Here is a 72,089-nt window from a genome sequence, read left to right on the forward strand (position 1 = left end):
GGCTATGAGCCGACTGGACTGTGTGTGCAGCAATGGATCTGCTATGAATCCTGTTCCGCGAATGAGAAACAGTGGAATTCTGGTCTCCTGCTGCCCGGAGTAACGCTCTGATCTGCAGCAAGCCTCTGCCAGCCTCCGACTGGGAAGGCTGAATCGACTCTGCTATACGGGCTGGAGCTGCTAAATTCTGAATCGGAGTTCGATATACCTGCGGGGGCGGAAAGAGCTGACATCGACTGGATTCTGGAACCCGTTGTCGCGCACGCTCGTCGAGTGCTCGCTGGAGGTTCTCTAGTCGAGTGCGCTCGGCCAAGTTTGCCAGGCGCGCGTCCTCCAAGGCACGAGCCTCGGGGGTTTCTCCAACGATAGGAGTGTGCAGTGCATCCATGTTCCGGCGACGTAGTTCTTCTCTCTGCAGCGACGTGAGAGGCTCGGGGAGATATTCCTCATGGGGACGCGACGGGTCGCCTCCACCTGCGCATCCGTCGGTGCGGGGAAAACCAGGAGGACTGGGCGGTCCATCGACCATCAGAACCTCCACCGCCGGATCACTGCTGTCGCACTCGGATGTGGTCTCTGCGGAGCCAGTCGACAGATCGAACAGGCCATAGAGGGATTCGTCGGGCTCGATCGCCGCGACCTGAGGGGTGGCCGACTGGCGTGCCACCGCGTGTCTCACCCACCGCTGAAGTCTCGACCAACCGGAGCGCTTGCGTCGGCGGGAAACAGGGAGGGAGGACAACACAGGAGCCGGCCGGTAGGCGGTCGACGGTTGCCGCAAGAGAACGCCGCGGACGCACGCGCTAAAGTGCGTTGCCCCGCGGACAGGGAGTGCGTCCATGTCGAGCGGAGCCTCCTGAAGCCAAGCGGAGTCGTCGGTGATGAACGTGAGCGCGCCGAGACGGATCTCGCGGCCCTCTACCAAAACTCCGCCAGAAACCATGATGATTTGGATCGGAAAAGATCGCAACTCCTCCAACAAATCGCTAAAACACCTGCCCCACGGTGGGCGCCAACTGTCGTGGTTCTAAGTCTGACAGTAATGTAGGGGGGTAGGTATGGAGAGGCAAGATCTTAGCTATGGAGAAGTTGTAAGCACACGAGGTTTACGAGTTCAGGCCCTTCTCGGAGGAAGTAATAGCCCTACGTCTCGGAGCCCGGAGGCGGTCGACTGGATTATGCGTGTATGAATTACACGGGTGCGAACCCTTTACACTGAGGAGGGGGTGGCTTATATAGAGTTCGCCAGACCCCTCCGGCCCTCAGTTGTGCAGGGTTTTAAATACATTAAGGTCGGGCATTACTGGTAACGCCCCTAATAAAGTGCTATGATGACCATAAAAGCTACTTAATAACCGACCGTTAGCGTGCGGAGTGACTTTAGGTCTCCTGGCCGTCGAGTGGTTGGATCTTGGTCGAGTGATTGCTTCTTGGTCGAGTGTCTTCGAGTCTGTCGAGTGGAACACCTCCAAGTCGATTGAAAGGTGATTTCTTCTAGAAATGTCCTTGGGTAGGGCAGTTGGGACAGGTCCATGACCCTACCCTAGGTACATAGCTTCATCATTGGCCGTACCAAAGTGTACGGTTGCAAGGCATCGTTAATGAACACACACACATACACACACACACATATATATATAACAAGAATGCAATAATAGTCGTGATATTATGCATTGTTTATTCAAAAAGGTGCGTTAAAGCAGAATGATACAGATAGTGCGATAAGCAAAGAGTGGGACTATGTCCCTTCCAAGGGCAAGCTGAGGAATAGTATTAAATCAAATATTTCGCTCGTTATTGTAATTCACCTGGGAATTCCGTGGTGTGACTTAGCTTTCTGCCTCCTTGGTTGCTGCATCATGTGTTCGGCAATAGTGCTGCCGGACAGGGTTTCCAGAGATTAAGGTCCTGAAAAAGATAAAAGTAACCAAACGGGAAGCCCCTAGTGTGGTTTAAGCCGCGTCTTGGGGCGTGCCGCAGTTGTGCCCCCCTCCCCACCTGTGCCCATGGTATTTTTAATGCGTAATTATGTACGCGTAGCACGAGTTTCGCCATTTGGTTGGGACTGGGGTGGGGTCGCATTGCTACGCGAGCTCAGACCGCGCCAGGCGGTCTATTTGCCGATTGCTCCGAGCGCGCTTGAAGGTGTCCGGATCTTGAAACGCCGAACTGGTGGATTGCCTTGAGAGGCTATTTTACGCTTCTGCTACGAGGACCGTAGTGTGCTCCTCTGTTTGGAGAGAGCGCTCTGTGTTTCCATTGACTGTAATAACCCCGCGAGGTCCTGGCATCTTGAGCTTGAGGTATGCATAATGCGTTAGCGCATTGAATCTCTCAAATGCGGTTCGCCCGAGCAGTGCATGATAACCACTGCGGAACGGGACTATATTGAAGATTAACTCTTCGCTTTGGAAGTTATCCGGGGATCCGAAGACCACTTCCAGTGTAATTGAACCTGTGCAATGGGCCTCTATGCCTGGAATGACGCCTTTGAAGGTCGTTTTTGTGGGTTTGATCCTTGAGGGGTCTATGCCCATTTTGCGCACTGTGTCCTGATAAAGCAGGTTCAGGCTGCTGCCGCCGTCCATAAGGACTCGAGTGAGGTGAAATCCGTCAATGATTGGGTCTAGAACTAGTGCGGTGAATCCGCCATGACGAATACTAGTGGGATGGTCCCTGCGATCGAAAGTAATTGGATAGGAGGACCATGGGTTGAACTTTGCGACCACTGGCTCCAACACATATACGTCCCTGAGCACACACTTCCGCTCCCTCTTAGGGATGTGGGTTGCGTATATCATGTTCACCATCCACACTTGTGGGGGAAACCTCTTCTGTCCTCCGGTGTGTGGCTGTCGGGGCTCCTCCTCGTCATTGCTATGTGGCCCCTTATCCTTGTTTTCGGCAATTAACTTGTCGGCTTGCTTGAACACCTAACAATCCCTGTTGGTGTGATTGGCTGGCTTTTCTGGGTGCCGTGTATTTGACACGAGCGATCCAGTATACGGTCCAAGCTGGACGGACCCGACGTACTTTGTTTGAATGGCTTTTTCCACTGACCGGGTTTAGAGCCTTTGAATCCGGCATTGACTGTCGTATCCTCGTTATTATCCCTATTAATGCGGCGCTTATGTTTGTTGCGACGTGACCTACTATTGCCGTCCTTGGTATCCGAAGTACCATGGTTCTCTGATATGTTATTACTGCGAGCCAGCCAGTTGTCTTCTCCCGCACAAAAGCGGGTCATGAGTGTCGTGAGGGCTGCCATAGATTTCGGCTTTTCCTGACCAAGGTGTCGGGCTAGCCATTCATCGCGGATGTTGTGTTTGAAAGCCGCTAGGGCCTCTGCATCCGGACAGTCGACAATTTGATTTTTCTTTGTTAGGAACCGAGTCCAGAATTGATGGCCGATTCTTCTGGCTACTGAATTATGTGGCTCAAGTCATCGGCATCTGGTGGCCGCACATAAGTGCCCTGAAAGTTGTCGAGGAATGCGGCTTCCAGATCTTCCCAACAGCTAATGGACTCTGCTGGCAAGCTGTTAAGCCAATGCCGCGCTGGTCCCTTGAGCTTTAGTGGGAGGTATTTGATGGCATGTAAGTCATCACCACGGGCCATGTGGATGTGGAGGAGGAAATCCTCGATCCATACCACGGGATCTGTTGTGCCGTCGTATGATTCAATATTTACAGGTTTGAAACCTTCTGGGATTTGATGATCCATTACTTCATCTGTGAAGCATAAGGGGTGTGCGGCGCCTCTGTACTGGGCTATATCGCGATATAGCTCGAATGGGTCTTGCCCGCTGTGTTCGGCCTGACTGGATTTACTTCTGCTGTATCCGGCGTGACGTTTATCGTCTCGCATAGTGGCGCGCCCTCGTGATTCGTAGATCGATCTTGCATGCTTTGCTCTGTCCTCCAATATGTCTCACAGGTCTGGCGTATCTCCCCATGCCTTTTTATTTGAATGGCGTCGGGGTGCGGGCTGAGTTTTTAGCTGGAATGCCTCTCTATCGTGGCCACGAGGTGGCCGATCAGCCGCGTCATACGCTTCTTCCTCCAGTCGGGGTAGTGAAAGTGCGTTATATCGACTAGAGGGGGGGTGAATAGGAGATTTTTATGAAATTATTCACTGAGGAATTTGCTGGTGAGGAAATTCCTTAGCGAAGAACTACTAGCAGCGGAATAAGTACTCAACAGTAAACATAACAGAATACAAGCATAGTCATCATGATGAAATGAAGATAGTCATAGAGTACAGGAAGCGTAAACACAGGATAACACAGGATGAAGACAAACAGACTGAAGAAATTGAACTGAGGAAATTGAGAAAGTCTTCAGTCAAAGTCTTCAAACACATATATGGACAAGTACAAAACTCAATTATGAGGAAATGAAACAGTTGAGGAAATGGAACCAGTGAGCTTGGTGAAGACAATGATTTGGTAGACCAGTTCCAACTGCTGTCTCAGTTGTACGTCTGGTTGGAGCGGCCGAGTATTTAAACTCGAGGACACACAGTCCCGGACACCCAGTCCTCACCGTATTCTCCTTGAACTAAGGTCACACAGACCTCGTCCAATCACTTGTGGTAAGTCTTCGGGCGACTTCCAAACCTTCACAAACTCGGTCACTCGGCGATCCACAATTCCTCTTGGATGCTCTAGACCATGACGCCTAACCGTCTGGAAGAAGCACAGTCTTCAAAGGTAAGAAGCGTCAGATCCACGCAGGATCAATCTCTTCAGTGATGCTCAATCACTTGGGGTTTGTAGGTGTTTGGGTTTTTCCTCACTTGATAATTTTCGCTCAAAGTCCTCAGAGGATGGGTTGCTCTCAAATGACAACTGTCAGTTTCTCTTGGAGCAGCCAACCAGCTAGTGGTTGTAGGGGGCGGCTATTTATAGCCTAGGGAGCAGCCCGACATGATAAGACATAAATGCCCTTCAATGATATGACCGTTAAGTGGATAGATATTTTGGGACAGTTGGCGCATAGCACAGCAACGGTCGGAATTTTGAGTAGCAAAATTCTCAGGGCTATCATGTTCCTCACTGTGTAGGAAATCCGCACTGGAGAATTCCTAACTCCTTAGTCAGGACAAATTCCTCAGAGACCAGAAGAACTTCGTCTCTGTCACTGAAGAAATTGATTGAACTGTATGAGATTTCCAATGGCTTCACTCGAAGGGATTAGTAGGTCTAGGATTTTGAGTTGAGCATGACATGGAAATTTTTCCTTAGTATTTCCTCGACCCCCTTTAACAGTACGGTGTTTCCTATGACTCAAGAAAGAGAAAATGAAACTACGAAAACAAAAGTCTTCATGCTTCATGTTACTCAAATGAATACCAAGTCTTCACGGTCACACCAATTTCTTCGTTTTCAAAGTCTTCAGAAAGTCTTCAGAGATCCAAAGTCTTCAGTCGAAGAACTTCATTTTTAGGGGTCGACTTTCTCAGTAAATATCAAACTCCTCATAGACTTATAGACATGTGTGCACTCACAAACGCATTAGTCCCTTAACCTATAAGTCTTTAATACACCAAAATCACTAAGGGGCACTAGATGCACTTACAATCTCCCCCTTTTTGGCGATTGATGACAATATAGGTTAAGTTTTCAACGGGGATAAACATATGAAGTGTAACTACTGATATTGAAGAATTTGATTGCAAGATATAGAAGAACTCCCCCCGAAGATGTGCATAGTGAGGAATTTGCTTTTGAAGCAATGCACACTTGAAGAGTTGAATCATGGAGATCTCCCCCTATATCTTGTAACTCATACACGCATTTGACATAAAACAGAGAAGAATTTGAAATGCATGATGAAATATGGTGACTGATGTAATCCAGCATGCGTGCATTAGCATATATGAGGAATAAGCATATAGCAAAACATATCAAAAGTATCAGAGCACCATCATGTTTAAGTTTACAACTCGATCCAATAAAGTTTCAGAAGAACGAGAGTTGTAACTTAACAAAAAAACACCCATAAAGAAAGACCCGCTTGAAGACTAACTCAAAATTCTCCTCCTTTGTCATCAAATGACCAAAAGGATCGAATATGAGGACTAACGCCCCTGAAGAATATCAAGTTGATGAAGGAGCGCCAGCGTTGTTGGGGTCATTTGTTGTAGTAGGGCCTGCCGCAGTGTCGTCCAAGTCTTCATTTTCATCAGTGTCGCGCGATGAAGAATATGAGCTGGCCACCAGAGAAGGAACCTTGACCTTCTTGAATTTCTTCGGTGGAGGTGCAGACCAGTCAAAATCTTCCTTGAGACCCATTTTCTTCAGATCGTCTTTACCATACAGATGTGACAGAATTGCCCAGGTACGACCGAACACTTCATGGAGGTAGTAATGGTTTTTCTTCATTGCATTGTGTGTAGCAGTCATGTTGTGAAGAAATGAACCAAACTGACACTTAACCCATTTGTGATTTTGATCCACCTTCTGGTGAAGACTAAGCAGAAATTCACGGTCAGTCATCACGCGCGGAGCAGTGGCTTAAGGAGTGGACTTGGGTGCATTGGCAAAGTCATGTGTGGCAGAGTCATCATTGGTGGAATAAGATGCGGCTTTGCGAAACTGGCCATCCAATGGATGAATGCCTTCATCTATTATAGCTGGTGCCTTGCCCTTTCCATCAACTGAGGAATATGTCTGCTTGAGGACTTCAATTGCGGGCAAGTAGCTGAGGTGATTCTGGAAATCAGCTTTGTAGTTGAGTGAAGACGTTGTCCTAAGGAATCTCATAATCCAAGGAGCATAAGGCTTCAGCTCAAATGGAGACAGTGCAACATTTGCCATAGTCCTCATGAAGAAATCGTGATAATTGACAGGAATGCCACGAACGATGTTGAATACCAGATTCTTCATGATGCCAACAATTTCCTCATCAGATGAGTCGTGGCCTTTGATAGGACTGATTGTCCTCATAAGAATACGATAGACAGTTCTGGGCATGTACAGCAATTCCTTCACGAGGAATTTGGTTCTTGGTGCTTGACCTGGCTTCAAATGTTTCATCAGCACCTGCATGTAATGATGTGTGAGCTCAGGTTCATTGTAGATGCAGCGAGCTTCTTCAAGGGGAGGACTGAGTGGTAGAGCACGAAGCAATTCAGATGCTGGTGCAGTGTAGTGAGTGTTTTCAGACATCCAGTCCAACACCCATGAATTCACATCTTCAGCATCTCCGGTGATGTGCAGCGTTGCATAGAATTGAAGAATTAGTTCTTCATTCCAATCGCAGATGTCAGAGCAAAAGTTTAGCAGTCCAGCATCGTGATGAACACTAAGGACTGGTGCGAAGCACGGCAGAGATTCCATATCCACGTGAGGAATATGCTCATGGTAGAAGATTTTCTCCTTGTTGAACAGCATTGAGGAATAGAAATTGGCTTGACTAGCAGTCCAGAAACGCCTCTTCCTAATGTGAGCAGAGTTATATGGGTTATAATCTTCGAAGAATACGTGCTCGCCGAAGAAATCATCAGCCTTGAACTTTTGCTTGCGTGAGAATGGATCCTTTGGCTTCAGCAGAGGAGTGTCAGTGAGTTGCATCACGACCTCAGGAATCTCAATCGCAAGTTCTTCAGGCTGAGGAATTTCTGGTTCCTCCTTAGTGGCAGTCTGCGTCGTTGATTGTTCAGCAGCAGTAGTTTCTTCAGCGCTAGTGGCTGGAATTTCCTCATGTACAGATGTTGTGGGATGAGTTTCTTCAGATCCCATTTGTACAGTTTGTGTGGGGAACTGAGGAATTTGCTGTAGAGGGGTGAACAATGGAGAGTTTGGATGCCGACTTTCCCAGAATTCATCACTGATTACGGGTGTGGAGCAGCCAACGTCCACATCTTCATCTTCCATTTCTTCAATGCCTGCCTCTTCAGTTGTGAACTGAGGCATGGGCGAGGAGATGACAGGTGTTGAAGGGATCGCATCAACTTCAATTACTTCATCAATCTACTTTGATGAAGCAGCAGAAGGAGTTTCTTCATCAGATCCGCTGGGTCTCACATATTCTTCATCAAAAGGAACAAGGTCCTTTGATGGCCTGGTTGAGATGGGAATAGCATCGATCGGATTTGCAAATGAACTTGTCATAGGCTTCATTTTCTTCGGAGCTGAAGAATCTGAAGCAACTGATGCTTTCCTTTTCTTCACTGCAGCACGCTCTGCAACCTTGGTTTTTCTTCACATCTGATGCAGATGGAAGGATTGGAGTTGAAGTTGGTGCAGGAGCAGCTGAGGAATCTGGTTGATTTTCTTCAGACACAACTGATGCAGTTGCCCTGAGTTCTTCATTTTCTTCAGGCGCACCACTAGTGGGTGCCCTGGCAATTTCTTCAGTGGCTGGAATGCAGTCATCAGCCCTGGAACTCACATTTTCTTCAGCAGCCTGATTGTCATCAGCGGTGCTGGCATTTTCTTCAGTAGGCTGAGCAGATGCTTCAGCCCGAGGAATTTCCTGTTGCGTTGGGGCTGCAACATTGGAAGTGAAGTTATCCGCAACTTTCACAAAACGAACATTGGCTCCAAGCCAATCAGCGTGATATGCGTCAAAGTCATCACTGAGTTTCTTGATCTCAGTCTGAATAGTGACAAGTTCTTCAGTTGTCATAGAGACAATGTTTTTCTTCAGATAACGCTCTTTCTTGTACTGCGCTTTCTTGATCTGCCTGGCCTAATCAAATTTCCACTTTTCTTCTTGAATGAAGTGGGTCAGCATGTGACTTTGGCCAGGAGTCAGCTTGAAGTCAGGCATGGGAGTGTTGGGGTCCTTGTGCCAAACATCAATGTAGTCGAGGATCAACTTGGGATCCAAAAGCAGTGGCACCCTTGTTCCTTTGGCTCTAGAGGCCCTGACTTGCCTGTCTCTGATGATTTCTGCAAGTTAATCATTATCAACTTCGTCTTCTTCAGACGGCACTTGGAAAGCGACTTGTTTCTTTTGAGGACTTGGGCGAGGACCTCGTCCAGTAGTGGCCTTTGTCTTCAGCAGTGAGGGGCTAGCTGAGGAACTTGGTGCAGCTGAGGAACTAGCTGAGACACCTGAGGCAATAGAGATGCCTGCAGTCCTTTGGCACGAGGCGAGAAGCACAGGTGCCGAGGATTTAGTCGGAACAGCTGAGGGCTTTGGCGGAGGAGCTGAGGACTTTGGAGGAACATGAGCAACATGAGGAATTGGCCATGAGGGCTTTGAGGATTCTGGCCGTGAGGGCATTGTTGGTGAAGCACTTGTCTTGCGCGCAGGCTTCTTTGACATAGCCTTCTTTGGCTTGACAGCAAAGGCCTCAGCAGAAGCAGCGGCAGCAGCAGAGTCTTCATTGAATTTCCTCACTGCTTCTTTGGCTTTCTTAGCCAACTTGGCTTGGCGCTTGGCCCATTCATCAGGATAGTCCTCACCACGCTTGAGGCTGGTGGGATCAGCGATTTGGCCAGGTGCCAATGGAGCTCTTGGGCATGGAGGATTGAGTGCGAATTTCTACATATACTTAGGAGTGACATATCTGTACTCCCTCCATTCTCTTGCCCATCTCCTCCCTATCTTCTGAATGCGCACTTTGCGCTCATTCTTGGTTTCCTTAGTAGGTGTGCAGTACCCAGCATATATTTCATGAGGGATCTCAAATGCTGTATTTACCTCGGGCCTCTTTCCTCCCTTCTATGGCTTCTTACCGTCAGCTATTTTCTTTAGTTGAGGAATTTGAACAATTGAATTCTATGAAGAAGTATGCAACTTTTCTTCGAGGAACGCTGCAAATGAGTTAAGTTGATGAGAACCTAGTGATTCAGCAGCTAACATGTGTACCTGTGAACAGAGTATAGTTGCGAGGAATTTGGATAGGTCATATGCGTTCTCAGAAGGTTTTTCAAAAGAACAAGTTTGAGGAATTTGACCAGATGAGTCTTGAAGAATCTCACTAAGCGTTCTTTGTCTTAGGTTCCAGAGTTGTATAGATCGAAGATCCACACAATTGAGGAATCTTGAAGAAAAATGATGCTTAGAGAAACGAATCAAGAACAGATGACTTGTGAGGTGTTTAGTGTGTGAAACTATGAAGAAAAACACCTTTGAAGATTTTGAAGATAATCATTTGAATCAACAAGGGCAGTAAAAGTAACTTTTAATTACCCTGGACGAAGAACATGACGAACTAGAGTGAGGAGATGTGAAGTTCGTTTGTGCAGATCTTCCACGCCCTAACTTGGCGGAGGAAGATGGCTACGGCGGCGGCGGTGTGAAGATTTCCGCGGTCGGCGCGAGTACGTCAGCGATGAGGTCGAGGCAGTGAAGCTGTTCCTCACCGGCAGTGATGATGTAGCGGCGGCGCTAGGGTTTGAGAAGCTCGAGCTGGAGAGAGAGGTTGAGCGGAGTAAAAGAAGTGAGGAAGGGGCGAAGGGGTATTTATAGCCACGGTGAAAAACTGCTCGCCCGAAGAAATTGGACGAACGTGCCCCTGACCCTTCTCATTCGCTTGACATGTGTTACCGACGTACTGAGAGGTGGAGATCGTGTGCGATCGTGGGTGAGTGGATAAGTATAACGTGGGATGCGGAACGGTTTGAGCGGCAAAGCCGATAATTTCGATAAGATAGGTTTTAAAGTTCCGTTCGTAATTTCTTCAGCTGACAAGGACACAGTGAAGATTTTGAATGAGTTTCAAATAGAACGCACATGAAGAATTTGTGAATAGATTGGGTTGAGTATAGCATAGAGGGGGAAGGGTCCGATCACATTCACTTAGCAGAAAAACCAACTTGAAGAATTAGCAATAAGTGAATGTTGTAGAGGACATAAATTTATATATATATATATATATATATATATATATAGCCAATGAAGAAAGACGACGGAAGCAGTGAAGACAATGCAAAGTTAAAGAATATGAATAATTGAGGAATTTCAACTTTTGGTGGTGGCATGACCGACCGTATAAGAATGATGATTTCAGACACCGCGTACAATTATCGTAGGGTTCTGAGAATCAAATTCTTCGTTAATTTCTTCACACTAAGAGTGTTATTCTTCATTGAATTGAAGAAAAACGTTTCTTCATGCGTTGCACATCTAAGTCATCAATTTTGCATAAGTGTTAGGATGAGTGTCCTTTTCAAAGAACATTCGAAGATTCTAGGATATTTAGCTCACACCGCAACTTGCTAAATCTCTTCTCATCCAAGGGCTTTGTGAAGATATCGGCTAGCTGTTCTTCAGTCTTCACATGCTCAATAGAAATGTCGTCCTTCAACACATGATCGCGAAGAAAATGATGACGAATCTGAATGTGATTTGTCTTCGAGTGCTGAACTGGGTTGTGAGCAATCTTGATGGCACTCTCATTGTCACAGTAGAGAGGCACATTCTTCATGTTGACGCCATAGTCCTTGAGAGTTTGCTTCATCCATAGCAGTTGAGCACAGCAAGAACTAGCGGCATTGTACTCAGCTTCTGCAGTAGATAGTGATACGCAGTTCTGTTTCTTCGAGGACCAACAGACTAAAGATCGTCCGAGGAAATGACATGTACCAGATGTTGACTTGCGGTCCACACGATCACCGGCATAGTCAGAGTCAGAATATCCAATGAGATCAAAAGCCGAGCCCTTGGGGTACCATAATCCAAGTGTTGGTGTGTGAGCTAGATATCGAAGAATATGCTTCACAGCCTTATGGTGTGATTCCTTCAGTGTAGCTTGAAATCGGGCACACATGCAAACACTAAGCATTATATCTGGCCTAGATGCACATAAGTACAATAAAGAACCAATAATGGAGCGGTATACCTTATGATCAAAGTCAATACCATTTTCATCAGTGCACAGATGGCCATTTGTGGGCATAGGAATTTTGACGCCTTTGCAATCTTGCGTGCCAAATTTCCTCAGTACATCCTTGAGGTATTTCTCCTAAGATATGAATATGCCATTGCGTTGTTGACGAATTTGAAGACCTAAGAAGAATTTAAACTCTCCCATCATAGACATTTGGTATTCTTCACTCATCATATAGGCAAATTCATCACTATAACGTTGGTCAGTACAGCCAAAGATAATATCACCAACATATATTTGGCACACAAACAATTCACCATCATAAGATTTAGTGAAATGAGTAGGGTCGAGTGAACCGGGTTTGAAGCCTTTCGTCATGAGGAATTCCTTCAAAGTATCATACCATGCCTGTGGGGCCTGCTTGAGGCCATAGAGGGCCTTGTTGAGTCTGAAGACTTTGTCAGGATTCTTTGGATCTTTAAAACCTGGGGGTTGAGCAACATATACTTCTTCCTCAAGCTTACCATTGAGGAATGCACTTTTCACATCCATTTGATATAAAGTGATATCATGATGGTTAGCATAAGCAAGTAATATGCGAATAGCCTCAAGTCTAGCAACATGTGCAAAAGTTTCATCAAAATCAATTCCTTCAACCTGTGTGTAGCCTTGAGCTATAAGTCGTGCCTTATTCCTCACCACAAGGCCATTTTCATCTTGCTTGTTGTGGTAGATCCACTTTGTGCCGATGATATTGTGCTTGCGAGGATCTGGACGTTTGACCAGTTCCCAGACATTGTTGAGCTTGAACTGATGTAATTCTTCTTGCATGGCCTGAATCCACTCAGGCTCCAGAAATGCTTCATCTACCTTAGTGGGCTATGTAATAGAGACAAAAGCATAGTGTCCACAAAAGTTAGACAAATGTGAAGCTTTTGAGCGTGTGAGAGGACCTAGCTCTTTGATGTCATTGATGATCTTTTCAACTTGCACTTATTTTGCAATGCGAGGATGAGCTGGTTGCCGTTGAAGAATTTGATCAGCATTCTCTTCAGCACCATTTTCTTCAGCATTTTCTTCAGGTGCATTAGCTCAACGTTTTTCATGTTCTGGAATGAATTCTTTAGAAGATTCTTCAGTAGGAATGACATCCTCAGTAGCCTTGAACTTGATAGTTTCCTCAGGTGCTGGTTCATCTATCGCAGTAGGTAGGTGCTCTCTTTGCGAGCCATTAGTTTCATCGAACCGCACATCTACAGTTTCAACGACCTTGTGAAGAACGTTGTTGAAGACTCTGTAGGTGTGCGAGTCCTTTCCGTAACCAAGCATAAAACCTTCATGTGCTTTCGCTGCAAATTTTGAGTTGTGATGAGGATTTCTAATCCAACATTTAACACCAAAGACTTTGAAATAACATACATTGGGTTTCTTATCAGTGAGGAGTTCATAGGCAGTCTTCTTGAAGAATTTGTGAAGATATACTCTGTTGATGATGTGGTACGCATTATCAATTGCCTCAGTCCAGAACCGACGAGGCGTTTTGTATTCATCAAGCATAGTGCGAGCCATCTCAGCAAGAGTCCTGTTCTTACGCTCCACGACGCCGTTCTGCTGAGGAGTATAAGGAGCAGATAACTCATGAGTAATACCAAGTTCATCAAGATAGTCATCGAGACTAGAATTCTTGAACTCGGTGCCATTGTCACTACTGATGTGCTTGATCTTCACACCAAAGTTGGTTGAAGCCCTCGAGGAAAATCGTTTGAAGACTTCCTGCACTTCATGTTTGTAAGTAACAAGGTGTACCCATGTGTAACGAGAATAATCATCAACAATAACAAAGCCATATTGAGATGCTTCATTTGAAATAGCAGAATAATGATTAGGACCGAAGAGATCCATGTGAAGCAATTCAAATGGTCGAGTAGTGGTCATGATAGTCTTCGCTGGATGCTTGGCCTTGGTCATCTTTCCAGCTTCACAGGCTCCGCAAGGGTGATCCTTGAGGAATTTGGCATTATCGATGCCAATGACATGCTTCTTCTTCGCAAGCGTGTGCAAATTCCTCATGCCTGCATGACCAAGTCGTCGATGCCAGAGCCAGCCTTCTGAAGCTTTTGCAAGTAAGCACACGGCTGGTTGTGGTCCTGTAGAGAAATCAACAATATACAGGTCTCCTCTCCTAAAGCCTTCAAAGACTTTGGAATTGTCAGCTTCCATAACCACAACACAACGGTACTTGCCAAAGACAACAACCATATCAAGATCACAAAGCATTGAGACAAACATAAGGTTGTATCCTAAGGACTCAACAAGCATGACTTTGTCCATGTGTCGATCCTTTGTGATCGCAACCTTACCTAGACCCAATAACTGACTTTTGCCTTTGTCAGCAAAGATGATATGCTTCAGATGCGACGGAGATAATGGAGCATCCATCAATAAATTCTTTTCACCAGTCATGTGGTTTGTACATCCACTATCGAGGACCCCACTCAGTGGCTTTGGGTTGATCATCCTGCAGATGAATTAGTGCAGCTTACAAACTCATATACTTCATCAGTGAAGAATATTACATCAATTCATCAGATCAATTTCATCAAGCAAGAGAATAGATAAAGCAATATGAGGACGTGAGAAATGAAAGTTCATTTCTTCATGATTAGCCTGCGTCCTATCAGGCATGCTCAGGTCTCCAGCAAATTCTTCAGACGATTACGTACGTCTGGAGACCTGACCCTGCAGAGGAGATTAGTTCTTTTTCTTCACCACCCACATTTGAAGGGGTGTCAAAGAGTTCATCATTCTGCGAGCTCCATACGAGAAGGATGGCATAGAAGCCAGTCCATTTCGTTTCACATAAGAGGAGTTAGAGTAAGCATAAGAGTAAGGAGAGAAATTCTTCAAGGACTTATGGACATAATCATTTGAAGAATAATGCACATATCCATAATCCTTAGATCTTCCCTGCGAAACAGACGGGTTAGCACGATGATGTTCATATGAGGACTTTGATCCTTTTGAGGAATTTGATCCATGCGAGGAGTTTGGTCCGTATGAGGACTTGGATCCATATGAAGAATTTGGTCCATATGAAGAATTTGATCTGGGGTTCCTATTCTTCACAGGTGGCGTCATAATGACATTCACCTCAAGATTTTCAAGGCATCTTTTGGGAACCCAGATTTTCTTCATAGGGGGACCGTTCCTGCAGTTAGTGCCAACATATCTAGCAAATACTTCACCATTCTAATTTTTGAATAGTTTGTAGTTGGAGTCAAATGACTCATCATCAGAATGAGGAGATTCACATGCATATCCAGATAGGTTAGATGGATCAACTAGAGGTGCCTTTGCAGCAACCCATGTAGTTTTGGGGTGCTGCTCAGGCTTCCAATATGTACCATCAGCATTGAGTTTCCTCTCAAAGGCAATACCCTCTTTCCTAGGGTTCCTGTTGAGGATCTGCTTTTTAAGCACATCACAAAGAGTCTGATACCCTTTGAGGCTTTTGTACATGCCTGTCATGTACAAGTCCTTCAACCCTGCATCATCAGTCATACTAGCAATGTCCTCAGATGAGGAATTAGTGGTAGCAGAGGCATGTGAAGAATTTGAAACATTAGCAGCATTTGAACATTCAGGTGAAGAATTAGCAGATTCATGTTCAATGCACTTCAAGCATGGAGGAACAAATTCTTCCTGCGAAGCGCTGATTTGTTGAGCAAGTAGTGAATCGCTCCCTCTGAAGATCTTCATAACTCACTCTTAGCTTCTCAAGGTCTTGCTTTCTTTGAAGAAATTCATAAGGAAGCTTCTCATGATCGGATAAGAGAGTGTTATGTTGATCTTTAAGGGTGTCATACTTATGAAGTCTCTGAAGACTTTCAACCAAAGCTTTTGACTGATCCATTTCTTCACCCAACATATCATCGCTCTTGTTTAGCATGTAGTGAACTTTTTCCAAAGCTCTTTGTGAAGGAAATATGCCCTAGAGGCAATAATAAAGTTATTATTTATTTCCTTATATCATGATAAATGTTTATTATTCATGCTAGAATTGTATTAACTGGAAACATAATACATGTGTGAATACATAGACAAATAGAGTGTCACTAGTATGCCTCTACTTGACTAGCTCGTTAATCAAAGATGGTTATGTTTCCTAACCATGAACAAAAAGTTGTTATTTGATTAACGAGGTCACATCATTAGTTGAATGATCTGATTGACATGACCCATTCCATTAGCTTAGCATCCGATCATTTAGTATGTTGCTATTGCTTTCTTCATGACTTATACATGTTCCTATGACTATGAGATTATGCAACTCCCGTTTGCCGGAGGAACACTTTGGGTGCTACCAAATGTCACAACGTAACTAGGTGATTATAAAGGAGCATTACAGGTGTCTCCAAAGGTACATGTTGGGTTGGCGTATTTCGAGATTAGGATTTGTCACTCCGATTGTCGGAGAGGTATCTCTGGGCCCTCTCGGTAATGCACATCACATAAGCCTTGCAAGCATTACAACTAATATGTTAGTTGTGAGATGATGTATTACAGAACGAGTAAAGAGACTTGTCGGTAACGAGATTGAACTAGGTATTGGATACCGACGATCGAATCTCGGGCAAGTAACATACCGATGACAAAGGGAACAACGTATGTTGTTATGCGGTCTGACCGATAAAGATCTTTGTAGAATATGTAGGAGCCAATATGGGCATCCAGGTCCCGCTATTGGTTATTGACCGGAGATGTGTCTCGGTCATGTCTACATTGTTCTCGAACCGTAGGGTCCGCATGCTTAAAGTTACGATGACAGTTATTATGAGTTTATGCATTTTGATGTACCAAAGTTAGTTCAGAGTCCCGGATGTGATCATGGACATGACGACGAGTCTCGAAATGGTCGAGACATAAAGATTGATATATTGGATGACTATATTCGGACACCGGAAGGGTTCCGGAGAAGTATCGGATAAAACCGGAGCACCGGGAAGTTACCGGAACCCCCCGGGGGGTTAATGGGCCTCATGGGCCTAAAGTGGAGAAGAGGAAGGGGCTGCCTGGGCAGGCCGCGCGCCCCCTCTCCCCCTAGTCCGAATTGGACAAGGAGTGAGGGGCGGCGCCCCCCCCATTCCTTCTCTCCCCCCTCTCTCCTACTTGGACAAGGAAACGGGAGGGGAGTCCTACTCCCGGTAGGAGTAGGACTCCTCCTGCGCCCTCCTCTAGGCCGGCCGCACCCCTCCCCCTTGCTCCTTTATATATGGGGGCAAGGGGGCACCTCTAGACACACAAGTTGATCCTCGTGATCGTTCCTTAGCCGTGTGCGGTGCCCCCTTCCACCATAATCCACCTCGATCATATCGTAGCGGTGCTTAGGCGAAGCCCTGCATCGGTAGAACATCATCATCGTCACCACGCCGTTGTGCTGACGGAACTCATCCCCGAAGCTTTGCTGGATCGGAGCCCGGGGAGCGTCATCGAGCTGTACGTGTGCTAAAAACTCGGAGGTGCCGGAGTAACGGTGCTTGGATCGGGAAGAAGACGTACGACTACTTCCTCTACGTTGTGTCAACGCTTTCGTTGCGATCTACAAGGGTACGTAGATCATACTCTCCCCTCTCGTTGCTATGCATCACCATGATCTTGCGTGTGCGTAGGAAAATTTTGAAATTACTACGTTCCCCAACACTTTGTTGTTTAGTGGAAAGGGACGCAAGTTTGACATAGTTGGGTCCAAATTCATCACCAGATTCATCATCACTAGACTCGGGTAGGTAGCATTCAGTTACCTCAGCGTCTTTTGCCATAAGGCATGATGCAGAAGATGATGATTCTGGTTCGAATGTCATAGCTTTGAGAGATTCCTTGAAGTCCTCAAACCAAGGATCATGATAGGTTCGATGACCTTCATAGACCTCAGAGGGACGGTCCCAGATGAGCTTCGCATGATCGAGATGCATGATATTCCTGAACTGATTTTGTGACAGACTAGAGAAGATGATATCCTTCGTCGTGAGGTTGAGAAGAGTGTACTTGTGAATGTCATCAGCTTCCGCCATCTTTCACAGATCGGTCAGACCAATCTTAGTGACGGTCCACAGCTCGCTGTTCATCGCCATGAGGCGTTTCTTCATCATGGCCTTCCACTTGGGATACTCATGACCGTCAAAGATGGGGCATGTCACTTTCGTCATACCTGCGGTCGACATAACTAAAACTCCAGGCGATTAAACCAAAATCACACAGAACAAGGGAGTACCTTTCTCTGATACCAATTGAAAGTGTGTTATATCGATTAGAGGGGGGTGAATAGGTGATTTTTATGAAATTCTTCACTGAGGAATTTGCCGGTGAGGAAATTCCTTAGCGAAGAACTACTAGCAACGGAATAAGTACTCAACAGTAAACATAACAAAATACAAGCATAGTCATCATGATGAAATGAAGACAGGCACATAGTACAGGAAGCGTAAGCACAGGATAACACAGGATGAAGACAAACAGATTGAAGAAATTGAACTGAGGAAATTGAGAAAGTCTTCAGGCAAAGTCTTCAAACACAGATATGAACAAGTACACAACTCAATTATGAGGAAATGAAAGAGTTGATGAAATGGAACCAGTGAGCTTGGTGAAGACAATGATTTGGTAGACCAGTTCCAACTGTTGTCTCAGTTGTACGTCTAGTTGGAGCGGTTGAGCATTTACACTCAAGGACACACAGTCCTGAACACGCAGCTCAGGACACCCAGTCCTCACCGTATTATCCTTGAACTAAGGTCACACAGACCTCATCCAATCACTCGTGGTAAGTCTTCAGGCGACTTCCAAACCTTCACAAACTCGGTCACTCGGCGATCCACAATTCCTCTTGGATGCTCTAGACCATGACGCCTAACCCTCTGGAAGAAGCACAGTCTTCAAAGGTAACAAGCGTCAGATCCACGCAGGATCAATATCTTCAGTGATGCTCAATCACTTGGGGTTTGTAGGTGTTTGGGTTTTGGGTTTTTCCTCACTTGATGATTTTCGCTCAAAGTCCTCAGAGGATGGGTTGCTCTCAAATGACAAGTGTCAGTTTCTCTTGGAGCAGCCAACCAGCTAGTGGTTGTAGGGGGCGGCTATTTTAGCCTAGGGAGCAGCCCGACATGATAAGACATAAATGCCCTTCAATGATATGACCATTAGGTGGATAGATATTTTGGGACAGCTGGCGCATTGCACAGCAACGGTCGGAATTTTGAGTAGCAAAATCCTCAGGGCTATCATGTTCCTCACTGTGTAGGAAATCCGCACTGGAGAATTGCTAACTCCTCAGTCAGAACAAATTCCTCAGAGACTCTGTCACTGAAGAAATTGACTGAACTGTATGAGATTTCCAATGGCTTCACTCGAAGGGATTGGTAGGTGTAGGATTTTGAGTTGAGCATCACATGGAAATTTTTCCTTAGTATTTCCTCGACCCCCTTTAACAGTACGGTGTTTCCTATGACTCAAGAAAGAGAAAATGAAACTACGAAAACAAAAGTCTTCATGCTTCATGTTACTCAAATGAATACCAAGTCTTCACGGTCACACCAATTTCTTCATTTTCAAAGTCTTCAGAAAGTCTTCAGAGATCCAAAGTCTTCATTCGAAGAACTTCATTTTTAGGGGTCGACTTTCTCTGTAAATATCAAACTCCTCATAGACTTATAGACCTGTGTGCACTCACAAACGCATTAGTCCCTTAACCTATAAGTCTTCAATACACCAAAATCACTAAGGGGCACTAGATGCACTTACAGGTAGCAACCTGCATTTTGGGTAACTCTTGGAGGGGCGCTCGAGTTTATATTCCTCGACCGTGAGGACGTCAGTCCATCTGTCAGCTAGCAGATCTTGATCAGCTTGAAGCTGCTGCTGCTTTGTCTTAAGGCTATTTACCGTGGCTATAAGCCGGCATTTGAAGCGCTCTTGTTCAACGAGATCCTCTGGCACGGCGAATTCGTCGTCGCCGAGGCTTGCCTCGTCTTCAGAGGGGGGCATGTAATTATCATCCTCCTCCTCTCCATCTGCCGCTCTCTCAGGAGGGCTGGCTCCTCCATCCTCCTGCTCTAAATCTTGCTGGAGGGGATTGTTGTTGTCTTCAACACTATCTGGAGTGTTATTATCTCCTGTGCCGGTATCACCACTTTTGCTTTGGCAGGACTTAGAGCGGCGCCGTTGACGTCGGCGCTTGGGTTGCTTCTTGGAGGGGTCATCCTCCACTATCTCGTCGCCATTGCCTTCTTTGGGTGTATCCACCATGTATATATCGTATGATGATGTCGCTGTCCAGTGCCCTGTGGGTAGTGGTTCCTCTACGTCTCCTGCATCATCGTCCATACTGTCGATGTCTTCGGAGTCGAAGTCGAGCATGTCGGTTAAGTCATCGATAGTGGATACTAAGTGGGTGGTGGGTGGGCCGCGAATTTCTTCGTCGTCCGCATCCCAATCCTGCCGGACATAGTTCGGCCAGGATCCTCCTGACAAGGAGAGAGACCTTAATGAGTTTAGTATGTCACCAAAGGGCGAGTGCTGAAAAATATCCGCGGAGGTGAACTCCATGATCGGCGCCCAATCGGATTCGATATGAGCGGGCACGGGCGGTTCGGAGTCCGTGGCTGGAGAGGGATCCGGCAGTTTATCAACATGGCTCTCGTGCAAGGTAAGGTCGATGTTTGGCTCGATCGCCGCTGAGGGTAAGGCCTCCGTGGCGGGGTCCATCCACCCATCCATGGACGGCGCAACTGGCTCCGAATTAAGAGTCAGAGCGGCTTCCTGTGAGATCTCCTGAACACTGTCCGGTGGTAGAGGTAAATCTTACTCATCGTGACCGTGTGACGCACAAGGCAGAGCCTCGAATCCGTCGAAGATCAAGTCTCCACGGATATCGGCCGTGTAGTTTAAGCTTCCAAACCTGACCTGGTGGCTACGGGCGTAACTTTCAATCTGCTCCAGATGGCCAAGCGAATTGGCCTACAGTGCAAAGCTGCTGAATACGAAGATCTGTCCGGGGAGAAAAGTCTCACCCTGGACTGCATCGCTATCGATGATAGTAGGTGTCGGTGTCAAACCGGCGGATCTCAGGTAGGGGGTCCCGAACTATGCGTCTAGGCCAATTGGTAACAGGAGACAGGGGACACTTTGTTTTACCCAGGTTCGGGCCCTCTCGATGGAGGTAATACCCTACTCCTGCTTGATTAATATTGATGATATGGGTAGTACAAGAGTAGATCTACCACGAGATCAAGGAGGCTAAACCCTAGAAGCTAGCCTATGGTATGATTGTTGTGTATGGAGTTGATTGCCTACGGACTACAACCCTCCGGTTTATATAGACACCGGATAGGGTTAGGGTTACACATAGTCGGTTACAATAGTAGGAGATCTTGAATATCCACATCGCCAAGCTTGCCTTCCACGCCAAGGAAAGTCCCATCCGAACATGGGACGAAGTCTTCAATCTTGTATCTTCATAGTCCAGGAGTCCGGCTGAAGGTATAGTCCGGCTACCCGAACACCCCCTAATCCAGGACTCCCTCAGTAGCCCCTGAACCAGGCTTCAATGACGACGAGTCCGGCGCGCAAATTGTCTTCGGCATTGCAAGGCAGGTTCCTCCTCCAAGTCCTTCATAGAAGATTTGTAAACACCAAGAGTAGTGTCCGGTTCTGCAAAATAAGTTTCCACATATTGCCATAGAGAGAATAATATTGACACAAATCAAATCTGCTGACGTATTCTGCAGTGCGCTATCACACTAAGGCCAAGTCCTTTACTCGAATCGTTTTTACTTTTCCACCTCAGCATGTTTTGCGAGGCGGTTTCCTTGGCACATATTGTCAAAGCGGAGATCGCGTGCCCTTTTTACGGGTTTCTCATCAATACGGACGTGGGTAACCCTAACCGCTCCATTTACCATGGCGCTTGGGAGGCAAGCGAGTTTTACCAGGCTGGTGGGGACACGTAGTTGCGTCCGCCCATATAAGGGGATAAGAATCCACCCTTTCACCTACGCCTTCTTCCTCCTTTGCCTATCCATTTTCCGCGCACTCGAGCTCCAGCACCCAAGTCCGCACTTCCCAGCTCTAACGCCGGAATGTATCCGAGCTCCAACGCCGGACTATGTATCCGAGCTCCAACGCCGGACCGTATCCGAGGTGCCGTAAATCACCTTGGTTCAAAAAAGTTTTGAAGGAGTTTAGCCGAGCTTAATGCCGGAAATGCCCTCTATGGAGCCAGCCACTAGCGCCCGAGCTTTATGCCGGGCTGCTTCCGAGGTGGTGCACCACCCCGACTATGGGCCGATTTTTGTCAATATTTTTTATTGGTGCAATTTATTCTCTGCCGAGATATATAGCCAGTAGCCCTCAAGGTGTGTATCGGTCTAAAACCCGAGATGCACATGAAGGATGACATAAGACCGCTGATCCCAGTAGCCACTGAGACTCAGGTTGATTTGCAAAATCGGCCTGAGGATCAAGTCCTAGCTCGGCAGAATACTTCGGGACACAAAAGCGGCGTGCTCAGTCCTCAAGACTTAGGTTGGGTGCGGCCAACCAATCTGAGGATCAAAATCTCCTCGGAAACTATATTGCACATAAAATTTTCTGCATTGGACAAGCAATGCAGTAGCCCCCGAGAAACTGGTCGGGTGGCAACACCGGATCAGGGAATCGATGTGCCCCTTTAATATTTGTAAATAATAAGCCAGAAGCCCAGTAGCCCCCGAGCCTTAATGCGGGCACGGGTGGCCGAATTAAGGATCAATATCCATAGTAAAATCACAAATTATGTGTAATGACTCTATGTATCCAAGTACTTTACGTCATTAATGCTCGGATCCGCATTGTACAAAACTTTGTTGACCGACCATCGGCTTCCACCTCCTTGGCCAATAGCCGAGGAGTGTTTGTCCTACTTTATAAAGCCTTTATGAGGGCAAAGATTTACGACAAACAAGGAAATCTGGCCACACGGTTTTATAAACAAAGGTACGCAGAGAGTTATATTACTGTTTAACAGAAGAAATGTCTTCCAAAGAAAATAGTCCCGGTATCGGTTCCTTTCTTTGGGTTGTCATGCTAAGCATGATCATTAAACCTCAGCTCTAATGTAAGAGCAAAATATCGAGGATTTAGTTTGGGAGGCCAGTTAATAGCCCCCGGTAGTGTTCGACGACAGTCGAGGTCAAGCCGTAAACACTTCGGCCAATGTTAGGAATGGCCCGTCATAGTCATCGGATCGCTGACCAGTTTACGCTTATTGTGACAGTCAGTTTTCGGCTTTCTCCACTAAGGTGCTTAACCATGTGAGCTGGAAGCACAATCGCAGTGGTTCTCCCTTTGCACGCCTAGCTGAACAAAACGGAATGTAGGAAGCAAATGCAGGAGCCGGGCAACCCAACTATTGACCGAAGACACAATTCGAAACCGATGCATATATAGCAATATCTGAGAATGTTTTTGCCGAATCCCTAAAAGTGTCCGGCGTTGCACTGCGAGACTTATGCTGGAAAAGCACAAATAGTTTAAAAGTGCCAAAAAGCTTGGAAAACCAAGAAACACCAGTAAAAACATGACTCCGAACAAGATCAAGTGTTCGGTGCCAATCCGAAAATTGGTCTTAGAAAAAAGAAGTGATTATGTCGTCTTTTAACATGACACATCCTATCTCAAGACTTCGAGCGGGTCAGCCTACGGCTTCAACCTCCTATCCCGAAGGTGGAGTACTTCTCATCAGGCCAGTTTAGCAAACTAAACTCTAGCGGCTTTGAGAGAGAAATTAGGCTCCCTGGCTAGTGACCGCACACTTGTGTCGAAAAAAGGAGTGATAAATAATAATAAAACTTTGCAATGACTAAGATGAACACTTATTATAAAACGGCTCAAATAAACTTAAGAGCCCCCAAGTGACTTGGGTAGAAGAATGATTGCATGTACCGAAGTACTTATATCATATCTATGTTCAACCGAACTTTAAACGCGTCTTAACCGACCGTCAGGTTCTCCCTCTTCGGTTAAGGACCGAAAAGTGTTATGTACTCCATCGGTCGAGAATATCGACGGTGTTTCCAATAACCAGGCAATCAGGCCATAAGGCTGTAACAGACAAAGCGCGCTCAGGGAACTTATGCTATATTACCGTGAAGTGTAAGAAGCATCTTCGAAGAAAATAGTACCCCCACCAATACCTTTCTTCGGTGCTCATTGTTATTATGAGACTTGTGCAATAGATTTTTGTACTCATGAGTTCCGTTGTGTGTCGACCATCATTGAATAACTATAAGAGCGCTAGCTTTCGGCTTCACCTAGTCTGAGGTCCGACTCGGTTGACCCGATCATGACAATCGCAGAGGTGCTCCCTTTACTCCCTAGCCGAACAATCGGGAACGTAGGGGTAAACACAGGAGCGAAGCAACCCAGCTTGCAAATCGCTTAAGTCAATATGGTGCATATTGTGGCGTAATACACGAACAAGGAACGAAGCCGTACAAGTATAATCATATGCAACAGGAAAAAGCTTCATAAAGGAAGCCCCCAAGTAAACGGGGTATTTGAATTTATGCGTCACAAACAAAGTTTGGACAAGGAAATTTTTTACAAGCAACTTTTTTCCAAAAAAGTATAATGCTTGGCCGAACCGAGCACAAGTTAGAAATTAAAGCTTTGAGCATGAAAGCGACTTAGCTGGTTAATATGTTCGGTATTGATGACGCGGTCCGAGCTTGATGCGGGGCAAGGTGCCATCCCCCAAGCCGGTCCCGAGGTGGCGGAGCAGAGAGCTCGGCACTCCGAAGTGGTGACATAGCACGGTCAATGCAGGCCGGCAGAGTGATGCTGAAGTCCCCGGATCATTTTCCTGTGCACAAAAAGTAGTGCAGACCGGAGATAATAGTTATAATAATAAATAAAAATGTTGCATAATAAATAATTTATGCAAAGTAAGTAATAAAAGAAATATGGCCTGGCGCCGAAGTCAAGTCGATGCAGGGCGTCGGCGTGATGCGGTAAAGGCGTGGCAAAGCCTGAATTCGCAGGTCAGTCCAAGCTCCGAGTGCGGCATTCGTCGGACTATGTACGGAGACTGACCGGACCGCCATGCGACCGTCGTTAATGCGGCCACCATTTGATAGACCTGTGTACATATGATGGACAAACCAGAGTAATAATTCCTTGGGAAAAATTGAACCCAAACAAGCAAAAAATACTAGGATTAATAGCACCTGGTTTATTTGTTGTAGCAATCCGAAGGAAGGTGATTCCCAAAATTGGGACTCGATCCGCAGACCCATTACCGGAGTAGGTTGATGAAGAGATGGCGAAGCCCCCGGTCCAGCTGAGATGTCGAAGCCTCGACGTTAGCTAATGAGTCAAAGTAGGTTGGCGTGCTACACACCAGCTTGAAGAAGCAATAGTGCAGCCCTGTCGATGCAGGTCGTGACGTGGTCGACGCCGGCTTGATGAAGCAACCGTGCGGCGATGCCGGTATGCCCGCTCCGTGTAATCCGTGGGGCGGCGATGTTAATGATGATTTATCCTTTGCGATGCCGGACTCTTGTTTCGGCTTGCCGAGATGATGATCCGAAGAAGTTGAGCTCGGCTAAAGTGACGACGTGTCTAGCGCAGGTCGGCAGCCGTGGAGTAATATTGCTGGACTGGTTTGACACCAGCATGATGTTGAAGATCATGTTCAAAAGATCTTAAAGTTAGTGGGATGTGTTCGGGAACAAAACACAATACTCCATACAAAACTTCCTTCAAAAGGGATGTCCGAACTCCCGTTCATAAAAAAGATGAACTCGGGTCGGATTCGTTTTCGCGCAGAAAACAGATCCGAAAAGTGATGCACTAATCGGAAGGTTCCCGGAGTTTGGACGGTCAGATCGAGCCGAAATTTTGAGAGGTGGTAGATATAGGAATTCCGCAGCCGATCAACGGTTGGATCTTCCAAAGGACGTCCGAGGTAGAAGCTGGACACCACGCCCTAAACTCATCCAAATTCCCGTCCAGATTTGACAGGGCTCCGGTATATCGTGGATTGCCAGAGATTCCTCCATCGGAACTCGACGAAATTTTCCAGGGTTGTTGTACACTCAATTTCGCACTATACCACCAAAGCGATCTTCAAAGAGATACTCGAGGAGGTGATGGTGGCAGATACGAGTTCACTGTCCAGAAAAATAGCACGGTCGCTTGAGGGCAATGTTGACGTTGAGCCCCCGAGCTCCATAGATGATTCCTCCGTGATCTTGAAAGAGATCGGAGTTGATGTTTGATGAAGGCCCTCGTCCGGACATGGTGATCCGTACACGGGGCGCAATTCTTGGTCGAACCAAGGTGACCAGTCGAGCTGGTGATGAAGATGCCGAAGTCGCAGTTGATCTGCAGGCGAGCCATCGATCCTTTTGTCGATCACACAGCGGAACTCTCAATGAAAGCACCAATGTTGGTGTCAAAACCGGCGGATCTCTGGTAGAGGGTCCCGAACTGTGCGTCTAGGCCGGATGGTAACAGGAGACAGGGGACACTTTGTTTTACCCAGGTTTGGGCCCTCTCGATGGAGGTAATACCCTACTCCTACTTGATTAATATTGATGATATGAGTAGTACAAGAGTAGATCTACCACGAGATCAAGGAGGCTAAACCCTAGAAGCTAGCCTATGGTATGATTGTTGTGTATGGAGTTGATTGCCTACGGACTACAACCCTCCGGTTTATATAGACACCGGATAGGGTTAGGGTTACACAGAGTCGGTTACAATGGTAGGAGATCTTGAATATCCGCATCGCCAAGCTTGCCTTCCACGCCAAGGAAAGTCCCATCCGGACACGGGACGAATTCTTCAGTCTTGTATCTTCATAGTCCAGGAGTCCGGCTGAATGTATAGTCCGGCTACCTGAACACCCCCTAATCCAGGACTGCCTCAGTAGGAGCCATCAAGCTTAATGGCGACGACACAGAGGAACTCTCAATGAAACCACCAATGTCGGTGTCAAAGCCGGCGGATCTCAGGTAGGGGGTCCTGAACTGTGCGTCTAAGGCGGATGGTAACAGGAGGCAGGGGACACGATGTTTTACCCAGGTTCGGGCCCTCTTGATGGAGGTAAAACCCTACGTCCTGCTTGATTAATATTGATGATATGTGTAGTACAAGAGTAGATCTACCACGAGATCAGAGAGGCTAAACCCTAGAAGCTAGCCTATGGTATGATTGTATGTTGTAGTTGTTGTGTCCTACGGACTAAAACCCTCCGGTTTATATAGACAACGGAGAGGGTTAGGGTTACACAAGGTCGGTTACAAAGGAGGAGATATCCATATCCGTATTGCCTAGCTTGCCTTCCACGCCAAGTAGAGTCCTATCCGGACATGAGACGAAGTCTTCAATCTTGTATCTTCATACTCCAACAGTCTGGCCAAAGGATATAGTCCGGCTGTCCGGAGACCCCCTAATCCAGGACTCCCTCAGGGCCATCAAACCTTTTAGCGACAGCACAGAGGAACTCTCAATGAAAGCGCCAACGTCGGTGTCAAAACCGGCGGATCTCGGTAGGGGGTCCCGAACTGTGCGTCTCAGGTCGATGGTAATAGGAGACAAGTGACACGATGTTTACCCAGGTTTGGGCCCTCTCTATGGAGGTAATACCCTACATACTGCTTGATTGATATTGATGAATAGGATTATTACAAGAGTTGATCTACCTCGAGATCGTATGGCTAAACCCTAGAGGTCTAGCTTTTATGGCTATCATAATGAATCTCCCCTATCCGAACTAAGTCCTCCGGTTTATACAGACACCCGAAGGATCTAGGGTTACACAAGGTCGGTTACAAAGAAGGGAATCTACATATCCGGTCGCCAAGCTTGCCTTCCATGCCAAGGAGAGTCCCATCCGGACACGGGTACAGTCTTCGGTCTTCGCATCTTCACAGCCCATCGGTCCGGCCCATGGCTAACAGGCCGGACGCCCGAGGACCCCTTAGTCCAGGACTCCCTCAATGATCATCATTATTAGAGCATTGTCCCAAGTGAGTAAAGGATGATGGAGACTATGATTCCCCCACAAGTCGGGATGAGACTCCGGACGAAAAAAAAGAAAAGAGGCCATAAAAAAGAAGAAGAAGAGGCCCCAAATAAAAAAATGAAAAAATGAGAGAAAAAGAGAGAAGGGACAATGTTACTATCCTTTTACCACACTTGTGCTTCAAAGTAGCACCATGATATTCATGATAGAGAGTCTCCTATGTTGTCACTTTCATATACTAGTGGGAATATTACATTATAGAACTTGGCTTGTATATTCCAATGATGGGCTTCCTCAAAATGCCCTAGGTCTTCGTGAGCAAGCGAGTTGGATGCACACCCACTTAGTTTCTTTTGTTGAGCTTTCATACACTTATAGCTCTAGTGCATCCATTGCATGGCAATCCCTACTCACTCACATTGATATCTATTGATGGGCATCTCCATAGCCCGTTGATATGCCTAGTTGATGTGAGACTATCTTCTCCTTTTTATCTTCTCCACAACCACCATTCTATTCCACCTATAGTGCTATGTCCATGGCTCACGCTCATGTATTGCGTGAAGATTGAAAAAGTTTGAGAACACCGAAAGTATGAAACAATTGCTTGGCTTGTCACTGGGGTTGTGCATGATTAAATACTTTGTGTGATGAAGATAGAGCATAGCCAAACTATATGATTTTGTACGGATAACTTTCTTTGGCCATGTTATTTTGAGAAGACATGATTGCTTTGTTAGTATGCTTGATGTATTACTATTTTTATGTCAATATTAAACTTTTGTCTTAAATCTTCCGGATCTGAACATTCATGCCACAATAAATAAAATTACATTGAGAAATATGCTAGGTAGCATTCCACATCAAAAATTATGTCTTAATCATTTACCTACTCGAGGACGAGCAGGAATTAAGCTTGGGGATGCTTGATACGTCTCCAACGTATCTATAATTTTTGACTGTTCCATGCTATTATACTATCTGTTTTGGATGTTAATGGGCTTATTTATACACATTTATAGTATTTTTGGGACTAACCTACTAACACAAGGTCCAGTGCAAATTGCTGTTTTTTTGCCTATTTCAGTGTTTCGCAGAAAAGGAATATCAAATGGAATCCAAACGGAATGAAACCTTCGGGAGAGTTATTTTTGGAACAAACGTGATACAGAGGACTCGGAGTGGACATCAAGAAATCAACGAGGAGGCCACGAGGCAGGGAGGTGCGCCTGCCCCCTAGGCATGCCCCCACCCTTGTGGGCCCCTCGTGGCTCCACTGACCTACTTCTTCCTCCTATATATACCCATATACCCCGAAAACATCCAGGAGCACCACGAAACCCTATTTCCACCGCCGCAACCTTCTGTACCCAAGAGATCCCATCTTGGGGCCTTTTCCGTAGCTCCACCGGAGGGGGAATCAATCACGGAGGGCTTCTACATCAACACCATAGCCTCTCCGATGATGTGTGGGTAGTTTACTTCAGACCTTTGGGTCCATAGTTATTAGCTAGATGGCTTCTTCTCTCTCTTTGGATCTCAATACAATGTTCTCCTCGATCTTCTTGGAGATCTATTTGATGTAACTCTTGTTGCAGTGTGTTTGTCAAGATCTGATGAATTGTTGGTTTATGATCAAGTTTATCTATGAACAATATTTGATTCTTCTCTAAAATCTTTTATGTATGATTTAATTATCTTTGGAAGTCTCTTCGAATTATCAGTTTGGTTTGGCCTACTATATTGATCTTTCTTGCAATGGGAGAAGTTCTTAGCTTTGGGTTCAATCTTGCGGTGTCCTTTCCTAGTGACAGCAGGAGCAGCAAGGCACGTATTGTATTGTTGTCATCGAGGATAAAAATATGGGGTTTATATCGTATTGCTTGAGTTTATCCCTCTACATCATGGCATCTTGCTTAATGCGTTACTCTGTTCTTATGAACTTAATACTCTAGATGCATGCTGGATAGCGGTCATTGTGTGGAGTAATAGTAGTAGATGCAGAATCATTTCGGTCTGCTTGTCGCGGACATGATGCCTATATACCTGATCATGCCTAGATATTCTTGTAACTATGCACTTTTCTATCAATTGCTCGACAGCAATTTGTTCACCCACCGTAATACTTATGCTATCTTGAGAGAAGCCACTAGTGAAACCTACGGCCCCCGGGTCTATTCTCTATTATATTAATATACGGTCAACTAGCTATTTCTTGTGCCATTTATTTTGCAATCTTTACTTTCAATCTATATCATAGAAATACCAGAAATATTTATCTTATTATTACTATCTCTATCATATCTCACTCTCATAAGTGACTGTGAAGGGATTGACAACCCCTTTATCGTGTTGGTTGCGAGGTTCTTATTTGTTTGTGTAGGTACAAGGGACTTGCGTGTAGTCTCCTACTGGATTGATACCTTGGTTCTCAAAAACAGAGGGAAATACTTACGCTACTTTGCTGCATCACCCTTTCCTCTTCAAGGGAAAACCAACGCAGTGCTCAAGAGGTAGCACTGCTCCCACTTCCACACTGACCCCAAGGCCACACACCTGCCTAGCCAACTCCAAAACTATGAGAAATCATGATGCACTGCCACTAGGTAGAAGAATCACTGGTACAATGAGGTGCTATATGAACGGTTTTTAACCCCTTTCCGCGACAACATTTTAAACCATCGCCTAGTGAGTGTGGGTGTCGATGTCAAAACCGGCAGACCTCGGGGTAGGGGGTCCCGAGCTGTGGATCTTGGATCGATGGGAAACACGGGACGATGAACACGGTGTTTACCCAGGTTTGGGCCCTCTCGAAGAGGTAATACCCTATGTCCTGCTTGATTATATTGGATGTGTATACAATTACAGTGTGGATCTACCTCGAGATCAGAATGAGCTAGCCCTTAAGGTGATGAGGTGATATATGCAGCTCTAACCCTAAAGACTACAACCCTCGATTTATATAGGCACCGATAGGGTTAGGGTTACACGTGATTAGTTATGGTAAGAGGAAGATCCTACCTATTCTTGGCTTGGAGGGCACACCACAGCTCCGAAGTTCCCTTATTCGATCATGGGTCTTATGTTGTTATAGGGACTCACGAGTCCAGCCCGCATCCAATGGGCCGGCTCCCTGAGGACCCCATAATCCATGACTCCATCAGTAGCCCCTGAACTTGCCTCCAATGCCGGGGATTGTGTCGGCATCCGCACACCATATAGTACTCGGCTTGCGAGGTGAGTTCTTCAATGAATCATGTGTACGCCCGGAGTCATGCAGTGTTCAGAAACTGAAATGTCCATTTCGCTTACACCTGAAGGAAAAGAAGACAGTCGGTCAAGTGTGAACAGTGTCTTTGACTGACAACTTTTTTCCCTTTAACTGGAGGGCCGCAACCGGTCATAACTCTGCGCAGTGAGCAGTTCTTGATGTGCGGATTGAGGCCGACTCCTTATTGGCACGTCTTTTCAAGGCAGAGATCATGCTTCATTTTTTGGGGATATGATCAATGATCCCGACGCCCCACTCGCACATAATGTTACAAGATTATCAGGAAGTGGAGAAGCCTACGGCATGAAAAGAGGGACTCGTGGTCCTTCTATGGCTTATAAAGAGGGGATAGCTACAATGTGCATCCCACGCCTTCTCCCACCTTCCACTTTCGCCTATGCAATCCTTCAGAGCTCCAACGCCCAATCTCTCTGCCTCACGGTGAATCTCACCCCGCTCGCCCTCGCCATGGCCGAATCTGGTGCCAATGGGAAGTGGGATGCCTCCATCGTCACTGACAATGACATCCTGAAGCTAAAGTAGGCCGGCTATTTGTCGGCCAATATCGCCCATCGGGCCCCTGAGTCGGGCCAGATCATCCCCATGCATAGGCCGGGCGAAAGGGTTGTGTTTCTCCCTCATTTCTCATAGGGCTTGGATTTCCTCTAAACCCCTTCGTAAGGGAGTTGATGTTATTTTACGTGCAATATTTTCATGACCTGGCCCCCAACTCCCTCCTCCACATATCGACCTTCATCGTCTTCCGTGAAGCACTGCTCTAAGTCTGACTGCACTTCGGCCTATGGCTGAAGGTGTTCAACGTCAAGCCCAAGGTGGTGGGTGGCAACCATGCGGACTGCGGCGGGTCCATGATCAGTAAGCTGACGCGGGTCAAGTAGCCGAAGGGCAAGTTTATCGACATCGTTAAGGTGTGGCAAAAGGAGTGGTTTTATATCACCGAGCCAAGGAATGCCTCCTGGGGAGCGGCTCCCGCATTCAGGTTCGGACCCCCTACCAGACTGGCCTCGTGGACCACCAAGAGTCTGGACTGGTGGTGCGCTGCCCATGTGAAGGCGCTGCAGAAGCGAGTCATCAGCATAATGGAGGCTGACACAAAGCTGGTTGACATGGTCCAGATCATGCTCTACCGTTGACTCCTCCCTTGCCAGGAGAGGGCCAAGCCAATGTGGGAGCATGAGCCCGAGGATCCGGCCACCATGCAACACCTCTTCGGCACAACCCATGATAAAATATGGGGTATGCTATTCAAGCCTCAAGAGTAGTGGCCGGTCGAGGGGAAGGACATCGGCCTTGACATCGCAAACCCTCCAAAGGAGGTGATCAACATTTATCTTTAACATGTGTTCGGATATTCATACCACGTACGATTCGGCCTAAACCTCTATGGAGATTTTGTAGGGATGGATCGCCAAGGCCGAGAAGATCAATGGCCCAACGCCGCTGCCCGAAGAGCCCTAATCAGAGTGGCTATAACAACTATTGGTTGTGGTGCCTTACAAGGCGCCCGACAAAAAGGGCAAGAAGAAGGAGGCACCGGAGGCCAGGGAGGGTGAAAGGATCGAGAAGAGGTGTCTAGAGGGGGGGGGTTAGACACTAAGTAGCAAAAGTTATAGTTTTTAATTTCTTTAAGTTGAAGTGGAGTTTTGGCACAAGTTTAACAAACACAATACATTTCAAGCAAGCATGCAAAGTGTATATGAGGAGTGGAAAGTAAAGCATGCAACTTGCAAGAATGTAAAGGGAAGGGTTTGGAGAATTCAAACGCAATTGGAGACACGGATGTTTTTGTCGTGGTTCCGATAGGTGGTGCTATCGTACATCCACGTTGATGGAGACTTCAACCCACTAAGGGTAACGGTTGCGCGAGTTCGCGGAGGGCTCCACCCATGAAGGGTCCACGAAGAAGCAACCTTGTCTATCCCATCATGGCCATCGCCCACGAAGGACTTGCCTCACTAGTGGTAGATCTTCACAAAGTAGGCGATCTCCTTGCCCTTACAAACTCCTTGGTTCAACTCCACAATCTTGTCGGAGGCTCCCAAGTGACACCTAGCCAATCTAGGAGACACCACTCTCCAAGAAGTAACAAATGGTGTGTTGATGATGAACTCCTTGCTCTTGTGCTTGAAATGATAGTATCCCCAACACTTAACTCTCTCTCACATGATATGGATTTGGTGTAAAGAAGATTTGAGTGGAAAGCAACTTGGGGAAGGCTAGAGATCAAGATTCATATGGTGGGAATGGAATATCTTGGCCTCAACACATGAGTAGGTGGTTCTCTCTCAGAAAATGTGTATTGGAAGTGTAGGTATGTTCTGATGGCTCTCTCCACGAATGAAGAGTGGGTGGAGGGGTATATATAGCCTCCACACAAAAACTGACCGTTACACACAATTTAGCAATCTCGGTGAGACCGAATTGAGAAACTCGGTCGGACCGATTCAGTAAATTTAGTGACCGTTAGGGTTTTCAGTGGGACCGACTGGATCAACTCGGTGGTACCGATGTGCTAGGGTTAGGGTAAATCCAAAACTCGGTTTGACCGATTACACAAACTCGGTGGGACCGATTTGGGTAATAAGTGAAAAAGAGAGTTGGCCAAGCAAACTCGGTGGGGCCGATTGCACATCTCGATGGGACCGAAAATATTACAATAGGTAACAGAGAGTTTGCAAGCCCATCTCGGTGAGACCGAGATCCCATCGGTGAGACCGAATTGATTAGGGTTTCTGGCAGTGGCTATGTCAACTGAACTCGGTGGCGCCGGATGGAAAGAATTGGTGGGGCCGACTTTGACTTTTGGTTTAGGTCATATGTGGATGTGGGAAGGTAGTTGAGGGTTTTGGAGCATATCACTAAGCACTATGAAGCAAGAACCTCATCAAGCAACACCTCATCCCCTCTTGATAGTATTGGCTTTTCCTATAGACTCAATGTGATCTTGGATCACTAAAATAGAAAATGTAGAGTCTTGATCTTGAAGCTTGAGCTAATCCTTTGTCCTTAGCATCTTGAAGGGGTTCCACATCCTTTAGTCCATGCCACTCAATTTGTTGAACTTGTCTGAAACATACTATGTAAAAGTATTAGTCCAACAAGAGCTATGTTGTCATTAATTATCAAAATCACCCAGGGGCACTTGTGCTTTCAATCTCCCCCTTTTTGGTAATTGATGGCAACATACATCAAAGCTTTAGATAAAGATATAGAGAATAGTAAGTAAAGCTTTGGAAAGACATGTAACAAGCATAGGCTCCCCCTACATGTATGCAGACATGTAACAATCATATAGAGAATATAGAAGCATGTGAGAGCATAACCATGACCGAGTAGCAATGTGTTACATGTATCTTGGCTATATGCATCAGGTCAAAAGACATGAATATGGGAAATGTACCTTCATGCCCACGAGTCCTTCTTGCAAACAGTATGTACATCAGCAAGAATTTCTCATACACATGACTATGATGCATATACTTACCTTGTGGTCTTGAGTTGGCTAGGATGGGATGAGCCTGCATAAACAAGGTTAGATAACATAGATGCACCCACTAGCTAGAGCAAACAAAAGAAACCACAAGAGTACCAAGACTGGGATGACATGTAGAGTGCGTACAGAGTACCATGATAGATATTGACATGTCCCCAAAGAGAAAGATATGCAATGAATTTAATAACTTTCTTTCCCTTGGATGTCTTGCTCCCCCTGATTCTAGCATGGGATACTGGGAGAAGATAGGCAAAAAAAAGAGCTCAAAGAAACAAATGAACAGAGCTAATGCAAATAAGCACATATGAACATGTCTTTCCCCCAAGAAGACATGTGGCAACCATCCTCTTGAACATCAAGCATCTGGGATCCTTGGAGATTATTCTTTTCTGGAGTATTCCCTCCCCCTAGAGATATGATTAAGCTATGATGTGATCTCTCTCTCCCCCTTTGACATCAATTTCCAAGAAGGGTCTTCTGGAATTTGTTGTGAATGGGTTCGGTCCTTGAATCACAGTACAAAGCATTAAGGTAAATGTGATGCTTGCAGAGGACAAGATTCATTGAGTGGAGCTGGATCAAGAATAAAGCAGGAATAAATGGCAAAATGTTTTATGCTTCGGTTGCTCCAAAAATCGGTGTCACCGAGTTGTATGCTTCGGTTGCTCCGAAAATCTTCGGCTAGACCGGAGACATGAAACCGGTGGAACTGAGTTCATCACAGAGAAAAACACTTGTCACCTCAGCTCACTGGACAAATAAGATCTCACAAAGATATGCAATGAATTGGATGCAGAAAATGCAGAACAAAAAGCAAAGAAAAGAAACTAAAAGATCTAGATGAAGTTTTTTTTGAAAGGGGAAACAAATATGCATGAGACAAATGCAAGAACACAGAAAAGAACACAAGAGAACTTCATCTAGAGTTGGGCGGTGACAAAGTCACCTATGTTAGAGTATATTGACTTAGGAGTCAAGTGAGATCACTTGATCATAGGTCGTACTCATCGTTTAAGCTCAAAATGGGGTAACCATTTTTCGTTTAAGTATTTTGATGTATTCACATCTTGTCGAGTTGCTTTGACTCATGAAGCTACTCTAAGATGGAATAACATACCTTGGGTGGCGGTGTTGATCTTGATCATGTAGTTGAACTTGTGTGGGTTGCTCAAGGTTGATGTAGCCCATCAAGAGTTGGGAGCACCCTTTGGATTTTGAGTTCATCTACCTACATGGGTTAGTTTTCGCAAGGAAGAGCACTTGTGTATCCAACATGACAATCATGAAACTCAACATAGAATTTGTCAAAGGATATGTTTGAAAGGTTTCGTGCTTCCTTGTCATCAACCACCATTGTATAGAGACTTGGCGATGTAGAGATTGCTCAAGATGTGAGTGAGTTGCAATCTCATAGAATTAGAATCATCCAAGTACCTACAAGGGTTAGATAACATGAAAGATGCAAATTTTCAAGACATAAGATAATCATCATAGGAGAAATATCAAGTGATTAGTCGTAAGCTCAAGTCTTGCATGTATCCAATGGAGTTCCTACTCCAAGTTTGAAGCATCAATGATGTTCAATTCACCTCTTAACTTGCAAAACACTTTCTCATCAATTGGTTTAGTGAATATATCCGCTAATTGCTTATCGGTGGGAACATGCTTAAGGTTTATGTCACCCTTAGCAACGTGATCTCGGATGAAATGATGACGAACTTCAATATACTTAGTTCGAGAGTGTTGCACGGGATTGTGAGCAATCTTGATAGCACTTTCATTGTCACAAAGTAATGGAACATGTTTCACATATATCCCATAATCTTTAAGAGTTTGGGTCATCCAGAGTAATTGAGCACAACATGAACCAGCGGCAATGTATTCTGCTTCGGCGGTGGATAAGGATATCAAGTTTTGTTTCTTGGAAGACCAAGACACAAGAGATCTACCAAGGAATTGACAAGTACCCGAAGTGGACTTTCTATCAACCTTGTTACCAGCATAGTCCGAGTCGGAGTAGCCAACAAGATCAAAGGAAGCCCCCTTTGGATACCAAATGCCAAAATTTGGTGTATGTATTAAGTATCTCACTATCCTCTTCACGGCCTTAAGATGACATTCCTTAGGAGCAGCTTGATATCGTGCACACATGCACACACTTAGCACGATATCGGGACGTGAAGCACATAGATATAACAATGAACCAATCATAGAGCGGTAAAATTTTTGATCAACCGGTTCACCATCTTTGGTCAAATCAAGATGTCCACTAGTAGGCATGGGTGTAGGCATACCTTCGCATTCTTTCATATTGAACTTCTTGAATAAGTCCTTGGTGTACTTCGTTTGAAAGACAAAGGTGCCTTCCTTAGTTTGCTTGATTTGCAAACCAAGAAAGAATTTGAGTTCACTCATCATAGACATCTCAAACTTCTCCGACATTGGCTTCCCAAACTTTTCACTAAAATGAGGGTTAGTTGATCCAAATATAATATCATCGACATAAATTTGGCATACAAATAGTTCTCCATTAACCCTTTTAGTAAAAAGAGTACCATCTATTTTTCCAATTTCAAAGCCTTTTTCAATAAGGAACTTTGTCAAGCATTCATACCATGCTCTAGGAGCTTGTTTAAGACCATAAAGGGCTTTGTGAAGTTTGTAGACATGATTAGGTTTCTTAGGATTGACAAAGCCGGGAGGTTGCTTAACATAAACTTCCTCCTCAATTTTACCATTTAGAAAAGCACTTTTAATGTCCATTTGGTACAAAGTGTGTTGGGGAACGTAGTAATTTCAAAAAATTCCTACGCACTCGCAAGATCGTGGTGATGCATACCAACGAGAGGGGAGAGTGTTGTCTACGTACCCTTGTAGACCAAAAGCGGAAGCGTTAGCACAACGCGGTTGATGTAGTCGTACGTCTTCACGATTCGACCGATCAAGTACCGAACGCACGGCACCTCCGAGTTCTGCACACGTTCATCTCGATGACGTCCCTCGAACTCCGATCCAGCCGAGCTTTGAGGGAGAGTTCCATCAGCACGACGGCGTGGTGACGATGATGATGTTCTACCGATGCAGGGCTTCGCCTAAGCACCGCTACGATATGATCGAGGTGGATTATGGTGGAAGGGGGCACCGCACACGGCTAAGAGATCAAGAGATCAATTGTTGTCTCTGGGGTGCCCCCTGCCCCGTATGTAAAGGATTGGAGGAGGGGGAGGGCCGGCCCTCTCTATGGCGCGCCCTAGGGGAGTCCTACTCCCACCGGGAGTAGGATTCCCCCTTTCCTAGTAGAACTAGGAGCCCTTCCAAGTATGAGGAGTAGTAGGGAAGGAAAGGGAAGGGAAAAGGAGAAGGAAGGAAGGGGGCGCCCCCCCTCCCTAGTCCAATTCGGACCAGCCCATGGGGAGGGGTGCGGCCACCCTTTGAGGCTTTTCTCTCCTTTCCCGTATGGCCCATTAAGGCCCAATACGAATTCCCTTAACTCCCCGGTACTCCCGAAAATACCCGAATCACTCGGAACCTTTCCTATATCCGAATATAGTCATCCAATATATAGATCTTTATGTCTCGACCATTTCGAGACTCCTCGTCATGTCCCGGATCTCATCCGGGACTCCGAACTCCTTCGGTACATCAAAACACATAAACTCATAATATAACCTTCATCGAACTTTAAGCGTGCGGACCCTACGGGTTCGAGAACTATGTAGACATGACCGAGACACGTCTCCGGTCAATAACCAATAGTGGAACCTGGATGCTCATATTGGCTCCTACATATTCTATGAAGATCTTTATCGGTCAAACCGCATAACAACATACGTTGTTCCCTTTGTCATCGGTATGTTACTTGCCCGAGATTCGATCGTCGGTATCTCAATACCTAGTTCAATCTCGTTACCGGCAAGTCTCTTTACTCGTTCCATAATACATCATCCTGCAACTAACTCATTAGTTGCAATGCTTGCAAGGCTTATAATGATGTGCATTACCGAGTGGGCCCAGAGATACCTCTCCGACAATCGGAGTGACAAATCCTAATCTTGAAATACGCCAACCCAACAAGTACCCTCGGAGACAGCTGTAGAGCACCTTTATAATCACCCAGTTACGTTGTGACGTTTGGTGGCACACGAAGTGTTCCTCTGGTAAACGGGAGTTGCATAATCTCATAGTCATAGGAACATGTATGAGTCATGAAGAAAGCAATAGCAACAAACTAAACGATCAAATGCTAAGCTAACGGAATGGGTCAAGCCAATCACATCATCCTCCTAATTATGTGATCCCGTTAATCAAATGAAAACTCATGTCTATGGTTAGGAAACATAACCATCTTTGATCAATGAGCTAGTCAAGTAGAGGCATACTAGTGACACTTTGTTTGTCTATGTATTCACACATGTATTATGTTTCCGGTTAATACAATTCTAGCATGAATAATAAACATTTATCATGATATAAGGAAATAAATAATAACTTTATTATTGCCTCTAGGGCATATTTCCTTCAGTCTCCCACATGCACTGGAGTCAATAATCTAGTTCACATCGCCATGTGATTTAATACCAATAGTTCACATCACCATGTGATTAACACCCATAGTTCACATCGACATGTGACCAACACCCAAAGGGTTTACTAGAGTCAATAATCTAGTTCACATCGCTATGTGATTAACACCCAAAGAGTACTAAGGTGTGATCATGTTTTGCTTGTGAGAGAAGTTTAGTCAATGGGTCTGCCACATTGAGATCCGTATGTATTTTGCAAATTTCTATGTCAACAATGCTCTGCACGGAGCTACTCTAGCTAATTGCTCCCACTTTCAATATGTATCCAGATTGAGACTTTGAGTCATCTGGATCAGTGCCAAAACTTGCATCGACGTAACCCTTTACGACGAACCTTTTGTCACCTCCATAATCAAGAAACATATCCTTATTCCACTAAGGATAATTTTGACCAATGTCCAGTGATCTACTCCTAGATAACTATTGTACTCCCTTGCCAAACTCAGGGCAGGGTATACAATAGGTCTGGTACATAGCATGGCATACTTTATAGAACCTATGGCTGAGGCATAGGGAATGACTTTCATTCTCTCTCTATCTTCTGCCGTGGTCGGGTTTTGAGTCCTACTCAACTTCACACCTTGTAACACAAGCAAGAACTCCTTCTTTGACTGTTCCATTTTGAACTACTTCAAAATCTTGTCAAGGTATGTACTCATTGAAAAACTTATCAAGTGTCTTGATCTATCTTTATAGATCTTGATGCTCATTATGTAAGCAGCTTCACCGAGGTCTTTCTTTGAAAAACTCCTTTCAAACATTCCTTTATGTTTTGCAGAATAATTCTACATTATCTCCGATCAACAATATGTCATTCACATATACTTATCAGAAATGTTGTAGTGCTCCCACTCACTTTCTTATAAATACAAGCTTCACCACAAGTCTGTATAAAACTATATGCTTTGATCAACTTATCAAAGCGTATAATCCAACTCCGAGATGCTTGCACCAGTCCATAGATGGATCGCTGGAGCTTGCATATTTTGTTAGTACCTTTAGGATTGACAAAACCTTCTGGTTGCATCATATACAACTCTTCTTTAATAAATCCATTAAGGAATGCAGTTTTGTTTATCCATTTGCCAAATTTCATAAAATGTGGCAATTGCTAACATGATTCGGACAGACTTAAGCATAGATACGAGTGAGAAACTCTCATCGTAGTCAACACCTTGAACTTGTTGAAAACCTTTTGCGACAATTCTAGCTTTGTATATAGTACCACTACTATCAGCGTCCGTCTTCCTCTTGAAGATCCATTTAATCTCAATGGCTCGCTGATCTGTTGGGCAAGTCAATCAAAGTCCATAGTTTGTTCTTATACATGGATCTCATCTCAGATTTCATGGCCTCAAGACATTTTGCGGAATCTGGGCTCATCATCGCTTCCTCATAGTTCGTAGGCTCGTCATGTTCAAGTAACATGACCTCCAGAACATGACTACCGTACCACTCTGGTGCGGATATCACTCTGGTTTACCTACGAGGTTCGGTAGTAACTTGATCTGAAGTTACATGATCATTATCATTAGCTTCCTCACTAATTGGTGTAGTAGTCACAGGAACAAATTTCTGTGATGGACTACTTTCCAATAAGGGAGCAGGTACAATTACCTCATCAAGTTCTACTTTCCTCCCACTCACTTCTTTCGAGAGAACTCCTCTAGAAAGAATCCATTCTCAGCAACGAATATCTTGCCTTCGGATCTGTGATAGAAGGTGTACCCAACATTTTCTTTTGTGTATCCTATGAAGACGCACTTCTCCGATTTGGGTTTGAGCTTATCAGGTTGAAACTTTTTCACATAAGCATTGCAACCTCAAACTTTAAGAAACGACAGCTTAGGTTTCTTGCCAAACCATAGTTCATACAGTGTCGTCTCAACGGATTTAGATGGTGCCCTATTTAACGAGAATGCAGCTGTCTCTAATGCATAACCCCAAAACTATAGTGATTAATCGGTAAGAAACATCATAGATTGCACTATATCCAATAATAGTACGGTTATGACGTTCGGACACACCATTATGCTGTGGTGTTCCAGGTGGCGTGATTTTGTGAAACTATTCCACATTGTTTTAATTGAAGACCAAACTCGTAACTCAAATATTTGTCTCTGCGATCAGATCGTAGAAACTTTATTTTCTTGTCACGATGATTTTCCACTTCACTCTGAAGTTCTTTGAATTTTTCAAATGTTTCAGACTTATGTTTCATCAAGTAGATATACTCATATCTCCTCAAATCATCTGTGAAGATCAGAAAATAATGATACCTGCCGCGAGCCTCAATATTCATCGAACCACATACATCAGTATGTATGATTTCCAACAAATCTGTTGCTCGCTCCATTGTTCCGGAGAACGTATTCTTAGTCATCTTGCCCATGAGCAATGGTTCACAAGCATCAATTGATTCATAATCAAGTGATTCCAAAAGCCCATCAGCATGGTTTTTCTGTTGGGGAATGTAGCATAAATTCAAATTTTTCCTACGTGTCACCAAGATCTATCTATGGAGTCATCTAGCAACGAGGGAGGAGTGGATCTACATAATCTTGTAGATCGCGCGCGGAAGCGTTCAAGAGAACGGGGTTGATGGAGTCGTACTCGTCGTGATCCAAATCACCGATGATCCTAGCGCCGAACGGATGGCACCTCCTCGTTCAACACACGTACGGAGCAGCGACGTCTCCTCCTTCTTGATCCAGCAAGGGGGAAGGAGAGGTTGATGGAGATCCAGCAGCACGACGGCGTGGTGGTGGAAGTAGCGGGATTCCAACAGGGCTTCGCCAAGCGCTGCGGGAGGAGGGAGATGTGTCATGGGAGGGAGAGGGAGGCGCCAGGGCTTAGGTATGGTTGCCCTCCCTTCCCCCCACTATATATAGGGCCAAGGGAGAGGGGGAGGGCGCAGCCTTGCCCCTTCCTCCAAGGAAGGGTGCGGCCAAGGGGGGGGAGGAGTCCATCCTCCCCAAGGCACCTCGGAGGTGCCTTCCCCCTTTAGGACTCTCCCCTCCTCTTGTCCCTTTGGCGCATGGGCCTCTAGGGGCTGGTGCCCTTGGCCCATGTAGGCCAAGGCGCACCCCCTACAGCCCGTGTGGCCCCCCGGGGCAGGTGGCCCCACCCGGTGGACCCCCGGGACCCTTCCGGTGGTCCCGGTACAATACCGGTGACCCCGAAACTTGTCCCGGTGGCCAAAATAACACTTCCTATATATAATTCTTTACCTCCGGACCATTCCGGAACTCCTCGTGACATCCGGGATCTCATCCGGGACTCCGAACAACTTTCGGGTTACCGCATAGTAATATCTCTATAACCCTAGCGTCACCGAACCTTAAGTGTGTAGACCCTACGGGTTCGGGAGACATGCAGACATGACCGAGATGACTCTCCGGTCAATAACCAACAGCGGGATCTGGATACCCATGTTGGCTCCCACATGTTCCACGATGATCTCATCAGATGAACCACGATGTCAAGGACTTAATCAATCCCGTATACAATTCCCTTTGTCTATCGGTACGACACTTGCCCGAGATTCGATCGTCGGTATCCCGATACCTTGTTCAATCTCGTTACCGGCAAGTCTCTTTACTCGTTCCGTAACACATCATCCCGTGATCAACTCCTTGATCACATTGTGCACATTATGATGATGTCCTACCGAGTGGGCCCAGAGATACCTCTCCGTTTACACGGAGTGACAAATCCCAGTCTCGATTCGTGCCAACCCAACAGACACTTTCGGAGATACCTGTAGTGTACCTTTACAGCCACCCAGTTACGTTGTGACGTTTGGCACACCCAAAGCACTCCTACTGTATCCGGGAGTTGCACAATCTCATGGTCTAAGGAAATGATACTTGACATTAGAAAAGCTTTAGCATACGAACTACATGATCTTGTGCTAGGCTTAGGATTGGGTCTTGTCCATCACATCATTCTCCTAATGATGTGATCCCGTTATCAATGACATCCAGTGTCCATGGTCAGGAAACCGTAACCATCTATTGATCAACGAGCTAGTCAACTAGAGGCTTACTAGGGACATGGTGTTGTTTATGTATCCACACATGCATCTGAGTTTCCTATCAATACAATTATATCATGGATAATAAACGATTATCATGAAAAAGGAAATATAATAATAACTAATTTATTATTGCCTCTAGGGCATATTTCCAACATTTTCTTCATGCACTTCACACCAATATGACCTAAATGGCAGTGCCACAAATAAGTTGCACTATCATTATTAACTTTGCATCTTTTGGCTTCAATATTATGAAAATGTGTATCACCATGATCGAGATCCAACAAACCATTTTCATTGTGTGTATGACCATAGAAGGTTTTATTCATGTAAACAGAACAACAATTATTCTCTAACTTACATGAATAACCGTATTGCAATAAACATGATCCGATCATATTTATGCTCAATGCAAACACCAAATAACATTTATTTAGGTTCAACACTAATCCCGAAAGTATAGGGATTGTGCGATGGTGATCATATCAATCTTGGAACCACTTCCAACACACATCGTCACTTCACCCTTAACTAGTCTCTATTTATTTTGCAACTCCCGTTTCGAGTTACTATTCTTAGCAACTGAATTAGTATGAAATACTGAGGGGTTGCTATAAACACTAGTAAAGTACACATCAATAACATGTATATCAAATATACATATGTTCACTTTGCCATCCTTCTTATCCGCCAATTATTTGGGGTAGTTCCGCTTCCAGTGACCAGTCCCTTTGCAGTACAAGCACTCACTCTCAGGCTTAGGTCCAGACTTGGGCTTCTTCACTTGAGCAGCAACTCGCTTGCCGTTCTTCTTGAAGTTCCCCTTCTTCCCTTTGCCGTTTTCTTGAAACTAGTGGTCTCGTCAACCATCAACACTTGATGTTTTTCTTGATTTATACCTTCGTTGATTTCAGCATCACAAAGAGCTTGGGAATTCTTTCTGTTATCCCTTGCATATTATAGTTCATCACAAAGTTCTACTAACTTGGTGATGGTGACTAGAGAATTCTGTCCATCACTATTTTATCTGGAAGATTAACTCCCACTTGATTCAAGTGATTATAGAACCCAGACAATCTGAGCACATGCTCACTACTTGAGCTATTCTCCTCCATCTTTTAGCTATAGAACTTGTTGGAGACTTCATATCTCTCAACTCGGGTATTTGCTTGAAATATTAACTTCAACTCCTGGAACATATCATATGGTCCATGACGTTCAAAACATCTTTGAAGTCCCGATTCTAAGCCGTTTAAACATGGTGCACTAAACTATCAAGTAGTCATCATATTGAGCTAGCCAAATGTTCATAACATCTGCATCTGCTCCTGCAATAGGTTTGTCACCTAGCGGTGCATCAAAGACATAATTCTTTTGTGCAGCAATGAGGATAAACCTCAGATCACGGATCCAATCCGCATCATTGCTACTAACATCTTTCAACTTAGTTTTCTCTAGGAACATATCAAAAATAAAACAGGGTGCAACATCGCGAGCTATTGATCTACAACATAGATATGCTAATACTACCAGGACTAAGTTCATGATAAATTAAAGTTCAATTAATCATATTACTTAAGAACTCCCACTTAGACAGATATCCCTCTAATCCTCTAAGTGATCACGTGATCCATATCAACTAAACCATGTCCGATCATCACGTGAGATGGAGTAGTTTCAATGGTGAACATCACTATGTTGATCATATCTACTATATGATTCACGCTCGACCTTTCGGTCTCCGTGTTCCGAGGCCATATCTGTTATATGCTAGGCTCATCAAGTTTAACCTAAGTATTCCGCGTGTGCAACTGTTTTGCATCCATTGTATTTGAATGTAGAGCCTATCACACCCGATCATCACGTGGTGTCTTAGCACGAAGAACTTTCGCAACGGTGCATATTCAGGGAGAACACTTGTACCTTGATAATTAGTGAGAGATCATCTTATAAAGCTACCGTCGAACTAAGCAAAATAAGATGTATAAAAGATAAACATCACATGCAATCAAAGTATGTGACATGATATGGCCATCATCATCTTGTGCCTTTGATCTCCATCTCCAAAGCATTGTCATGATTTCCATCGTCACCGGCATGACATCATGATCTCCATCATTTTGATCTATATCAATGTGTCATCACATGGTCGTCTCACCAACTATTGTTCTTGCAACTATTGCTATCGCATAGCGATAAAGTAAAGCAATTATTTGGCTCTTGCATCTTATGCAATAAAGAGACAACCATAAGGCTTCTGCCAGTTGCCGATAACTTCAACAAAACATGATCATCTTATACAACAACTTACATATCATCACGTCTTGACCATATCACATCACAACATGCCCTGCAAAAACAAGTTAGACGCCCTCTACTTTGTTGTTGCAAGTTTTACGTGGCTGCTACGGGCTGAGCAAGAACCGTTCTTACCTACGCATCAAAACCACAACGATAGTTTGTCAAGTTAGTGTTGTTTTAACCTTCTCAAGCACCGAGCATAGCCACACTCAGTTCAACTAAAGTTGGAGAAACTGACACCCGCTAGTCACCTGTGTGCATAGCACAGGGGTAAAACCAGTCTCGCGTAAGCGTACGCGTAATGTCGGTCCGGGCCGCTTCATCCAACAATACCGCCGAACCAAAGTGTGACATGCTGGTAAGCAGTATGACTTATATCACCCACAACTCACTTGTATTCTACTCGTGCATATTACATCAACGCATAAAACCTGGCTCGGATGCCACTGTTGGGGAACATAGTAATTTCAAAAAAATTCCTATGCACACGCAAGATCATGGTGATGCATAGCAACGAGAAGGGAGAGTCTTGTCTACGTACCCTTGTAGACCAAAAGCGGAAGCGTTAGCACAACGCGGTTGATGTAGTCGTACGTCTTCACGATCCGATCGATCAAGTACCGAATGCACGGCACCTCCGAGTTCTGCACACGTTCAACTCGATGACGTCCCTCGAACTCCGATCCAGCCGAGCTTTGAGGGAGAGTTCTGTCAGCACAATGGCGTGGTGACGATGATGATGTTCTACCGACGCAGGGCTTCGCCTAAGCACCGCTATGATATGATCAAGGTGGATTATGGTGGAATGGGGCACCGCACACGGCTAAGAGATCAAGAGATCAATTGTTGTCTTTGGGGTGCCCCCTGCTCCCGTATATAAAGGATTGGAGGAGGGGGAGGGCCGGCCCTCTCTATGGCGCGCCCTAGGGGAGTCCTACTCCCACCGGGAGTAGGATTCCCCCTTTCCTAGTAGAACTAGGAGCCCTTCCAAGTATGAGGAGTAGTAGGGAAGGAAAGGGAAGGGAAAAGGAGAAGGAAGGAAGGGGGCGCCCCCCCTCCCTAGTCCAATTCGGACCAGCCCATGGGGAGGGGTGCGGCCACCCTTTGAGGCTTTTCTCTCCTTTTCCGTATGGCCCATTAAGGCCCAATACGAATTCCCTTAACTCCCCGGTACTCCCGAAAATACCCGAATCACTCGGAACCTTTCCTATATCCGAATATAGTCATCCAATATATAGATCTTTATGTCTCGACCATTTCGAGACTCCTCGTCATGTCCCGGATCTCATCCGGGACTCCGAACTCCTTCGGTACATCAAAACACATAAACTCATAATATAACCTTCATCGAACTTTAAGCGTGCGGACCCTACGGGTTCGAGAACTATGTAGACATGACCGAGACACGTCTCCGGTCAATAACCAATAGTGGAACCTGGATGCTCATATTGGCTCCTACATATTCTATGAAGATCTTTATCGGTCAAACCGCATAACAACATACGTTGTTCCTTTGTCATCGGTATGTTACTTGCCCGAGATTCGATCGTCGGTATCTCAATACCTAGTTCAATCTCGTTACCGGCAAGTCTCTCTAGTCGTTCCGTAATACATCATCCCGCAACTAACTCATTAGTTGCAATGCTTGCAAGGTTTATAATGATGTGCATTACCGAGTGGGCCCAGAGATACCTCTCCGACAATCGGAGTGACAAATCCTAATCTCGAAATACGCCAACCCAACAAGTACCCTCGGAGACAGCTGTAGAGCACCTTTATAATCACCCAGTTACGTTGTGACGTTTGGTGGCACACAAAGTGTTCCTCCGGTAAACGGGAGTTGCATAATCTCATAGTCATAGGAACATGTATAAGTCATGAAGAAAGCAATAGCAACAAAATAAACGATCAAGTGCTAAGCTAGTGGAATGGGTCAAGTCAATCACATCATTCTCCTAATTATGTGATCCCATTAATCAAATGACAACTCATGTCTATGGTTAGGAAACATAACCATCTTTGATCAACGAGCTAGTCAAGTAGAGGCATACTAGTGACACTCTGTTTGTCTATGTTTTCACACATGTATTATGTTTCCGGTTAATACAATTCTAGCATGAATAATAAACATTTATCATGATATAAGGAAATAAATAATAATTTTATTATTGCCTCTAGGGCATATTTGCTTCAAAGTGATATCATGGTGATTAGCATAAGCAAGTAAGATGCGAATGGACTCAAGTCTGGCAACGGGAGCATATGTCTCACCATAATCCGTACCTTCGACTTTTGTGTAGCCTTGGGCGACGAGACGTGCTTTGCTGCGAACCACTTGTCCATCTTCATCTTGCTTGTTGCGAAACACCCATTTGGTACCGATGATGTTGTGGTTGTTGTCGGGCTTCTCGACCAATGTCCACACTTGATTTCTCTCAAAGTTGTGTAGCTCTTCATGCATAGCGTTTATCCAGTCCGGATCCTCCAATGCTTCTTCAATCTTCATAAGTTAAATTCTAGAGATGAATGAGTAATGTTCACAAAAGTTAGCCAAACGAGTTTTAGAGCGAGTGATTCTCCCGGTTTGGATATCATTGTAGATTTGCTCCACGGGATGATCTTTAGCAATTCTTGCTCGAACTCGTGAAAGCTTTTTCTTGGGTCTTGGTTGAACATCTTCTTCATCTTGTTCTTCTTCTTGGCCTTCTTCATTGTTAGCGTTGTCGTTCTCTTGTCGTGGTGGAGGAGGTTGTTAACGTTCGTCTTGGTGCAGTTCCTCATTTTCTTCATCTTGGTGCATCCCACTCGTGGATGCTTCCGTATCAACTCTTGGTTCACCTTGTCGTGAGGTAGAAGCTTCCACTTGGACGGACGAGGTACTCTCCTTTATCTCCGTTGGACGAATCTTGCCAATAGACAAGTCTTGGATTGCTTCCGAGGGATCTTTGTCTCCTACATCAATTGGCAATTGCTCTACTTGCGAGCCATTAGATTCATCAAACTTCACATCTACCGTTTCTTCAACCTTTCGGGTGAAATTGTTGTAGACAAGGTATGTGTGAGAGTTTGAGCCATAACCAAGTAGGAAACCTTCATGAGACTTAGGAGCAAATTTAGAATGACGATGCTTATCAAGAATGTAGCACTTTGAGCCGAATACTCGAAAGTATCCAACTTGGGGTTTGTTACCGGTGAGGAGCTCGTATGCCGTCTTGCCGAGTAGCTTGTGAAGATACAAGCAATTTGTTGCATGACAAGCTGTCTCAACCACTTCCTCCCAAAAGTGTTTTGGCGTCTTGTACTCATCAAGCATCGTTCTTGCCATCTCGATAAGAGTCCGGTTCTTCCTCTCAACGACTCCATTTTGTTGAGGTGTATATGTAGCCGAGAACTCATGTGTAATCCCTTCTTCGTCAAGAAAGGTGTCCACATTTGCGTTCTTGAACTCCGTTCTGTTGTCGCTCCAAACCTTCTTGATCTTCACGTCAAATTGATTTTGGGCCTTCCTAGCAAAGTTTTTGAAGATCTTTTGGACCTGCGATTTGTCATCAAGAAAGAATACCCACGTAAATCTTGAAAATCATCAACTATGACTAGACCAAATGAGTTACCACCGAGATTCTTGTAGGCATTTGGACCAAAGAGATCCATGTGAAGTAGCTCGAGTGGTCTTCTTGTGGTCATGATGTTCTTAGCGCGATGACTTCCTCCAACTTGTTTCCCTGCTTGACAAGCACTACAAAGTCTATCCTTGTCAAATATGACATCATTAACGCCAAGGATATGATTTCCTTTAATGAGTTTGTCAAGGTTTCGCATGCCCACATGGCCTAGCCTTCTATGACACAACCAGCCTTTAGAAGATTTAGCAATTAAGCAAGTTCTAGGTTGAGCCTTTTTAGTGAAATCAACAATGTAAAGATCTCCTCTACGTATACCGGTAAAGACCATTTTATGATTATCTCTACGAAACACTTGGCAGTCTACTTCAGTAAATAGGACATTGAAACCGAAATCAGCAAGTCTAGATACTGAAAGTAAGTTGTAGCCAAGAGATACAACGAGCATGACATTTTGTATGGAGCTATCATGTGGGATGGCCACCTTACCAAGGCCAACCACGTTACCCTTTGAATTATCACCAAAAGTGACATACTTTTGAGGGTCGTCGTTTCCAGCAAGCTCACGGAACATGTCTTTATCTCCGGTCATATGATCAGTACATCCTCTATCAAGGACCCATTCCTTTCCTCCAGCCATGTAGCCGCAAAGATTTGACATAAGACCAAAGTGTCTCATCGCATCATCAAGATCATAGTCACTATCATCATCCTCATCATAGTATCCATTTTCAACATCATTTTGTGATTGATCAATTCCTAGAGAGGGTAATTCATTAGACAAATGATCATTTCTATAGTTATCTTTATGAATTCTAATAGCTCTGGAAATGATATTGCTAATGATTCCAACATCTCCTTTGGCACTCGTAAGATTAGTAAGCTCAAATAAGCAGTCACCAAATTTGGGATCATTGGAACTCATCTTAATCAAGGCAATAGACTTATGGAGGATTTCATCTAGATCTTTCAAGGAATAATTTGGAAAGAGTTCCTCAAGAAATTTCCATATGGTGTAGGCACACTTAAGAGTAGGCAAACATCCAATCAAGTTTCTAGGCAAGCCTCTAGTGATAAGATTAACAGTTCTAAGATTGCGAATCATGACAATTAACTCATCAAGGGTAGGATGCAAAGGATCAACATGAGGTGCACAAGGGCTAGCAATATACTTGCTCAAATGATATTCATTGAAAATCTCAAGCATTTCATTTGTCCACTCATGAAAATATTCTCCATCAAGAATAGGCACTCTATGTCTAAGACTCCCCAAAGTAGACACATCCATCTTCCTCCAAAGGTGTTTAAACCAAGGCAATGGAGACCAAGGCTCTGATACCAATTGAAAGGATCGAGAAGAGGTGTCTAGAGGGGGGATTAGACACTAAGTAGCAAAAGTTGCAGTTTTTTATTTATTTAAGTTGAAGTGGAGTTTTGGCACAAGTTCAACAAACACAATACATTTCAAGCAAGCATGCAAAGAGTATATGAGCAGCCGAAAGTAAAGCATGCAACTTGCAAGAATGTAAAGGGAAGGGTTTGGAGCATTCAAACGCAATTGGAGACACGGATGTTTTTGTCGTGGTTCTGATAGGTGGTGCTATCGTACATCCACGTTGATGGAGACTTCAACCCACGAAGGGTAACGGTTGCGCGAGTCCACGGAGGGCTCCACCCACGAAGGGTCCATGAAGAAGCAACCTTGTCTATCCCATCATGGCCATCGCCCATGAAGGACTTTCCTCACTAGCGGTAGATCTTCACGAAGTAGGCGAACTCCTTGCCCTTACAAACTCCTTGGTTCAACTCCACAATCTTGTCGTAGGCTCCCAAGTGACACCTAGCCAATCTAGGAGACACCACTCTCCAACAAGTAACAAATGGTGTGTTGATGATGAACTCCTTGCTCTAGTGCTTCAAATGATAGTCTCTCCAACACTCAACTCTCTCTCACAGGATATGGATTTGGTGGAAAGAAGATTTGAGTGGAAAGCAACTTGGGGAAGGCTAGAGATCAAGATTCATATGGTGGGAATGGAATATCTTGGCCTCAACACATGAGTAGGTGGTTCTCTCTCAAAAAATGTGTATTGGAAGTGTAGGTATGTTCTGATGGCTCTCTCCACGAATGAAGAGTGGGTGGAGGGGTATATATAGCCTCCACACAAAAACTGACCGTTACACACAATTTAGCAATCTCGGTGAGACCGAATTGAGAAACTCGGTCGGACCGATTCAGCAAATTTAGTGACCGTTAGGGTTTTCGGTGGGACCGATTGGATCGACTCGGTGGGACCGATGTGCTAGGGTTAGGGTAAATCCAGAACTCGGTTTGACCGATTACTCAAACTCGGTGGGACCGATTTGGGTAATAAGTGAACAGAGAGTTGGCCAAGCAAACTCGGTGGGGCCGATTGCATATCTCGGTGGGACCGAAAATATTGCAATAGGTAACAGAGAGTTTGCAAGCCCATCTCTGTGAGACCGAGATCCCATCGGTGAGACCGAATTGATTAGGGTTTCTAGCAGTGGCTATGTCAACTGAACTCGGTGGCGCCGGATGGAAAGAATCGGTGGGGCCGAGTTTGACTTTTGGTTTAGGTCATATGTGCATGTGGGAAGGTAGTTGAGGGTTCTGGAGCATATCACTAAGCACTATGAAGCAAGAACCTCATCAAGCAACACCTCATCCCCTCTTGATAGTATTGGCTTTTCCTATAGACTCAATGTGATCTTGGATCACTAAAATAGAAAATGTAGAGTCTTGATCTTGAAGCTTGAGCTAATCCTTTGTCCTTAGCATCTTGAAGGGGTTCCACATCCTTTAGTCCATGCCACTCAATTTGTTGAACTTGTCTAAAACATACTAGGTAAAAGTATTAGTCCAACAAGAGATATGTTGTCATTAATTATCAAAATCACCCAGGGAGCACTTGTGCTTTCAGAGGGCCTCCGCCGTAGGGCTCGTCCGGACCACCGGTCCGGAGATTCCGTAGCCCCGTCCGCACGGGATGGGGATGAGGATGAGGACGAGGAGGAGAGTGCCTCCTCGCACTCCAAGAAAATGGCGTCATCTAAGAACGTCGAAGAGGTCCAACCCCCTCAGGCCCTAAAGAGGCGGTGCCGGCCCAAGCTGGCCCTGCCTGACAGCTCGGGCGAGGAGACTGAAGCATCTGAGAAGGTTCTGAAGAAGGGACCCAGGGTCAAGCCCCGGCCACCAGGTATGGAGCTGGTATTTTTAGCTACCTTGTTTTAGTTATTCACTCTGGTCGGAGGCTAACTCTTTAGAATTGCAGCCCTCCACGCGACCGCCCAACGAGCAGACCTCAGAGGGGTCGTCTCCGCCCACCGAACTGGTGGATAGTGGGTCTGCGTCACGCTCCATACCTCCCCTGATTCCTGAAGAGGTCGGGGAGGTGCGGTCCCGGAGGAATCCTCCTCCTGCCCTGAACACAGAGGGGGAGGTTGACACCGTCATGGTCGAGGTAGATATCTTGGTCGCCAAAGACCAGGAGGGTGCGTCCCTCCTGGTCGGTGTGGGAATGGGGGCCGGACCATCCGGACACCATCAGTCGTCCGTTCCCGAGCCCCCGTTGCCCTCATTGGCACAAGTTCCTCCTTCTAGTGGGGAAGGGGTCAGGGAACCAACGCCAGCGCCGAACACCTCCAAGTGGGCGGTGGCAGGCTGGCCGAACGCGCTGGAGGAGTTGGCGGACAACTCCGTCATCATTGATGGGCACCACACTCTTATGAGTGTGGTCATGCAAGGTGTTCGGTCCGTCCAATCCGGACTGAATGACGTTGTCCAAGGCCTTCTAACAGGCTTTGAGGTAAGTCAAGTAATGCCTTTTTCTCATAAATTGGATTTAGACTTTAGTTTAAGTGTGCCATATCTGTAGTAGCTCCCGAGACTCTGTGAGGTTTGTGAGGAAAACCTGCGGAGGATCCCGTTCTACATGCCATTATTTGAAGTGGTGTGAACTTTTTAGTGTCACAGGCATCTTCTCTAGTCGCGACTGCTAATGCGGAGGCTCTAGAGGAGATGGATCGGAAGCTAAAGCATTCAGATAAAAAGCTTGACCTTGTCAACAAGCAGCTTGATGAGGCGCAAGGTAAGCCCTGTGATAAGATGTGCAATTGCTTGGTACCGGATAGTGACGATCCAGACTGTATACTATTTTTTAATGTAATGGTCTTGCAGCTGCTGCCACCGAGGTCGACGGCTTGAAAGAGGCCCTGAAGAAAGCCGAGGCAGAGGCGGCCACAAAGAAAATGGCCGCTGACGAGGTGGTGGCTGAGCTCGAGAAGGCCAAGCTCGCTGGTGAGAAACACGAGGCTTAATGTCTACTACGCAACTTGTTCCTGTAGACTGGTGTTGGGCCTCCAAGCGCAGAGTTTTGTAGGACAGTAGCAATTTTCCCTCAAGTGGATGACCTAAGGTTTATCAATCTGTGGGAGGCATAGGATGAAGATGGTCTCTCTCAAACAACCCTGCAACCAAATAACAAAGAGTCTATTGTGTCCCCAACACACCAATTACAATGGTAATTTGTATAGGTGCACTAGTTCGGCGAAGAGATGGTGATAAAAGTGTAATATGGATGGTAGAAATATATATTTATAATCTGAATAAATAAAAAAAGCAAGGTAGAAAATAGTAAATGGGCACAAAAACAGTATTGCAATGCTTGAAAATGAGGCCTAGAGTCTGTACTTTCGCTAGTGCAATCTCTCAACAGTGCTAATATAATTGGATCATATAACCATCCCTCAACGTGCGATGAAGAATCACTCCAAAGTTCCTATCTAGCGGAGAACATAAGCAGAAGTCATTTGTAGGGTATGAAACCACCTCAAAGCTATTCTTTCCGATCGATCTATCCAAGAGTTTGTACTAAAATAACACCAAATAATTTCAGATTCATAATACTCAATCCAACACAAAGAAGCTCAAAGAGTGCCCCAAGATTTCTACCGGAGAAACAAAGACAAGAACGTGCATCAACCCCTATGCGTTGATTTCCCCAATGTCACCTCGGGAATCCGCAAGTTGAGTGCCAAAAATCATATCAAGTGAATCAATATGATACCCCATTATCACCACGAGTATTCATATGCATGCCATATATCAAGTGCTCTCAAATCCATAAAAGTATTCAATCCAATGAAACGAAATCTCAAAGGGAAATCTCAATTCATCACAACAAGATAGAGAGGGGAAAACACCAGATCCGACTATATTAACAAAACCATGATACATCAAGATCGTGACATCTAAAGAACACAAGAGAGAGAGAGATTAAACACACAGCTTCTGGTACAAACCCTCAGCCCCAAGGGTGGATTACTCCCTCCTCATCATGGTGGCCACCGGGATGATGAAGAAGGCCACCGGTGATGATTTCCCCCTCCAGCAGGGTGCTGGAACGGGGTCTAGAATGGTTTTTGGAGGCTTGCGGCGGCGGAACTTCTGATCTACAGAGGCTTGCGGCGGCGGAACTTCTGATCTAGGTTAACCACGAGGGTTTTTGGAATATTTGGGATTTTATAGGGCAAAGAGGGGGTGAGGGGGGCCACCGAGGTAGGCACAACCCACCTGGGCACGCCCTGGTGGGTTGTGCCACCCTCAGGGCACCCCCAGGTGCTTCTGAAAGTGCAACTATCCCTAGGTGGTTTTGGTAATTCCTAACAACATATAGCTCATTGAGCTAATGCTATTTCAAGAGTAATATCTCAGGAAAGCTCAATGATTGGCATGGCATGGATGAGACAAGTGGAACCCTCAAAATGCTAAGGACAAAAGGATTGGCTCAAGCTCAAAGCTCAAGACTCTACATTTTCTATTTTAGTGATCCAAGATCACATTGAGTCTATAGGAAAAGCCAATACTATCAAGGAGGGATGAGGTGTTGCTTAATGAGGCTCTTGCTCAAAATGCTTAGTGATATGCTCCAAAGCCATCAACTACTTTCTCACATCCACATATGACCTAAACCAAAAGTCAAACTCGGCCCCACCGATTCTTTCTATCCGGCGCCACCGAGTTCAGAAGTCATAGCCACTGCCACAAACCCTAGGCAAATCGGTCTCACCAATAGGGATCTCGGTCTCACCGAGATGGGATTGTAATCTCTCTGTTTCCCTTCGTAACGTTTCGGTCCCACCGAGATTGGGATGTAAACTCTCTGTTTCCCTTTCATAACATTTCGGTCTCACCGAGATGAGCGATCGGTCCCACCGAGTTTACCTGACCAACTCTTTGGTTAGCTTATTACCAAAATCGGTCTCACCGAGTTTGTGTAATCGGTCTCACCGAGATTACGTTATGCCCTAACCCTAACCATATCGGTCCTACCGAGTTGCATGTCGGTCCCACCGAAAATCCTAACGGTCACTAGATTTGCTGAATCGGTCCGACCGAGTTTATCAATTCGATCCCACCGAGATTGGCAAGTTGTGTGTAACGGTTAGATTTTGTGTTGAGGCTATATATACCCCTCCACCTCCTCTTCATTCATGGAGAGAGCCATCAAAACGAACCTACACTTCCAACTTACTTTTTCTAAGAGAGAACCACCTACACTTGTGTTGAGGCCAAGATATTCCATTCTTACCATATGAATCTTGATCTCTAGCCTTCCCAAGTTGCTTTCCACTCAAATCTTCTTTCTACCAAATCCAATCCTATGAGAGAGAGTTGAGTGTTAGGGAGACTATCATTTGAAGCACAAGAGCAAGGAGTTCATCATCAACACACCATTTGTTACTTCTTGGAGAGTGGTGTCTCCTAGATTGGCTAGGTGTCACTCTGGAGCCTCCGACAAGATTGTGGAGTTGAACCAGGGAGTTTGTAAGGCCAAGGAGATCACCTACTTCATGAAGATCTACCGCTAGTGAGGCAAGTCCTTCATGGGCGACGGCCATGGTGGGATAGACAAGGTTGCTTCTTCGTGGACCCTTTATGGGTGGAGCCCTCTATGGACTCGCGCAGCCGTTAACCTTTGTGGGTTGAAGTCTCCATCAAAGTGGATGTACGATAGCACCACCTATCGGAACCACGACAAAAACATCTGTGTCTCCTATTGCGTTTGAATCCTCCAAACCCTTCCCTTTACATTCTTGCTAGTTGCATGCTTTACTTTCCGCTGCTCATATACTCTTTGCATGCTTGCTTGAATTGTGTTAAGATTGCTTGACTTGTCCAAAGTTGCTAAAATCTGCCAAGAACTAAAATTGGGAAAAGGATAAGTTTTATTTGGTCAAGTAGTCTAATCACCCCCCCTCTAGACATACTTTCGATCCTACATGTGGTATCAGAGCTTTGGTCTCCATTTGCTTTGATTTCCATAGCTTTTGGTAGTCATAGCCTTGGTTTCACAACCTAGGAGAGTATGGCGTCTAGCGAGGGAAGTTACCACCGTAGAGGTCCTTACTTTGATGGTACTAATTTTGCTAGTTGGAAGCATAAGATGAAAATGCATATTCTTGGACATAACCCCGCTGTATGGGCTATTGTGTGTATTGGCTTGCAAGGTGAATTCTTTGATGGGAGAGAACCGAACCATGAAGCTACCGCGAAAGAGTTGAAGATGCTGCAATACAATGCTCAAGCTTGTGATATCCTCTTCAACGGATTGTGCCCCGAAGAATTCAACAAAATCAGCCGTCTTGAGAATGCAAAGGAAATTTGGGACACTTTGATTGATATGCACGAAGGTACCGACTCCGTCAAGGAATCCAAGTTGGATCTGCTTCAAAGTCAGCTTGACAAGTTCAAAATGAAGGATGGTGAAGGTGTCGCTGAAATGTACTCTAGGCTTGCTCTTATCACAAATGAGATCGCTGGCTTAGGAAGTGAAGAGATGACCGACAAATTCATCATCAAGAAGATCCTAAGAGCTTTGGGCGGAAAATATGATACCGTATGCACATTCATCCAAATGATGCCCAATTACAAAGATCTCAAGCCAACGGAAGTCATTGGAAGAATTGTTGCTCATGAGATGTCACTCAAGGATAAGGAGGACCTCCATAACAAGTCAAGTGGTGCTTACAAAGCCTCATGTGAAACTCCCGCATCATCAAGTGAGAAACAAACCTTCAATGAAGAATTGAGCCTAATCGTGAAGAACTTCAACAAGTTCTACAAGAGTAGAAGCAAAGAGAGAAGTTCCAAGTCAAGGTCCTACAATGACAAAAGATCTTCTAGTCGAAAGCGAAATTGCTACAATTGTGGAAGACCCGGACACTATTCCAATGAGTGTACCACACCCTACAAGAGAAGAGAAGATTCTCCAAAAAGAAAAAGTAGAAGAGAAGAATCGCCATCAAGAGAGAGAAGGAGTAGAGATGATCATTATGAACGAAGAACATCCCGGAGAAGCAAGGATTCAGAAAGGAAGGACAAGTCATCAAGGAGCTACACAAAACGAAGACATCAAGCTCATGTTGGTAAATGGGTATCCGGCTCCGACTCCGACAATCACTCCGAGAGAAGCTATCACTCCGACTCCGAATATACTCAAGATGAAGGTGTTGCCGGTCTAGCACTTGTGTCAACCAACTCCTACGACATATTTGATTCACCAAATGAAGGAATTGGAAGATGCTTCATGGCTAAAGGCCCAAAGGTATCACACCCCGAGTATGTTGATTTCAATAGTGATGAAGATGACTTGTTAGGTGATGATGATTTACTTGTTGACAACTCTAGTGATGAATACTATGATGAAACATCAATTAATCAGGCTAATCAAGATAAAACGAATGACAATGATAAGGAGAAGATTGAGTTTCTAACTAAAGAACTAAATACTCTTAATATAGCTCATGAAACTATCTTAGGAGATCATTGAGAACTTTTAAGGACTCATGAGAAATTATGTTTTGAAAAGCTCAACCTTGAGCAAGAGCATGAGTTCTTAAAGGCAATCAATGATGATCTTCGCAAGAAAAGTTCTTCTTACATTGCCAAGCATTTACTCTTATCCACTTACATGCCTCAAGTCAAGTCTAGTAACAAGAACAAGAAAGACTCTTCCTCTAGTAGTAACAATAATCATGCTAAATCTAATGTTGTTGCTTCTAGTAGTTCTCTTGGTTCCACTAATGATTCTCTTAGCCAAGTTACACTTGAGCAAGAAAATAGCTTATTGAAGGGAATTATAGAGAAAGGTGTTTACAAGAGCCTTGCCGGGAGTAAGCAATTTTAGGAAATTGTACGCAAGCAAGGAAGACACCAGAAGAATCAAGGTGTTGGTTTTGAACGAAAGTTCAATGCCAATGGAGTTGAGTGGGAAGAAGATCAATACCCCAAGACGAAGTTTGTTCCTCAACAAAAGAAGTATGATCCTACTTCCTTGAAAGGGACACAAGCTCAAGATGATCTTCCACCACAAGACCACGAGCAAAAAGGCAAGGATAAGCTTCAAGAGGAAATTGATGCATTTGAAGAAGCGCCAAATGCCTTGGTCAAGTGGGTTCCCAGGACTACATCAAGTTCTACTTCATTAAGTACGACTACAACTCCAAGGATTCCCATCAAGGATGTGGATCCAGAAGAAGAAGAACTAGAGAGTTCTTGAGGGTGACTCCGCCAACATACTTCACTCTTATCATTTTGGCAAGAACAAGTGCAATCAACTTCCACATCTTGCACTAGTTCAAGGAGTCACAAACCCTCTTGTTGGTAAGACAAGGGAAAAGGTAACCTAATGCTTTCATAGACATCATCTTGCGTGTGCATCACTCTATGTCTATGGATATCCTTGTTTGTTCCTTGTTGGACTAACCCGTGTAGGTATTGAAAGTGCAACTCACTCCAAAGGATTGCTCTAAATGATCTACATCAACATTGAGCATCCACATCTTCAACACCTACATGAAGTCGTCATCGACAAAACCCAAGGTTAGTTCATCCCTCTTAGGGGGGGTCTCACATCTAGGGGGAGCTTTACTCTAAGAATTGAGCTAAAGCAACTCTAATGGTGTGAACACAACAACGCTTTATGTAAAAGTGGTATCCCCACTTGTGCTTAAACGATGAGTATGACCTATGATCAAATCTTCTCATTTGACTCCTAGGTCAATATACTCATATATAGATGACCTAGTCATCGCTAATTGCTTGATAGATGCTAGAATTGGTTGTGCATGCTTTGCCACATATTTCATTTTCCATTTTATTGTATGAGCATGTTGGTTTCATAATTTACTCATTCGAGGACATCCACTTGTTGTTTTGATTGCTTGGTTCCTTTTTCGTTTGCCAAGTGGATGGACAAGAATGCCTAAGAACCTTCTCTAGCTATCTATGCTTTTCTTGTCTCAAACTCTATTCATGCAACATCACAAAGTTTGATCAAGTCAGATTCGAACCACTCTGTGTGAGGAGCACTCGGAGTCCCCGATTCGTCATAGACTTAAACTTCCAAAACTTCTTTGTGTGTTTCGGTCTGATCGATTCATCCATTTCGTTAATACCGAGATCACTAAGTCGATCTAGGTTTTCAATCTCGGTGCAACCGATTTGAACTTTTCAGTCACACCGAGTTGCAGTAACTGCTTGCAGTTATGCATCTCGGTGCCACCGAGTTGTTCCACTCGGTCACACCGACAGGGCCATGCTATATATATCCTCGGGCCAAAATTTGGAAAATTTTCCGAACCCCTTCACCCGCACTCAGCCTGCTCTGCCTCCCTGGGTCTCCAGATCGTCCTCCTCATCGCCAGCTGCCTCCCGCCGCTAGTCTCCGCCTCCGTCAATGGAAATCGTCTCCGCCGTTGCCGCCGGAGCAGGTCCATTGCCACACTTAGGGTATGGACTTGATCCTTGTGTTAATCTCACTCCGATTCCTAGCACATTGCTTTGCCATGTATCTTGCCATGATTGAGATCACTCTATCCAGCGAAATCACTCCGTAGTTTAGTTGTGGAGTGAAAATTTAGGGTTAGGTTTCTGCCAAAATCATCTCGGACCAACCGAGTTGTTGAAATCGGTTCCACCGATTTGGCTAAGGCCATTGCACATGTGATTCTCGGTCTGACCAAGAATTGCAAATCGCTGTGACCGAGTTCAATTCTTTGTGAAACCCTAGCAGTCTCGGTGCCACTGAACTGTGACTCAGTCTGACCGAGTTCACTAGTTTAGGTTCCAAAAGCTGCTTCGGTATCACCGAATTTTCAAATCGGTAGATCCGAAATGCTTTCTGTGGAAAACTAAAACTAAGTTTTTGACCCATTATTTTGCAAAAGCCTCTGTACTTTGTGATGCTCATCTACTCTATCTCATCTATATCTATACACAGGGTCTGCTGTCAGTGTTTGCATCATGTCAGATCAGGGTGACAGTCAGAACAAGTCTGAGGAGCAAGTTCACATAAGTGAGGGCACTAGTCCCTCTAGCAGCTATGATGAGGGAAGCAGGAGTACACCTAGCAACTTGCCTAAGGTAGCCACCAGGACCAGAAAGAAGAGAACCTCAGATTCTGAGGATGAGGACTATGTGGCTGTTGAGGAAGAGGCCACCTCAAAGAGGAAAGTTCTAAAAAAGGAATATGGCACAGCTGCTGCCACTAAGCCAGGAATGAAGAAAAAGGTTCCTGCCAAGAGAGTTCCTATGTCAAAGGCCAGATCATCCACTCAAGAAACTTTGGGATCTGCACCCAAAGAACAGGTTGTGGCAGAGAAGAAAAGGAAAGAAAGGGTCAACAAGACCACTGCCAGAGTGCTTGGAAGATCATCAATTATGAGAGATGATGATGAAGAGGAAGAGGATGCAGCACCAGCACCTAAAGCTCAAAAGCTTATGGGAGATGCTATAAGATCAGGGGCTGCTTCATCTAAGCCCAAAGAAGCTCCCAATACTGCTGCTCCAGCTCCAAAGCCAAAACCCAAGAGGAGCACCAGGAACATCCCTACTGAGGAGAAGAACAAGGCCTAGTGCCTCAAGCTGCTGAAGAAGAAGAGGAAGATGATTCTGTTGTTTTGAGGAAGCTGAAGCCCAAGATCCCTGATCACAATGATGCACACCCAATTGCAGAGAATATGAAAATCAGGAAGGATTCATGATTGAGGCTATGGAGAGAGTCTGATCCATATGCCACCAGGAGAAGGACTGATGTGGACTATAGATTCCACACTAAGGAACAACAGGACTTCTATGAGACAATGTTGCTTGACAAGAAGCCTATAGTCTGTGATATGAGATGGGTGGACTGGGAGTACATCAGAGAAAATGAAGAACACTATCCTGGAGTCTATGATAGTTTCAAGGCATGTGGAGTTGATGAGTTTGTGGCTCAGAAGCTCACAAAGTGGAATGATGAGCTTATTATGTAGTTCTACTCCACAACTCATTTCTACCCAGATGGAAGGATTGTCTGGATGTCTGAAGGTACTAGGTACCAATCAATAGTTGAATAATGGGCAAAATTGATCAATGCTCCTGAGGTGAATGAAGATGACTTGGATGTCTATGCCAAGAAGAAGAAGGATCACAACACCATGGCACATATGTACAGAGAAATCCCAGATGCTGCTCTTGAGACACACAAATTTGGATCAGTACATTACCTTCTGTCAGGTTTTCCAACAATCAGGCACACTCTATTGCCAAAGTCAGGTGATCACAAGATGATCAGAGGCCATGCTATTAACCTGCTTCACATATTTGATGTCCCTCAAAATTTCAAAGTCATGAGCCTAATTGTGGAAACTATAAAGAGAACAGCTGCAAATCAGAAGAGAAGTTGTGGGTATGCCCCACAGATCCAGGAGCTAATCAACTCCAAGATGGGCACTGGCACATATCTCTTGGATAAGGAACATATGCCCATCTACCCAGACTTTGAGGACAACACTATGGTGATGGATGAGAATGAACCATCTTCTGTGCAAGCACAAGCAAAGAGGGAGAAGGCAAGGACTGAAAAGGTTGCAAGATGCCAACCATTGATGAGGCATCTTAGTATCTTCTGAAGAACAAGCACGATCAGCTTGGTTACTTAATTGCCTCCACTCTGAGGATTGAGAAGGGATTGGCCACCCTGACTCAAAACCAGGAGAGCTTGGAGAGGATCATGGAGCAGAAGTTCTATGATTTAGATGAGAAGGTCACTGAGATACAGCCAGTTGTTGAGCAACTTCAGGATGAAGTACAGGAGAAGAAGGGCAAGTCTACCACTAATGCTTTTGCTAGAGTGCCCAGAGGACAGAGATCTGCTGCAGTGCCAGTTATAGACACCAGAGCAACTTCATATGCACCAGCTACAGCTTCAGTGCCACCAGCTCCAGCACCCACTCCACCAGCTCCATCTATATCAACTGATGCCTTCGTCCTTGGAGTTTTATCTACACCACCACCTAAAGACCAAGCCTGAGAGTCGATCTAGCACTATGCATTTTTTATGAACTTTTTGGTAACTTGTTGTCAAAGGGGGAGAAAATGTATAGATCATAGGCTTCGAGAGAGAGTGTTGCTCTTTGTTCTCTCTTGTTTTTTGGTGGTTGAACTTTGTTATTTGCTTGCTTGAGATACTTTATGCTTTTGTGTGATACTTGGATGATCATGTGTTTGATCATATGCTATCTTAATGCTTGTTGCATGACATTATCCTTTTATATCCCCATATGATCATTCGCTTTGCTTGGTGATGAGTGCATGTATTTAATTATTATCATTTTGAGTGCTCCACCAAGATGTATGTGACATGGAAGATTAACCCATGATCCTAACTCATTGTGCATTTGCAGTCCAAAGCAAATCTTAAACTATGCACAAATTTAGGGGGAGCTCTTGCTTTTCACATACTTCTCAAAGCGACAATGTTTTTCATTCTTATTATCATTTGTCGAAGCTTTGATCTATATGTTGTCATTAATTACCAAAAAGGGGGAGATTGAAAGTGCAACTATCCCTAGGTGGTTTTCGTAATTCCTAACAACATATAGCTCATTGAGCTAATGCTATTTCAAGAGTAATATCTCAGGAAAGCTCAATGATTGGCATGGCATGGATGAGAAAAGTGGACCCCTCAAAATGCTAAGGACAAAAGGATTGGCTCAAGCTCAAAGCTCAAGACTCTACATTTTCTATTTTAGTGATCCAAGATCACATTGAGTCTATAGGAAAAGCCAATACTATCAAGGAGGGATGAGGTGTTGCTTAATGAGGCTCTTGCTCAAAATGCTTAGTGATATGCTCCAAAGCCATCAACTACTTTCTCACATCCACATATGACCTAAACCAAAAGTCAAACTCGGCCCCACCAATTCTTTCTATCTGGCACCACCGAGTTCAGATGTCATAGCCACTGCCACAAACCCTAGGCAAATCGGTCTCACCGATAGGGATCTCGGTCTCACTGAGATGGGATTGTAATCTCTCTGTTTCCCTTCATAACATTTCGGTCCCACCGAGACGAGCGATCGGTCCCACCGAGATTGCAATGTAAACTCTCTGTTTCCCTTTCGTAACATTTTGGTCTCACCGAGATGAGCGATCGGTCCCACCTAGTTTACCTGACCAACTCTCTGGTAGCTTATTACCAAAATCGGTCTCACCGAGTTTGTGTAATCGGTCTCACCGAGATTACGTTATGCCCTAACCCTAACCATATCGGTCCTACCGAGTTGCATGTCGGTCCCACCGAAAATCCTAACGGTCACTAGATTTGCTGAATCGGTCCGACCGAGTTTATCAATTCGGTCCCACCGAGATTGGCAAGTTGTGTGTAACGGTTAGATTTTGTGTGGAGGCTATATATACCCCTCCACCTCCTCTTCATTCGTGGAGAGAGCCATCAGAACGAACCTACACTTCCAACTTACTTTTTCTGAGAGAGAACCACCTACACTTGTGTTGAGGCCAAGATATTCCATTCTTACCATATGAATCTTGATCTCTAGCCTTCCCAAGTTGATTTCCACTCAAATCTTCTTTCTACCAAATCCAATCCTATGAGAGAGAGAGAGAGTTGAGTGTTGGGGAGTGTCAGTGTCAAAACCAACGGATCTCGGGTAGGGGGTCCCGAACTGTGCGTCTAGGCCGGATGGTAACAGGAGGCAAGGGACACGAAGTTTTACCCCGGTTCGGGCCCTCTCGATGGAGGTAAAACCCTATGTCCTGCTTGATTAATATTGATAATATGGGTAGTACAAGAGTAGATCTACCACGAGATCGGAGAGGCTAAACCCTAGAAGCTAGCCTATGGTATGATTGTTGTTGTGTATGTCGTCCTACGGACTAAAACCCTCCAGTTTATATAGACACCGGAGAGGGTTAGGGTTACACAAAGTCGGTTACAATGGTAGGAGATCTACATATCCGTATCGCCAAGCTTGCCTTCCACGCCAAGGAAAGTCCCTTCTGGACACGAGACGAAGTCTTCAATCTTGTATCTTCATAGTCCAGGAGTCCGGCTGAAGGTATAGTCCGGCCATCCGGACACCCCCTAATCTGGGACTCCCTCAGTAGCCCCCGAACCAGGCTTCAATGACGATGAGTCCGGCCCGCAGATTGTCTTCGGCATTGCAAGGCGGGTTCTCCTCCAAATTCTGCGTACCTGTTGAATAAAGTCCGGTTTCTTGTAGATGTTGCGGTCCTTGGCTTCTACGCCCAATAATGGCCGCTTCCCACGTGTCAAACGAATATGAAAAGTCTGAGTGTTTTTACATTCACACCCCTAGCCACATAAATGAGCTGACCTATTTAAGGGGACGAGGATCTAGATCCAAACCACATCTTCCCCCTTCGCGAGTGTTCATCAGAGCGCATCCGACAAAGGTCCATTCCACCATGGCCAGCCGTCGCGACTCCTCCTCTCGCCCTTCCAGCCCTCAGCCTGGATATTGGGAGAGATGCTCCATCCCGCATAGCGAGCTAGTGATGCTCCAGACCAAGGGATTTCTCCCCCGGCCTATATGGTCCCGGTTCGAGCCGGCCTTGCCATCTATAATGGCGGAGAGCAAGCGGAGAGTGCCCCTAATCCCTCCGAGGGAGAGCGGGTGTGCCTCGTCTCTTATTTAATAAGGGGTCTCGGATTTCCAATCCATCCATTTCTCCAGGGGCTCCTGGAGTTCTATGGCCTCCAGCTACACAATCTCACGCCTGCCTCTGTATTTCATATCTCGGGCTTCGTAGCCCTCTGCGAGCTGTTTTTGGGTATCGAGGCTCATTTTGGGCTATGGAAAAGGTTATTCTGCCTTGTGCCCCGCTCTAAGGAGGGGTCAATGTATCAAGTGGGCGGAGCCGAAGTGTGGCGCATCGCCGGGACTAGATATCTGTCTGGAACCCCAAAGAAGGCGTCCGAAGACTGGCCCTCGGAGTGGTTTTATATAGAAGACGTCCTGCTGCCGGATCCTGTCTGGATCGGCCTCCCTGAATTCGACAGTGCTCCCTTAAAGAAGTGCCTAAGATGGCGCCATGGAGCCCTCAGAGGGAAAGTGACAGGGACATCATTTACCTGATGGGCCGAATAAGATTGTTAGCCCATTCCGGACTAACGATGATCGGGGTTATGGCCGAATGCATTATGCAGGGGGTGCAGCCGCTTCAGTATAGAAGCCACCCCATGTGGGACTTCAACGGGGAGGACGACACCACCCGCTACGACCGTAAGGGGCCGGATTCAGCTGCCGCTCTACTAAAGATCTGGTCCACTTTGTATAAGGGAGAAGAGGAGGAATTTCTCCGCGTCAACCCACAGGGTGGATTCTCTATGCACAATCCCCCAAGCTGGGTAAGCGGTCGTATTTACTTGCCCATCCATTTTGCATTCCCATTGTTAAATATTTAGTCCGACGACTTCAACGCAGGAACTGCGCCGGGCTGTTAAGGAAATAAGCAGCCCTCCTCCACAACCCGAGGACCCAGGACGGTCCCTCGACCCGGCCTCTCAAGAGGATCCGGACATATCTGTGGAGCTGATTGATGGAGTGTTCCATCAATTGAGCAAGGACAACGCCTTGGTGGCCATTACGGCCGATTACCCAGGGCTAATCCCGGCCCCCAGGTAACTGAGATCGAAGTCCCACTACCCCGAACAGGTGTCCGCCCTCTCGTGTTTTCAGTTTCCTGATCACAACCGAACTTTGCAGGGGAGGTTTTTAAGGCGGAAGGCCGAACCTGCGGCGACAAGCCAACGAGGGGTCGTAGGGCCCCATGGGCAGAAAAGAAGTGCAGTCCAGACCGAGGCGTCAGCGCAAAGGTATGGCGCGCCCCCTTATCCCAGGTGTTATACCTTCAAGGCATATTGACACTCGTGCTCTCTTCAGGACAAAGAGACCTCGCCGGACTATATCCGGAGAGGCTGCCAATTGCGCCTCCACCAGCCAGGCTCCAAAGCCTGGTCCGGAAGCGGAGGCGAACGCAAGGTGCGTGCCAGACGCTCCTCCGACGGAGGATGTGGACGGGTTGTCTGCCACCAATTCTGGGTGGAGAGTGCCATGTACCACAGGCGTCGTCGGACAATTCTTCGGGACGCTTGTTTCTCCCAAGGGGTGTTAGATGCCTTCAGCTCGGGAGATGCGTACCTCCGCGCCGCTCAAAATGGTCTAGTCAGAGCCACAGAGCAATATGTAAAAGACATATGGGTAAGAAAATTTTGGTAATTATATATATATATATATACCAGTAGCCCCCGAGACTTGAAACAGTTAGAATAACTGATTTAAGGATCATTTGTTATGTAGGTTCTTACAGAAAAGAATTCCCTACTTTCCAAGGAGCTGGAAGAGTGCAAAGCCCAACTTGAGGCCGCACTAGCCGCGGCAGAGGAGCCCAAGGAGACCCCCTCTTGTAATATATACTTCAAAAGATAAGTATTTTGCGAAGCACGGCATGGGTGCGAATCTGACAAATGAAATTGCAAATGGCGCCGGATTGAATCCGAAAAGGCAACACCTCCTACGCCAGCTAAAGGCTGGTGAGAAGGTGCTGACAAAGGTGAGGCGGGAGAAGAACGATCTCCAAGATGCCAACACCAAGCTGGGCGTCGAGCTGAAAGATGTTCATGCCCAGTTGTCAGACTCCGTGAAGGAGAATCAGCGGCTTCGGTGCGGCATATTTAGTAAGTGCTTGAACGAACCTTTGAAAGAAAGTTCGGCGGGGAAGTCGACTAACAGAGCAATGTCTGTAGGTGTGCTAACAGGTCGTCCTGCAGAGGAGATGCCCAGTTCTACGGGTGACCTTCTTCCCGAGCTCTTGCAACTGCTCGATCGAGTGCGGCAGGCGATGCAAGGCGTCGCCCAGGCCCTGTGGCCATCCGTCTCCATGCCCGAAGGTCTTGGAGAGCTTGCGGAGAAGCTAAAGGGAGCACGGCGGCGCTTCCGATTGTGGAAGATATCGGCCTGCCGTCAAGGCGCTAGGGAGGCCTGGGGCATGGTGAAGACGCGGTATGCAAAGGCTGACCCCAACAACATGGCCGAGGTCGGTCCTGTAGGGCCCGATGGGAAGGAGATCCCTGTAAGCTTAGTATACGACCAAGTAGAGTTGCCCGAAAAGTATTCCCAGCAGGACTATAAATTAGACAGCCTGTTAGATGGTATTGAAGAGGAATACAATCAGTCAAAATGACTATGTAATTTAATTGACATTTACAATGCGTTCTAGCCGGATTGTAGATCATTTGTCATGGCCGACCTTTTCGCTTCAGCCTCGGGACCTGACGGTCTGGAGTGTGTCCGAATTCCCATGCGGCTATATAGGAACCAAGGAATGCATGGAGACCAGGCGTAGCGGTCATTAGTGCTTGAACAGACAAGTGCCCGACTAGTTATGTTATATTACATGGTTAGTAAGAAACATCTTCCAGGGAGAATTGTTTCGCTAGGGGTTCCTTTCCCTGGGAGGCATTCCCTAAGGTGCATGTCCATGCTGCGAAAAGAAACACAGGAAAAACATCCGGGGGCGTATAGATAAAAATAAAAAAAGATCATCTTTAGTTCACCGACCGAATATTCCCTTAAGAACGCTAGCTTTCGGCTTCACCCAGTCTAAGGTACACGTCCGGCTGACCCGGCAGTAACAATCGCAAAGGTGCTCCGTTTACCTCCTAGCCGAACAATCGGGAACATAGGGGTAAGCACAGGACCCAGGCAACCCAGCTTGGCCAAAACTTAAGTCATATCGATGCATATACTGGTGAATAAAAGGTACATGCGTAAGTGTGACACATGTGTTGGGCATGAAGCCCGTATGAATAAGCTTCTGTTTAAAGAAGCCCCCAGGTTTAATGAGCGCGGATAGCGCATCACTTTATGAGCCTTTAAAGGCTATAAGAGAGAGAGAGAGAGAGAGGAAGAGAAATGTAAGGCAGAAAATATATAAAAATGGACAGAGGAAGGAGACGAACACAATTTCCGGCGCTAGGCATATAATCTTCGGAGACGGGCTGCGTTCCATGGGTTCGGCTCAAGTCGGTTAACCGATGCATCCCGCAGGCGGTACGTTCCACCAGTCAGGACTTGGTCAATTATGAAGGGACCTTCCCACATGGGCTTGAGTTTGTCCTTTTTCTTGTCTGGTAGTCGTAGAACTAATTCACCAACGTTGTAATTTTTGGCCCGTACTTCTCTGCTTTGGTATCTTCGAGCCTGCTGTTGATAGAATGCGGAACGGGCTTTTGCCACGTCACGCTCCTCCTCCAATGCGTCCAAGCTGTCCTGCCGATCGAGCTCGGCTTCTCTTTCTTCGTACATGCGCACTCGAGGTGAGTCATGAATTATGTCGCAAGGCAAAACTGCCTCTGCGCCGTACACCATAAAGAATGGTGTGTATCCGGTGGTGCGATTCGACGTGGTCCGCAGCCCCCAGAGTACGGAGTCGAGCTCCTCTACCCAGTGCGTGTTAGATTCCTTGAGGGACCGCACTAATCTGGGTTTGATGCCGCTCATGATAAGACCATTTGCACGTTCGACCTGGCTGTTACTTTATGGGTGATAGACAGAAGCATAATCAAGCTTGATGCTCATGTTTTTGCACCAGAGTTTTACCTCGTTGGCCGTGAAGTTCGTGCCATTATCAGTGATGATGCTATGGGGGACGCCGTAACAGTGTACAACCCCGGATATAAAGTCTATCACCAGTCCGGATTCGGCCGTCTTAACAGGCTTGGCTTCTATCCATTTGGTGAACTTATCCACCATGACCAGTAAGTATTTTTGCTTGTGGGTTCCGCCTTTAAGGGGTCCAACCATGTCAAGCCCCCAGACCGCGAAGGGCCAAGTAATGGGGATAGGTTGGAGGGCGGTGGGTGGCATATGGCTTTGGTTTGCAAAGAGTTGGCAATCGGTGCATTGTTGGACTAAGTCCTGAGCGTCTGCCCGGGCCGTCGGCCAATAGAAGCCTGTACGGAAGGCCTTTCTTACAATGGACCGGGCTGCAGCGTGATGACCACCGAGTCCGGCATGAATTTGAGCTAGGAGGTTCCGCCCTTCCTCTTCGGAGATGCACCTTTGAAGGACTCCGGTAGTGCTTTTCTTATAAAGCTCTCCCTCGTGGACTCTGTAGGCTTTGGATCGCCGCACTATGCAGCGTGCCTCATTTTGGTCCTCGGGGAGTTCCTGCCTAGTAAGGTAGGCGAGGAATGGTTCTGTCCACGGGGCGATGATGGCCATTATTACGTGAGCTAAAGGTGTTATTTCATTGGTAGAGCCTCCGATTGTGTGAGAATGTTCGGTGTCTGGCAGTGCGGTTGGGTCCGGGCTGTTATTGTTCGGCTCCCCTTCCCATACTACGGATGGCTTGAACAGCCTTTCCAAGAAGATGTTGGGGGGGGGGGACTACATCGCGTTTTGCGCCGATGCGTGCCAGGACATCTGCCGCCTGATTATTTTCCCGGGCTATATGGTGAAATTCAAGCCCCTCGAACCGAGCTGACATTTTTAGGACGATGTTGCGGTAAGCTGCCATTTTTGGATCCTTGGCATCGCAGTCTCCATTTATTTGGGATATTGCGAGGTTCGAGTCCCCGCGCACCTCTAGGCGTTGAATGCCCATGGATACTGCCATCCGGAGACCATGTAAAAGGGCCTCATATTCGGCTGCATTGTTGGAGTCCGTGTACATAATCTGTAGTACGTATTGAATTGTGTCTCCTGTGGGGGACGTCAAAACGACACCAGCCCCCAGTCCGGCCAACATCTTGGAGCCGTCGAAATGCATGATCCAATTTGAATATGTGCCGTACTCTTTAGGGAGGTTGGCCTCCGTCCATTCTGCGACGAAGTCGGCCAGGAGTTGCGACTTGATGGCTCGCCGTGGCTTATAAGTTATGCCGAACGGGAGGAGCTCAATGGCCCATTTTGCAATCCGGCCCGTTGCGTCACGGTTGTTTATAATATCGTTAAGTGGTACTTCCGAGGCTACTATTATTGAACACTCTTCAAAGTAGTGTCATAGCTTCCGGGATGCCATGAATACGCGTACGCAATCTTTTGATAATGCGGGTACCGTGATTTGTAGGGAGGAGGACAGTGGACACATAATAGACCGGCTTTTGAAGGGGGAATTTGTGTCCGTCCGCTTCTCGTTCGACGACGAGCACTGCGCTTACAACCTGATGTGTTGCTGCAATGTATAATAGCATTGGTTCGCCAATGTTTGGCATGGCCAGGACTGGGTTTGTTGCCAGTATGGCTTTTATTTCGTCGAGTCCGGCCATGGCTGCATTCGTCCATTTGAAGTTTTCAGTGCGCCGAAGGAGGCGGTAAAGGGGTAGGGCCTTTTCTCCCAAGTGGGAGATAAAGTGGCTTAGAGCCGCCACACATCCGGTTAGCTTTTGTATTTGTTTGAGGTCCTTTGGGATATCCAGTTGCGAGAGAGCTCGGATCTTGGCTGGATTTGCTTCAATTCCTCTACCGGATACGATGAAACCCAAGAGCTTTCTGGCTGGAACACCGAAAACGCATTTTTCCGGGTTGAGCTTGATGTCGTATGTTCGGAGGTTATCAAATGTGAGCCTCAAGTCGTCTACTAGAGATTCAACATGTCTTGTTTTGATGACCCCATCATCTACATATGCCTCCACTGTTTTGCCGATCTGGCTTGCCACACATGTCTGAATCATGCGCTGATATGTTGCGCCGGCGTTTTTGAGCCCAAAGGGCATCGTGTTGAAGCAAAATGGGCCGTATGGTGTGATAAATGCCGTTGCGGCTTGGTCTGGTTCTGCCATCTTGATTTGATGGTAGCCGGAATATGCGTCGAGGAAACACAATGAATCGTGTCCTGCGGTAGCGTTGATAATTTGATCGATGCGGGGGAGGGGGAAGGGATCCTTTGGGCAAGCCTTGTTAAGGTCTTTAAAATCAACACACACGCGCCAGGATTTGTCCTTCTTTGGTACCATCACCAGGTCTGCTAACCAGTCTGGATGTTTTATATCTCTTATGAATCCGGCCTCCAATAGCTTTGCTAGCTCCTCTCCCATGGCCTGTCTCTTAGGTTCAGAAAAATGCCGAAGAGCCTGCTTGACAGGTTTGAATCATGTTTGGATATTTAAGCTGTGCTCGGCCAGCCTGCGTGGGATTCCTGGCATGTCTGAAGGGTGCCAGGCGAAAATGTCCCAGTTCTCTCGTAGCAACTCTCGCAGTGCGGCGTCTACATCAGGGTTTAACTGTGCCCCGATGGAAGCTGTTTTATTGGGGTCCGTTGGATGGACTTGGAATTTGACTATTTCGTCCGCCGGTTTAAAGGAGGTGGACTTGGATCTTTTGTCGAGTACCACATCATCCCTATTCACCATAGAGCGTAGCGCAGTGAGGTCCTCAGCCGCTAGGGCTTCGGATAGTGCCTTGAGGGCTAGTGCGGCTGTCTTGTTTTCGGCGCGAAGTGCTATGTACGGATCACTAGCGAGAGTGATGATCCCGTTAGGCCCGGGCATCTTGAGCTTCATGTACCCGTAATGGGGT

Source organism: Triticum dicoccoides, chromosome 4A, assembly GCF_002162155.2.
Source record: "Triticum dicoccoides isolate Atlit2015 ecotype Zavitan chromosome 4A, WEW_v2.0, whole genome shotgun sequence".
In the NCBI taxonomy this organism is placed as follows: Eukaryota; Viridiplantae; Streptophyta; class Magnoliopsida; order Poales; family Poaceae; genus Triticum; species Triticum dicoccoides.